The 72,089-nt window shown below is 46.5% G+C and overlaps 1 long non-coding RNA gene across 2 annotated transcripts; it reads right to left on the bottom strand.

Annotated features, from left to right (window-relative positions):
• Positions 1-40,599: 40,599 nt before the first annotated feature.
• LOC144318193 (uncharacterized) lies at positions 40,600-49,249 on the bottom strand. 2 transcript variants are annotated; one of them, XR_013384007.1, is made up of 4 exons: positions 49,020-49,249; positions 48,475-48,571; positions 45,702-45,800; positions 40,600-40,975 (listed from the first exon to the last, which is right to left on the bottom strand). It is a non-coding gene; the product is annotated as an uncharacterized LOC144318193 (long non-coding RNA). The 2 variants fall into 2 exon arrangements; XR_013384006.1 differs by lacking the exon at positions 45,702-45,800.
• Positions 49,250-72,089: the final 22,840 nt, after the last annotated feature.

A 72,089-nucleotide genomic window follows, 5' to 3' on the forward strand; every position in this document is an offset into this window, starting at 1 on the left:
ACCAAGTATCCTCTTTCTGGGAGAGGTTGGGAGTCTGTGATTCTAGGGATCACTTCAGTGCATCAGTACTGCAGATCCCACCAGAAACCACTTGACACAGCCCCAATCTCCAGAGACATTCATGGCACCTGCTCGTGCGATGTGGCGCTGACCTCTCCCTCTGTGCCTTCACTCCCTTTGCAATTCGAACAGAGGACTCCAGAGCCTTAGCTCAGAGCCTTAAATGCTGACTGTTTATCGGGATTGCCAGAGGAACTGACTATGTCTATCACAGGTGCACAGGCCAACCTGAGCCTGGGGATGTATTTTGTGGCCCACTGTGTTCCTTTCCCTCTTCTGTCACACAAAGTAGCACTTGGACCGTTGTCTCTAAGTGGTGAAGGGATGCAGACCAGCCCATGCTCCCAAACTGGGCACACTGCCCAGAAAAAGTACTCAGGACCACAGGGAGAAGATAGAGGTACTGGTTCTGGTTCCAACACTGATTTCTTGGAGCCCTTTGAACAAGCCACTTGCTGGATGATCCAACATCCCTGATTCCTCTGGGAGACCTGCTCTTCTCCCTTTCTAATCCCTTTGGTGGGATTATAAACCCATCACTGGCACCACCACCACTGTCCACCCAATGACAGTGGCCAACATGTGACCTAAGTCTAACCAATGGTGATAGTCCATCCCCTCTGAAAAGCAATTGGCTCAGTGGATAGGCATGCAACCAAGAAGAGCCGATCAGAGTCCTTCCTGCAGACTGAGAAGAAACAGCTGATTATTTGTATTTTTGTCTTGTTTTTCTTTTCTTGGCAATCATTTTCTGGAAAGAAGGCAATGCATAGAGGCATACAGGCCTGAAAGATAGATATATGGGTAGATAGATGGCTAGATAGATAAGATGGATAGATGAGTGGATAGATAGATGGATAGATAGATGGATTAATGGAGAGATAGAGATAGATGGATAGATGGATGGGTAGATAGATTGATAGGTGGAAAAAAAAAGATTGATAGGTGGATGGATAGATGGATAGATAGATAGAAGGATACATAGGAAAACAGGTAGATGGGTAGATGGAGTTCTGGCTCATGGAGCCTCTATCCCTGAGGCCAGAGTGAGCTGCCTGGCTCTAGCCACCTGCTATGAAGGGAAATTGCCTTTGGCTTCTGTCACCTGCCACAGGAAGAGCTCCCGCTCCACTCTTCCATCCCATCCCATCCCATCCACTCATCCTCTCTGCCCTAGGCCTTGGCCTCCCAACTCTAGGGTTTCCTAGGTGTTTTCTGCTGGCCCTTCCAGCAAAGATGGTCTATGATTCTAAACTGTATAGGCTGCCCTGCCACACAGCACAAAGCTTGCAGAACAGCAGCTCAAGCCTCCAAATGTTTGTAACAACAGTGTTGATAACACAGCTTTCCAAGTAAATCCAGAGCCTTCTGTTTCTAAGGGAGGGGTGGAGAGGGCTGCATGTGTGGGGGCAATGGAGGCAAATTACTTTTCTTCTCTGCAGAGCCTGTGCTGGGTCTGGTGCCTCCCTGGTGCTCTGCTGAGTTGGAGAATCTTCCAGCAGGGCCGGCTTCCAGGCGGGTGACAGTCAGATTCAAATCACTTCTGCTCCCCAGCTCAGCACTGGGGCCCAGGTGCCTGCTGGATTCAGAGCACAGGCGCCCCCCTTCCTCTAAGAAATCTCTACTTAGCACAGCCAGGGCCTGGACTGTTGTCATTAGGAGGTATAAAATCCTAATTTATATTGCTGGGAGGGTAATTTATACACTAATGTAAATTTCTTTTACTGCTGATTTTTGAGCAACTGATGTGCAATTATTTCCGGCTCCCCTTCCAATGCAATTCTAAAATGACTACTGCTAATACCTTAATATTCTTTACGATTGCCAGAGATGATATTTTTCCCCGGATCAAATGCATCCAGTGGGGTTTGACATAATTGGGTTAAAGATTTCTCTTTCTGAAGCTGTAAGACATATTAGGCTTATCTGGGCCAGCGGGAGGTGGGGGGATGGTGGCAGAGGCCTTTTGTTTGTGTTCTGCTATTCTCTCGGCCTGGAACCCAGCTGTCTCCTGTGTGCCCACTGTGTGCTCAGCTCAGAAGATGCCACTTTGCTGCCATTACATGGCAATGGTGTGCCCACGACAGAGTAACTCTCCCGGGGAGAACTGTTTTTGCTTTGGGAACGCACCAGGGTGTGAATGGCTGGCCTCACCCTTTTATGAACCATGAATGGTGGTGTGTCCGGTATTACCATCTGCTGGTGACCACAGTAGAATGTCTTGAGGGATCTGGCTGTGCCCAGAGGCCAGTTCCACCTCTATAGCAAGAATGACATTGTCTTGGGGCGCCTTAGTTGATTGAGCAACCAACTCTTGATTTTGGCTCAGGTCATGATCTCAGGGTCCTGGTATCCAAGCCCTGCTTTGGGCTCTGTGTTCAGTGAGGAGTCTCCTTGAGATTCTCTCTCTGCTTTCCTTCTGCTTGTGCATGCATGCTCTCTTTCCCTAAAAAAAAAAAAAAAAAAAAAAAGAATGACGTGGTCTTCAGAATCTCAGAATCTTTCTCTCTCCCTGGCCCTGCTATGGGCAGCTGAGAGCAGGCCAGATGGGGACAGGGACCACAGGCCTTTTCATATCTGTCCCCAAGCCATGCTCTGACCTCTATACCACTCCACCCCTTTCCAGACAGTATCACCATCCCTAAGACCATCACTGGCAACGATCTTTACTATGACTCAGCAGAAACTTTTGATTTGGATTTTATTTACCACTTTCCATTTTTCTAGCTGGAACCTGCCAGCAAATCTGTTTAGTCTTTTATTATTTATTTATTTAAAGATTTAAAAAATTTATTTACTCATGAGAGACACAGAGAGAGAGAGGCAGAGAGAGAAACCAACTCCACACAGGGAGCCCGACATGGGACTCAATCCCGGGTCTCCAGGACCAAGGCCTGGGCTGAAGGCAGCGCTAAACCACTGAGCCACCCAGGCTGCCGTTGTTCGGTCTTTTAAAAATTGAGACCATTTTGAGACCACAGCATGTCTCAAGATGCAAGCAAGGTGGCTGGAGCAGTAAGAATTTGAAGATTTAAGCAGCAAAAGCACTTGGCACCCTCCCTCGTGCTTATTAGGACCAACACAGGGCAGCAATGTATTATTGCTCTCATTGTCATCCTTTTATTGTATTTATTTGATTTTTGCTTATGATCACTTAGAACAATGTCAGCTTGGAAAAGATGATTTCATAATATGCAGACACGGCATAGTTTTAACTCATAATAAGAAATAATAATATTTATATAGAACTTCCTCTATTCCAGGGGCATTGCTAAGGATGGTACTAGCTAATTTATTTGATCTGACCACAACCCTATGAAGTAGTCACTACCATTTTGCACACGAGGAAACAAGGCGCAGACTGGTTAAGTCACTTGCCAAAGGTCCCACAACAGGTAAGTGGCAGAGGTGGGGCTGGCACCTGGACAGCTGGGCTCAACATCTGTCTTCTTACCATGGTGTTATGGGCTGATTTGTGTCCCCCCTAAATTCATAGGCTGAAGTCCTAATCTTAGTACCTCAGAATGTAATAATATTTGGAGATAAAGTGTTTAAAGAGGGAATTAAATTAAAATGAGGTCCTTAGGGTGGGTATATATTATCTCCTTTATAAGGAGAGAAGATTTGGACACAGACACATACAGAGGAACAATCACATGAGAACACGGGGAGAAGACGGCCGTCTGTAGGCCAAGGAGAGAGGCCTCGGAAGGAACCAACTCTGCCCACACCTTGATCTTGGACTTCCAGCCTCCAGAGCCTTAAGAGAATGAATTTCTGTTGTTTAAGCATTTTGCTATGGCCACCCAAGCAGACTGTGACACCCCCTGTTGTCCCTATGAATGTATTAATCCAAATCAAAGGCCTCGTCTGGCATGAGGAGAAAATGCAATGCAGTGGAAATGCCCTGATTTGGTATCTTAAGGACCTGATTTTCACACACACACACACACACACACACACACACACACACACACACACCTCTCCCCTCGTTACCACTAACTCACTGTGAGCAAACCCCTTCTCTTTCTGGGCCTCGTGGTTCCTTCATTTGTGAATCCAGGCCAACAATCCCCAAAACAACACTCCCACAGGGTTATATAGGAGGTGATACTGCTGGTAATAATGATCAGACTAGCAATACACAAGAATAAAAACGAGCTTTCTGGGTGCCAAAGTCCACTCCAGCTGTCTCATGGGTGTCGACTCCTTTCTTCCTCCCATCAGTTCTGTAACATACATACTCTTAGGAATCTCTCCATTTTGTGGGTGATGGAACTGATACCCAGGGAAGCTAAGCAATCTCCCTAAGGTCAAGTGTGTCGTCAAAAGAAATGGAGACCACCCACAAAAGAACAAGCAAAGGCTATTTATTCAGAGCTTGCTGAAGCCAGGGAGTCAGCCACGTCACTTGCATTTGGCAGAGATTCCAAATTGGAATGATTTGTAGTGGAAAAAGGATCGGGGGCTGTTGGCATGGGGCAGCTGTTGGGGGGACTGGGGGGCCAACTAGAAATGGTGCATATGATCGGCTATCATGACTATATGATTGACTTCTCTCAATTGGCCTTAAATTGGAAGTGGGGATGAAAATTCGAGAAGCTGTCAGTTATTGACTAAGCCCCAACTCTTTTGAGCTGCTAGCCACAGGAGTCAAAGTTTGGCTTCCTGGACTGGTTGCTGCAGATGGTGGGTGAGAGTTCTAATTTTATATGTGATCTGGCCATTTTCTGTTTAGTTTCTCTGAGTAAAGTGCTCTGCCCTGGGCTTCCAGCTACAGGACGGTCCTACAGAGGAGACAGGAGCCGGCTGAGTTTCATGCACAGGGTGAAATGCCCAATGCCTGGCCAGGGTCAGAGGCCTTGGGGCTAGTGGACCCAGGCAGCACCAGATCCCAGGGAGCAGGCTCGGGGCAATTCTGGGGCTGCTGTCCTGGAACAGTGGCTGAATTAGAGCCCTAATGCAGCAGACAGACTCCACATAACAGCCATTGTGAGGGCAGCTGGAAGAGAAGAGGCCATGTCCAAGTTTCATTCCAAAGTTTTTGAAAAACAAATGTGAGAGCTCTTACAAATGGACAACAACAAAGAAATAGTGGGCAAAGGGCTTGGATAGATGTTTCTCCAAAGAAGACATACAAATGGCCAACAAGCATATGGAAAGATGCTGACCATCATTCATTGGGGAAATGCAAATCAAAACCACAATGAGATGGATGGTTATTACTAAAAAGCTTCAGAAAATAACAAGTGTTGATGAGACAGTGGAGAAATTGGGGCCCTTGTGCACTCTGGGTAGGGATGTAAAATGGTGCATCCACCATAGGAAACAGTATGTCAGTCCCTCAAAAAATTAAAAATAGAACAACTGTACAATACAGAAATCCCACCGCTATGGACCTGTCCAAAATAATTGAGATGAGGATCTCAAAAGATCTGTTTGGACAGCCATGTTCATGGCAGCTTTGTTTGCAATAGCCAACAGGTGTTCATGGACAGATGGGTGGATAACGGAAACATGGTGCATACAGGCCAGCCTAAAGAAGGAAGGAAGATCCTGACACCTGCTACAACATAAATGGGCCCAGACGACATTAAGCCAAGTGATATAAGCCAGTCGTGAAAGGACAAATACCATATGATTCCACTTGTATGAAGGAGCTCAAGGAGTCAAACTCATAGAATGGACAGTGGTGCTGGCCAGGGGTGGGGGGAGAAGACAATGTGGTATTGTTGCTTATTGGATACAGGTTTTCAGTCTTGCAAGATGAAAAGAGTTCTGGAGATTGGTTGAACAGCAATGAATGAATTGTTGGGATTTCCAAAGGGCTGAGCAGACGGTGTAAGTGGAAGTGAGAAGTGGGAACGGGTCTGGGATGAACACTACTGAACCATATGCCTAAAAATGGTTAAGAAGTTGAATTTTATGTTGTTTAGATTTTACTACAATTAAAAAAAAATTCAAGTCAAATGTGGTCCTGGGAGATTGAACTGGCTGGGAGCTGTCTGCCAGGCTCTGGTTGGGTAACTATTCTTGCGCTGGCCTTCTGTGTCCAAGGGGCCACTTTCTGGTTCCCTGGGGATGGCTCTTCTAATTCCCTCAATGCCCAGGGAATGAGAGCACTAGCTACAGGCAGGAACAATCCAGGCCAGAATGTGACCCCCTCAACAGCCATTCCTCCAGTCCTTCTGTGCTAACAAATCCAAGTTTTGCTCCATTTTCAGGCCGGCAGCAGATGTGCTCAGGGAAGGAAAAAGTGCCTCACACCCAGAGAATGAACCTCGAGTTCCCTAGATCAGCCATGATAATCCACTTTCTCTTTGTGAGTGACTGGTCTAGTGGTGGGCGTGGGACTTAGGCTGGCCAGTAAGACATGAGGCAAGTTGCCGAGGCCTTTTTGAAAAGATGTTCTTCTCTGATGAAAGAGTATGCTATAGGGGGATCCCTGGGTGGCTCAGCGGTTTAGCGCCTGCCTTTGGCCCAGGGTGTGATCCTGGAGTCCCGGGATCGAGTCCCACGTCGGGCTCTCGGCATGGAGCCTGCTTCTCCCTCCTCCTGTGTCTCTGCCTCTCTCTCTCTCTTCTCTATGTCTATCATAAATAAATAAATAAATAAATCTTTAAAAAAAAAAAGAAAGAGTATGCTATAGAAGAGAGTCTCCTTTCCTGCTCTTCCTCATCTTCCTGCTTTGAACGTGGCTATATGGTACTTCAGCAGCCCTTTTGTGACTATGAGTGACAAGGTCAAGGACAGAAAGATGACATCCTGGGGATGGCAAAGCAGGGGGATGGAAGGAGGCCATGTCTTTGATACATGGTTGAGCCACCACACACAATCTAGCCCTGTTAACTCCCAGGCTTCTTTTGTTTGTAAGAACTGATGTCTTCATTGTTGTTGGCCAAGTTTGCTGCTACACCCAGAGCCCAGTGGAACAGAGCAGGACCCAGTCGGCGCTCCCTTTGCCCTCAGCCTATCTCAGCTTAGAGGCAAGTGGATTGGCCTCTTCCAGCATTGTTTCTAAGCAAACATCTCCAGTTCTGCTCCTTTGTCTTCCTTCCAATCTCAGCTCCCCTCTTACCAATATTCATATCCTTTCATTTTCTTGAAAAGCTCCCTTACTTTCTCCTTTATTGCTTGGAGACCTCATTCCAGACCCATCCCTACTTCCCATTTCTACTCATACCCTCTGCTCCAGCTCTTTGGAAATGCCTGCCTTCCCCTAAATGCTCCCTGGTGTCTGGGTCTGCCCGGAGTGCTCTCCCTTGGCATCCTTCTGCCTGACTGGTTCCCACACCTCCTCAGGGACTTGATCCTGGGGAACATTCTCTGATTTGTTCTCATGGCCCCTGGCCCTTGGGGTATCTGGACTGTGACCTCATATGGGCAGGGACCAGCGGTCAACTCATACTTACTAAGTGACTATCCTCCCTCAAGTACTTGACCATCAAGACCTCTTCCAGGCTCTTTTTGTGGACCACACGTCATCCAGATCTTATATCCACACTCAGGGTGCCTTTGAGGACATTCTGGCCGGAGATCAGAGGAGCCCCATCACTTTGGCAGGCTCTACTTAGTGTCTTGGTTCTTTTTATAACCCAGTGAGCAAAAGATGCTGGTCTAAGACATAGATATGACACCAAAGGGATTTTAAACAGAGTCCCTTCTATTTTCTATTCGAGACAGTATTATGGAATGAGATCATTTTTTCCTGGTTTTGGGATGAATCCCCCTACCCTCATCCCCCAAAGTCTGAATAGTGGAGGGGGATGAAGACAAAGTTTTGTAGATGGACAGGCTCTGGGGGCCTGACCTAGCCTTCCTGGGGGGAGGGCCATTAGACCAGAGATGACTGGCAGGAGCTGCAATCAATTCCAGCTTTCCTTGCTCCTTTGGGACTCGAGGAAAAAGACTGTCTATTGTCTAATAAGAAAATAACAAAGTAGCAAGTGTGCACAATTTTTCAAGTTAAAGAGCGAGATAAAGGAGTCATGCAAAGCACTTTATATTTTCATTTCCTTCCCTCAGTGTAATAAGGATAAATGATGTTCTAGAGCAACACATCCAAGGCTTTGGGTACCATGATGGGGAACACTGGAGATATGTTAAACTCCTGTCTTTCCAGAAGAAAACAGAAGTGTCACATGCCACAAAGTCCATAAGCCTGAGATGCAGGATTTTCCAAGTGTCTCCTGGAGCCAGTAGGGACTATTATTCCCATTTTACAGATAAGGAAATTAAGGCCCAATGAGGGTGATTTGTTTGCCCAAGTTCACAGATATACGAAGTTAAAAAGCTGGGTTTTGAACTCATACTGTCTCCAGAATCTGTGGTATCCTGACTCCAACGAAATGAGTGATCACATTTCAAGCTTTTCATTTGGGCTGCAGGGAGGCCTACTACGTTTGATAGGCTGCTAACGATGCCTGAGGGATGGTCCATTCATCAGAAGCTCAGCATGGTCTCTTTGGAACTGGGCCACGGTAGCTCCAGGGCCTGGCAGGGGAGGGTGGGGGTGTGTCTGGTGAATGTGGGCTGGGATTAGAGGGAAGGGGTTGTTTTAGGCATCCGTGTGGCCAGTTTCCTTCACGACCTCACCCTCATTGTCCTCGCCTCTAATTCCTTCTGTTCCAGGCCTTTGTCATGAGGCACCCAGGTTCATGGTCTCCTGAAGGATGCTGGGCCTGTGTTCCCTGTGGGAAATGACTCAGAAAGCCCAAGACTCCTTCTAGGATCACTTTCCTGCCTTCATCTGGAGAGCAAATACCCTCCAAGGGATATTATGTTTTGAGCATTGGCCCCAGTCCCCAACAGACAGGGACAGTGTGTGAGTCAGTGTGAAGGGACAAAACAGCCCCTTCACTGGGGCAGACAAAAGGTGTTGGGAAGAACCCAGAGACGTCCTCCTGCTGTGCTGGAAGGTTCGATGTCTATATCATGACCCTGCTTAGCTGTGTGACTTTGGGCCAATTTCTTAAGATATCTGAGCCTCATTCACAAAATAGAATTCAGTACACAGAGTTAACTAAGCTGATATCTCCCGAGGACCTAACACAGCTACTGATTCATGGTGTGTGCACTGGGGGCATTGGATCCCTTTCTTTTCCATTGGGACTTTTGTGTAATGGAGGCAGAGGGGATCTGGAGCAGGGCACATGAGTAAACTACACTTCCCAGCCTCCTGCGGAGGTGGGTGGGTCCAAGTGACTGAGCTCCGGCCAGTGAAAGGGGGCAGAATTAAGGCATGTCATTTTCATAGTGGTCCATAAGATCCTCTTGCCTAATCTTCCACTTCTGCTTGCCTTCTATCAGAGACAATTTTGTCCCATGAACATACCCAGCTGGTAAATGTAGTATCCCCAAAGAAAGGGCAATAGATTTTGATGGATGCTTAGCAATCCCTCATCATATAGTCTTAAGAGAAATGAACATGCATTTACCTTGTTCCAACAACTCCCCCCCCCCCCCGCCTCCGGTTAAGAGACAGATGCAATGGCAGGAGCTGGAGCAGCCACTTTGGATGCAGATTGGGAAGCTACATGTTGAGGATGGCAGAGCTGCCCTCCTAGTTCTGAGATGACTTCTCTGGATTGTTACTTGAGAAATAAATATGATTCTGACTTGGTCAGGAATTAGGTTTTGGATGTTATGGTTACCACAGCTCAGACTATCCCTTCATAGCTATACTCCTGTTACTGACGAACTACTTAGCTGGTAGAAGATCCAGAAAAGAAGTATGCCTTGTTTTGATCTTCCTACTCGGGCCACTCCTCAGAAATAGAAGGATATTTTCCATCATCAATATATGAAGGGAGTCTCATCCTCATGCCTGTCCCTCTTCATGATGTCTCCTAGAGAGTCCAGCAGCTCCTCTCCCAGTGGCATTCCTGGTTCCCTGTCCTGGTGTCCTGGAGATAGAACATCACCTTGATAGGTGTCCAAGATCTCTAACTCTGATTATAAGAATGAGATAACAGAGCAACAGGCTGAAGGAAACCACAGAATAAGCCCTGTGTGCTTAGAATGGCTAAAGAAATAAAAAGAAGGCATAAAAACCATAAAGAAAGAATAGCATACCAGATTTTTTTCCAATTTTTTTCATTATACGACCCACACCTGGTATTGATCCCATAATATTCAATTGCAAAACAACTCATGCAAAAACCTCATCACAAAGCTTCAGAAAATGCCAGACATGTGTGTATAGTTAGACTTTGTGATTCTCTGAAGAAAGCAAACTAGCTTAAATATTTTAATTGGACTCACATGTCTCCTGTGGTCCTGAACATGTGCTTTCAGGATGCTGCTTGATTTAATGGCCATATCAGGGATGGAGTTCATTTTCCAGAATAAATGGTTCTTTTTAGCCAAGAAATATATCCATTGGTTCTTGGAGGGTTGGTTTTTTCTCCCCTCCTGTGATTCCACTTAAGCAAAAGTACTTAAGAATCAGAGACGAGTACAGAGCTTTAGGCTCATGTAGGTGAATAGATCTTAAAAGTCATGAGGTGCCACCCTGCTGCTTTACAGATGAGTGAGTTGGCCCACAGAGGCAGAGGGACTCGCCCGTGGAAGCAGCTGGTAAGGGCAAGTAGTGGCATTAGCACATATGTTTGGGTTTTCTCAGCCCGTTGAAGAAGAATCTTTTACGTTTATGAGCTCCTGTTGGGCCTTCATTCCACTGCTGCCTTCAAGAGCTCTGAGCACAAAGGCAGACCGGAACTAAGTGGTTGAGAGGCGCCTATTACTTCCATCTGGTGGGGTGGGTCTTTCGAAAATGGCCTTCAGAATGGATTCTTTGTTTGTATTTCGATTGTGATGAAAATCTGCCCTACTTTCTGCTCTGTAGAACTGTATCCTGCCCCTGGCCCGCCCCGTCAGTCCTGTGGGAGGGGAGAGCCTGGGTTTCCTGCATGTTGGCTGAATGGGAGTAGCAGCCATTTACTTTTGAGTTAGAATTTGGGTTCTCTTGCCCCATGCCTGGGGGAATTTGCATTTTAGTCTGGGATTCCCTGGTGGGGTAAAGAGTTTGATTTTTAGTTAGCAAGTTTCAGGGATCAGGAAACCGGTGGTGGGCAGGGGCAGGCTGGGAGCCCTCCAGGACTCTCCTCATCTTCTTATACCTGTGTCAGCCTGTGAACAAGGCCCAGGGAATGGCTTTCTTGAAAACCTGGGGAGAACAGCCAGGTGAACCAAGGCTCATGAGCTGCCCTGAGCTGTCAATCCACCTGCTTTCCTGCATCTTGAATTTCGGGGTAGAGCAGTTACCTCTTTCTCTTCCAGAGCTCTTCTCGTTCCTGGCTGGTCTCCTTACAGACCTGTGTCTCTGCTTGGAAATATTAGGTGCAGTGATGGAGTGTGGATGATTCTGGGCAGTCAACCCACCCATTAGAAAAGCTGCTTGTTGTGTGACCGCGATCTGTTGCAGCATGCTGCACCCGCTTATGCCTTGGGAGGTATCTGTCAAGCAAAGATGTTGCTTTCCTGGTCAGTCCTCATTGGACACATCTGACCAAGAGCTCTTTCTCTTAGCTAACCTTGTGAGACCCCCATATACTTGGTTGAAAGAGCAATTCTTTGGAACGACTTCTCTCTCTCTCTCTCTCTCTCTTTTTTTTCACGACTTCTTCTCATCTGGACAAAATAGCTTTGAATTTCAAATGAAATTGTACTTCCTACCCCCACTGCATCCTATCAACCTTGGTACACCTCATCCATGGCTCTGTCCTTGCTCAGCTGATCCTGAATTTCTAGAGGCCAAACGAAGGGGGCTGGCAGTGGCACACTGCTCCTGTGAGAGCTCATCCAGGGACCCCAGAGAGGGTCCGAGACACCTTGACACTCAGCCAGCATGAGCCAACTGCGCTGTTCTCAGCTTCATTTTTTCTTAATTAGCTCTAATTACTCTGTCATCATAAATGTACTGACATCGAAAGCCTTCAAGTTCCTTTAAGCAGCTGGCAATAATCGGCCTCATTAATCTTGCTGATTCCCATCTTTTGAAGATTGCTGGTTTGCTTTAGAAATGATGCTCTGTTCAGCACCGCTTCCCACCTCTCATTGCGTGCCTCCGTTCTGTGGAAGATGTGGCCAGGCACCTGAGAGTCCCATCAACATTCCCTGGGGTGGAGGAAGGCACCTTTTCCTGGGAAAGGCTGGGAGGCCCTGCTGTGAGCTCATACAGTGTGAAGACAGGGCACAGGGTGTCACCCAGGTCTGCTTTGGCGTTTTTGGCTCCCTTGGGCCAAGGTCCTATAGTTACCAATCACTTAAATATTTAATCTTGGGCATCCTCCCCACTCTGTTCCCCCACCATGTTTTGCAACTGGGATTCCAAGCTCTCCAGTATCATCTGACCTAATTTTGTCAATCCTATCCTCTTTTTCAGATTGTTTTTGGTAATGGGGCCAGTGAGGGTACCCATGGAGTTAGGCACTATGGTAGCAAGTTCTAGAACAAGGATGACGTGGATAGTGTTTATTGAGGGTAGGCTGAGGCAACGTATAGGAGAGGGTGAGGAATCAGTACAGTAGACCCTTGTGTTCATGGCTTTTGAACTTCGTAGGTCTGCTTATACACAGATTTATTGGATAAATACAGTGCAATGCTGTAAATGTATTTTTTCTTCCTTATGATTTTCTTAATAATATTTCCTTCTCTCTAGCTTATTTATTGTAAAAATGTGGTATGTAATACATATCACATACAAAATGTGTGTTCATTGACTGTTTCTGTTATTGGTAAAGTTTCCAGTCAACTATAGGTTATTAGTAGTTATGTTTTTGGGGTGTTAAGAATTATATGTGGATTTACTACTATGTAGGGGTGTTTGTACCCCTAGCCTCTGTTGTTCAAGCATCATCTGTATATAAATGAGGTGGACTAATGTCAAGCTGGGGATGTGATTCTGAGTGTCTAGGCCAGGGGACAAGTTAAGGTGAGAAATGGGTTGTGAGCAAGGTATCTGGGAGCAGGATGGAGTATGTGTAATGTACATATGTGTATATATATGTGTGCATATGTGTGTGTGTGTATGGGGGTGATTGATTGCGTGTATGTGTGTGATATGTACGTGTGTGTGTGTGTGTGTGTGTGTGTGTGTGTACATAACTGAGTACAGAACCAGGGCTGGGAAAAGTGAAGGAACATTGGAGCTCCCTTCCTTGATACTAATCAAGGGGTGCTAAAAAGCCAAGTGTGTAATGAGAGCCAGGACCTTTAGAATAAGTTCCCTGAGGGCTGGACTGACATTTGACATTGGTCCTCATCATGCTCAGAGCCTCCTCCATCTGGACCTCAAACCAGACTGAGCTCCTAGCTGCTCCAGGCAGGGGTTGGGTCCCCTATCATTTCTCCTCTTCCATTTGATGGTCTGACTCCTGGTCTTAGATCTGTTTTTTGCTATCTATCTCAAGAGGTTGAGAGACCTTCATGCAAACTGAGTTCTTTTTTTTTTTTTTAATTTTTTATTTATTTATGATAGTCACACACACAGAGAGAGAGAGAGAGAGAGGCAGAGACACAGGCAGAGGGAGAAGCAGGCTCCATGCACCGGGAGCCCGACGTGGGATTCGATCCCAGGTCTCCAGGATCGTGCCCTGGGCCAAAGGCAGGCGCTAAACCGCTGCGCCACCCAGGGTTCCCCAAACTGAGTTCTTTGATATTCTATCTTGACAGCTCCTGGTGGGCTCCAGACAAAATCCAACTAATGACTGCACCATCCAGGAATGTCCCCTCCCTCCTCTTCCACACACACACGTCAGATGACTTTTCAGTGAATCAGGCCCCCTTCTCCTGTAAGGCATGTGAAGCTCCTTTCAGTGTCCCCCACCTTCATCCAGGTGAATCACCAAATGGCACTACCAGTGGCTGCCATTTACCATGTGCTGGGCCTTCTACTTTACAGATGTTTTCTCTATGACTCTTCCACATCAGTGGGGGTAGAGACTAGTAGTTCCATTTTACAGATGAGCACAGGAAGTTTCAAACAGGGTAAACATTTTACCTGAAGGCTAACAAGATTAAGTAACAGACGCAAGAATTGAATCTAGGTTTGTGTGACTAAGTCTTTGCCTTTCCAGGATGTCATACCATCTGCCAAGCGAATGCCTAGCTTGGCACCAATATATACCAGGAGGTGGGTCACAAACAAGCATACCTTCACTCTGTACCAGGAGCTGGAGGGTTTACAAGAGAAGGCATGGTCTCTGCCTTTTAGAATGGTCGATCATATCACCTGTCACTATGTGAAGTTTCTGTTTTCATCAGAAAACAAACAGTTCTGAACCTGGATTAAGTTCATTCTCAGGCTCTAGCCTGTGCCCTTTTTGGTCATGGGATGCTCCTTGCCTGGAATACTCCCTTCATTTAATTTTTTAAAATATTTATTTATTTATTTTAGAGAGAGGGAGAGAGAGAGAACCTGTAAGCTGGGGTCAAGGGAGACAGAGAGGAAGAGAAATCTTCAAGCAGACTCATTGCTGAGTGTGGAGCCAATCCCATGACCCTGCAATTGTGACCTGAGCTGAAATTAAGAATTGGACACTTAACGGACTGAGCCATCCAGGCACGCCCCACTTTTAATTTTTTAAAGAATTAACTATTTTACTCAGATGATTATAAATGCACATGCAAGTATAGAAAATCATTTGGACATCTGGTATACCCTTTTCCACATTTACCCCAATGGTAACATCTTGCAACCTAGAGTACAGTCTCCCCACTAGGAAATTGACCTTGACCTTGTTCAGTTATTCCCAGCTTTACACGTACTTATATGTATGTGTGTTTACCTTTATGCAATTTTATCATGTGTAAGTTCCAATATCCATCACCACAGTCAAGATGCAGACAGAGCCGTTCCATCACCAGAAAGATCCCTTGTGTGGTCCTTTCCCAACCACATGCACCTCCTACTCACGGCCACTTCATTTTAATCTTGATCTTTCATCCAGCCCAGCACTGGCTGTGACGCCTCCTTGAAGGCTGCTGCCTCCAGCTCAGACATCTGGTTCCTGTCTGGGTCCCCGTGTGGCCTTTAGCATTTGTTGCCTTGGAAGCAATCTTGAGTCCTGGGGGAGAGGGGAACCTTTGTAGTCAGAAGGAGCAGCTCAGATTGCAGACTCTGCACCTTTTTTAACCTGTGTGGGCTTGGGAAAGTGACTCCTACTTCACCGTGCCTCAGTTTCCTTATCAATGAGATAGAGATGATTATGCCAACCTCTTGGGGCTGTGGAGATCATTCAGTGAGGTAATGCATATGAAGGCCCAGCCCACCCTTGGCATGGGGCAGGCTCTCTTTCTGTCTGACCCAGCTGCACTGTGAGCCCTTCCAGGCAGGGGGCTCTGGAAGTGGTCGCTATTGTGGGCCCCTCCTTGGGCCTGCATCTCCTGGCTCCTGCTCTTGGACTGAGCCTTAAAAGAGCCCTTGTTGGAACTGGGAAAACAGATGCCACTTTGCACCTGTCCAACCTTCCTCTTGGGTAATAAGGTATTCAGAAGTCAGCAGATCCAGGTTCTATCTATTCTGGGCAGAAAAACTCTAGCTAGGCTGGCAGTGGGGTGGGTTGGGGTGGTGTCCCTTTCAGGGCCCGCCTCTTGGAACTGCCTCCCTTCAAAGCCTCCTGCCCCCCCTCCTGCCAGCAGCTCATCCCTGCAGCTGACAGAACTGATTACTGCCTGTGAGTGATAATATAATTCAGTTCCCCTCAAGGAGAGATGCTATCAGAGAGGCTTTTTTAAGAGGAAAAAATATATAATATACTGGTTGAAAAGGGCTATCTTTCTTCCTGGAAGAACAGTTATTAATCTCTTCCTAGTACATTTTCATATCATTTTGGACATTTATTTTCAGGCCGTGATATTATAAAACCAGGCGTTTGTGTCAGTTTTGATGCGGAGTAACACGCTGGAACATGAAAAGGCGTAATTACTGCTGTGGCCATTGGAATTGCTAACGAGCTCCTGACATTTTCAAATCGGACCCATTTCTCAGTGATCCAGAAGTGAGCCCTGCGGCTGTGTGGGCTGCATGTCAATGAGGCAGCTCCCAGCTCAGGGGGAAAGGAAGAAGGGGTGGGGTGGAGACACCTGCTATTCTGCGAGCTGAAGCCCCAGCGACAGGAGCTGAGGAGTGGGACCGGATGGCGGTGCTGACCCTTTCAGCCTCCAAGCTGCCTTCCGCCACCCCAAAGAGAGGAGGTCGGTCCTGGGCTTTTGAGCCTTTATTTTGTGATGGAGGGTTGTCAGTTCAATAAGTGTTCATTGACGACTCGTGATGTGTCCTGCCCTGGGGGGAGAGGAATCACTAACTTGGAGTTCCTTCTCCCTGAAATTGGAAGAGAACTCCTCCCTCCTCCCCACCCTTGGGTGCAACCACGCTTTCTCTCCCTCATCCTTTAAGTGCTGAGAGCAGCAGTTGGAATTTGCTAGAAAGGCAGATTCTCGGGCTCCACCGCAGACTTACTGAGTCCGGGACTGTGAGGGTGGAACCCAGTGGCCTATATCAAGCAGCCTTCTGGATGATGCTCTTACACCCACTGGTTTGAGAGCCCCTGCCTTACACCTTCCTCTGCCTGTCCTGGGGCTTCCAGGTTAAAATGCAGACCCAAAGTTTGCCTCTTGTGGAGTGAGCTACGAGTGGAAGAACCTGGAGTGGCTGTTGCCACTGAGTTGCCTGGGTCTGACACCCCTGCTCTGTAAGCCATGTGCCCACCCATGAAAACTGGGGGACTGGGAGCTTCAAGGGCCTCTGTGAATCTCTAAATGGAGCAGGAGCACAGGAAGCCATGGGCAGCAAACCCTCATAGAGTAGTGGCTGTCGGCGGGGCTGCCCCTAGAATGGGTGGCTGGACGGGGTTGGGGGGTGAGGGACAGTTGGAATAGGGGGAGAGGCCAGAGGGAGGGGTCAGAGAAAGGGCAGCAAGGTCAAATAGATGTTCTTTCTGTACCCCTTGAGCCTGGACATCCTCCATCCTGTGTCCTCTTAAAAAATGGCTAATATTTGAGAAAACAGACCTGGCAGTCATACTGGGCTCCTCTCTGTCCAGGGTGCCGCACCCCCCATCAATAATCAGTGGTTTCTCTCTCCCTTTCCCTGTCCCCACTGTGCCTGCCTTTGTCACTTGGATCAAGGCAGCGGCATCTGAACACGTGCCCAGCTCTTGCACGCTGTCCCCGGTCCATGTGGCCACACTTCAGGGAGCCCCGAGTGACAAGTGGTGGAGAAGCAGAAGCCAGAGGAGATGTGGGGCCCAGCTGGACCACAAAGGCTCAGGGGACAGAGCTTTAGGAAGCCAGAAGAGGCGGGAGCCTGTGAGAAGCAAGAAGCTGTGGATGACAGGGGCCAGAGCCTGCGGGGAGGGGGCAGGAGGTGAGCAAGGCCACCTGGAGGGCTCCGCTTGCCTGCACCCCCCGCCCCACCTGTCCTGGGGACCTTCCTGGGCATTCGTCTGTCTCCATGTAGTGTCTTCAATGTGGAGGCTTCAGGGCCACTGGATTCACCACTTGCTCCATGGTGCATGCCCTCGGGGAGCCTGCTCAACGGCCTCTATGACCTGCCTTAGAAATCACATGGGGTCGCCTGTAGCCCTGGAGTGTGCACAGAAGAAACAACAGTGGCTGGGATTCTGCATTAGGGAAACCCGGTAGGAGCAGCAGGCCGGGGTGGGAGGACAGCAGAAGTGGGTTCACGGAGAGCTCAAGCGGATGCCGAGGTGGTGGCCCACCTGGAGACGATCCAAGAGCCAGGAGGGGCGAGCAGATGACTGGAGGGAGGCACTGGGTGCGCTGGGTTACAGGACATAGTGCAGCCAGAGGTGGAGGGACGGGGGACGGCCTAGGAGGGCTGTTTCAGACCTCGGCTCAAGGCTCGATCTCACGACCCTGAGATCATGACCTGAGCCACAATCACATGTTGGATGCTTAACCGACTAAGCCCCCCAGGCGCCTCCGCCAAACTTCCTCTGAACCATGACTATCGGGGAGGCGTAGCGGGGCCTCTGTGGCTAATTTCCCAGTGCAGCCAACGATGGCCGGGCAGGCCAGGTCATAGCGTGTGGCCTAGATGGCACCTTACTTTTCAAATGCTCCTGGAAAAAACCAACAGTTCCCACACTTTTTTTGGAGGGGTCGGGCACAAAACTACTGAGTGCTGACGCCGAGGACGTGGCCTGCCCGTGGGTCATGGTCATCCCTCGGCCAACAGTGGGTGGAGTTTGGGCAGGCCCTGGGACAACCTTCAGGTACCCAACAATCAGGTTGCAGACTCCTCTCTTTGGTGACAGTGATGAGTAAGGGGCAGGTGGACAGGAAAGTGGCAGGCAGAGGGACTGGGTGAGAACGATCGGGGGCCCTTGTCACTGGCAGGAGCCGTGCTGAGAGCCATGAGACCCCTGGGTGGACCACCAATTAGAAGCGCCCAGAATCCATCCAGGGGGAAGCTTCAGGAGACCCCGGCGATGCTATCTTTTTGTTACATTCTCAGATTTTTCCAAATGTTCGATGATAGATGTGTATTAGATGTGCAACTGGAAACAAAAACACTTCATAAGGCAAACTGAGAGAAGATCTTCTGAGGCTGGGAATGGAGAATGTTCCTCCAAGTGAGATGCCTGGAGGACGCCAGCTTGGGTGCTGGTCACGGGGGGCGCAGGTGTTTGGTTGGCAGAGGTGGCTGTGGACCGCTCTCCTTCCGTCTCACCCAGGGGTTGGGGAATAAACTCTATATCTAGAGCCTGTGACAAGATGCCCGGGGCTGTGGCAGGCTGTTCTGTTTCTGTTTTGGGTGAGGGCTGAGAGTCATTGGGCTCTCGGGAGAGGACACTTTCGGAGTCAACGCTTGGCTGGTCCCTTGGTGGCAGAGGAGACCTTACAGCTGCAGGCCTGACCTCTGAGCCAGGAGGGGCCACAACAAGCCCCGCAGACTAAGTCCTACTCCAGGGATCACATCCATCCTGAGGAGCTAGTCTCGGATTGAAGCAGCTGCCAAGTGCACATGCGGGCAGCAGTGTGCCAGTACCTCTGAGGCCCTCGTGCTCCTGCCCAAGCCTCTTCCCCATCTCACGCTGCCCTCTGACCTTTTTTCTGTTCTCCCTACATCCCACCTGCAGGCTTGACCTGCTTGACATTGACCCGTTGTAGCCCGGGGCAGGTAGGTAGCCAGCTGGGTAAGCGCGGGTGACCATCTGTATGTTCCTGTCGAGGAATGGGTAAAGTGTTTCTATAAAATTTCCTGAGGGCCAGTCTGCTGAAGACTCCAGAGGTGAGGGCATCAGAGAGATGTGACAGCCAGAGTGAGCCCAGGACTGACCCTGGACCAGAATGGCCGTAGGTAGCAGTTGGCTAGTGTAGCTGGAGGGATCCTCGGGCAGGTGCCATCAGGGAGCTCCCTCCTGAGGTCTGGGTGGCATCTTTCTGAGATTTCTCCTTTAAAGGCAAGTGGCCAAAGAGAAAGAGTGTAGCTTTAGAAGTGAAATCTATGGGATCCCATGTTATTGGAATCCAGGGAAACGATTAGCACAGATGATGGCGGGTGGGAAGGTGCTGGGCAGGGAGGACCCAAAGCCAAGGGCAAATGTGGAAAAGGAGAGCTCTGCTTCCCAACAAAGGGCAGCCTCCCACTCAGCAGCGTGAAGTACAAGATGTGAGAAATGCGGAGGCAGAAATAGACGTGTCCCGTGTGGGGCAGCCGCAGCAGGTCACAAGGGGACACTTACACATCAGACAGTGAGCCCACTCAGCTGCCGGAGGCATGACTGCCTTAGGAAAGTGCTGGTCCTGGTGGCCCAGGGAGCCTGAGGAAATGATGTTGCAAAGAGGATGTGGGACCAGGATCCAGATGGAGACTTCGTCTGGAGGCTTGGCCGTGCCTCATGGGGATGTACACACAGATGCTTATCGCATCTGTGTGTCCGATGGGTTACCTGGTGGTTCCATGTCAGCCTGGGTGACTTATTTAGGGACGCGAATCCCAGTCTGCACTAGTGCCCTTCCCTCCCTTTCTTTCCCTAGCCCCCTTTCTCAGAATGGAGCCCAGAGAAATGATCTGTATGTGTCTGTATCTGTATGGAGGTGTAGACCATGGACTCCATTAGGGTGCTTTGGGGCCCGACACATAGTAGGTGCTTAATAGATATTTGCTGAAAGTACCATTCATACTTGATGTTCCTTTAGTTCTTCTCAATTCTGTACCCCTCCCCTCCCCATCCTTAAAGCTCCAGATTCAAGATGGGATAGTGAATCTTGGACACAAGCTGCCCCCCTACTCCAGTATAATTCTCATTGTACCACCCCGCCTCACCTAGACTCCAGTGCAGACACACAGCCACCCACACCAAACACGGGACACACGGCTGCTCCTGTTCCACATTCTGCTTTTGGAGCTGTGCCAAACAGTCACAGGGAGTGGAGTTGCAGGGAGCATGTAATGATTTGCAGGGATTTGGACATCAGACCAAAACTGTGTTCTCTTGGAGAAATCTATACCCTATGGGCTTTGAAAAGTTGGCCATTTTGCTGCAAAGACATCAAAGCCAGTTCTTCCTTTCCTTAGCTGGTGTGTGCTAGAGAAAACGGCTGATCAGCCAACATCCAGCCAGTCCATCTGGGAGGGTCTGCTCTGTACCAGATGTGGTTTTGGTTGTACAGGCCACACGCCTTGGAAATACAGCCCATAATACTCACAGCTGCCTCGAATCTGCTCTGATGGGCTTCATGCTGGGTGCTTCCCTAAAAGCGTCTTGCATTTGTCAAGCCCTTTTGTGTGTGCACAGCTCTGCACTAAGTGCTTAATCTCATGCCATCCTCCCAACAACACTGGGTATTGTATCCCCCCGTGATAGGTGAGGATCACATGATTCCCTGGAAATTAGCCTGCTGGTGGGTAACAGAGTCAGGCAGGGCGGGATTCCATGCATCTGTCCCTGATGCCAGCCTTCCACCCTGACCGGCGGTGGGAGTGAGCACCTTTTGATTAGCTGTGCTCTGGGATGGTGGCTGGAAATGGCGGGTAGGGGAAGAACTTCAGAGGGGGCTGGCCTCAGCGGACAGGGTCAGGTTGGCATTGTTTTTCTGGGGAGTAAGTGAGGAAGGGCAGATCTGTTTTGAAAGCAAGCTCTGGCAAATTCCAAAGACAAGGTGGACTCACAAGGCAAACTCTTCTTGGTGTGGGCCTTTGCCACGGCAATCCCCAGGCACAGTGGGTGGTGGTGTGGGTCCTGAACCTGGTAGCTCAGGTTGGCCACCACTGGAGATAGGTCAACCCACGCTCCAGTAACACATTTGGGCCTGGGAGACAAGGTGAAAAGAGCCCCGATGGAGGCCACTGGGGAGTTGCTAATACTCCCCATGGATCAAAGATAAGAAGCTGAATGTCCTGGTTTGTTCCACCCCCTTTTCCTTTCTCGGTCCTACTATTTTTCCTTGCCTTCCTTCTGTTTATCTCTGTTTACCTCTCTCTCTCTCTTCCCCTTTCCATCTGTTACTGTCTCTGTCCATCCATCCATCCATCCATCCATCCAACCATCCATCCTTTTTATCCACGCATCCCTGGCTGTTGTATAGAAGGTATTTAGGGTATGCACAAACCTCACCGAGCTCTGAGCTTTTCCTAGGCTGGCTTTGGTGAGGGTCATTGTCAAAGCCTTAGAGCCAACTTGCTGAGCCAGGGCCTTAGTCTCCCCATCTGTGGGATGGTGGAGTTGGACCACAGCTCCGTGATGGTCCATGCAAGCTTGACTGTCCTACGAGTCTATAAGTTTTTGACTTGGAGCCAGCAAACCTCCCAGAGGCCCTGAGGAGATGCTAGGGTTCCTTTCCAACTTGTGAACCTGTTTGACAGCCACAGATGGGCCTCCAGGGCAGAAGGGAAGCTGGGAGCCAAGAGGCTGCCTTGCATGAGTGAGTGATTTTCACAAGGATGATTTGTGAGGGCAGATCTGAGGGCAACAGGGCTTGGGTTTCCTGGGGCCGCTGGCGAACTCTGACATCTGCTATTTTTCACTCCACTGAGACTGATCTGCTCCAGACAGGCCCCTGCAGACTGTTTTCAGCTGTGCTGGGAAGTGTGGCGGCCGGCTGTGTTTCATCTTGGAGCTCTCTCAGGGACGCCAGAACACATGGTAACTGCTTGAGCTAAGAGGCCAGCAGATTCTATAACAGGGCCTAAATTCTGAACGATCCCTCCTAAGCAGCCAGATTTTTATTCTGAGGTGTTACCCTCACTTCAAAGAAATGTCTGCCCTAGATCTGGAGCAGGGCTGCCTTGCTTAGCCCATCCTCTGGGGACTGAGCACATTACTTTCTGAGTCTTTATTTCACAGAGTAGCACTGTTAAGGAGAAAGATCTCTGGCCAGAAGTCCGGACACTTCAATTCCTGCCATCAGTGATCTTGGACAAGTCATTTGACTCTCCAGGGCCTCAGTTTCCTCATTTATAACTTATGAAGCTTGTATCTTTTCCAAATCTGATGGTCACTGTGTATACAATTTATAGTTTTCTCTGAGTGTTGTTGAGAGCAGTGGGCACCAGCCTGCTGCTGGTATGAGCCAAAGGTATAAGCATAAAGAAACACATTAGTGGCAAATATCATCAAGCCCTAGGTCAGGGACTTATCCCTGTTTTGCAGGACCCAAGAAAACTCTTTTCTACATTGGCCCAGATATAGTAAGAAGTAACAAGGGGTCCTGGCCCTGATTGGAGGGCCCAGGGAGGCCCAGGGAGGCCCAGGGATGTAGCCAACAGAGCTAGACTGATGTGGGCCCCTGTAGCACCTTCAAGATGGGTGAGAAGGTGAAAGTGGTTGGGGGTTGTCCCCTGCTACCTTTATCAGATAGCTTCCCCTGGCCAATAGTACTAGCACAGAGCTGAACACCCATATATTGTTATTGAATATTTAGATTCACATAGGGGAACGATCACAACTGAAAAGTTCTTTCCACATTTCAAGGACAAAAGACAAATGAGAGGAGGGGAGAAGGAAAAAGTGGAAGGGAATATGGTGGATTTGGGCCATGTTGATTTAGCTTTGGAGCTATAGTTCCTGGAATCCCTTTCTCAGCTTAGTCTTGGGATAGCCTGGGCCAGGAGGGATGTTGTACATGATATGTGGGAGGTGGATGTGGAGCAGTGGCCACAATGTTAGCTCACCTAGAAGGTTGGAGCAGGCCCTGGGACCTGTTGCAGCTCCTGCTTGCTCATTTCAGGCCCACCTAATTGGCTCTGGCTTCTCTGATTCCTGGGCCAAGTGTGTGAGGGAGAGTAGCTTCTTCTGTAGATCAGCCCTACCATCAAAGGTGGAGACTCAGAGGAAATAGAAGGCCAGTGTGAGTTCCAGCCTGTCCTTACCAGTTGCAGCATGGTCTTTGCTCTTCCTTACATCACACCCATCTTCTCTTCCTGACCACCTGCCCTGTGGACTTCAGGCTCCTGCACCAGACATGGGAACAACACCCTCTCATGGCCAGCATGACCAGCTTCACAAGTGCACAAGGTGAAATCCCCATGTGCACATTTCCTGAGGGTTCTCATTCTCTGATCTCTGCTTCTCCTGATATAGGAAGTAAAGGGGGAAAAGTGAGACTATCATGGGAATGAGAATAATGATAGAAAAAGAGAGTATGGAGCCAGAGGGATGGGTAGCTACAGAAAGGTGTGGGCAGGGGAAAGGACTGGGTGTGCCAAAAGAGGAACAGGAGCCCAAGCAGCTATGCAGGCAGAAACAGGGACTTTGTGCAAGAAGAAGCTGACAATGGCTAGTTTTGCTAGGGATGAAAAATAGAGATTGCTTTGGACCTGAGACTGCTTTGCTTTGGCTAAAACTCATCACTTGGGCTAAGACTTCTTTCTTCTGGGAACTATATTTCCTCCCCCATATCCCAAGCCTGTAGCTCTCAACCTGACTGCACACCGGGGAGCTTTTAGAAATGCAGATGCCCAGGCACATGCCTGGACAATTAAATTGAGGTCTCTGGAGCATGGCCCAGGTGCTAGGTTTGGGAAAACACTTCCTGGTGATTGTATTGTTCAGGCAGGTTAAGAATGGCTATATTGTGCAGCCTGATTGAGAAAGGCATGTCTGTAGTAGACACACCTACTAAGGTGGCCCCAAGTGAGCCATACCCTTGTATAATCTCCTCCCTAGAGTGCAAGTGAAGCCTGTGACTTGCTTCTAACCTATAGCATGTGGCAAAAATAATGGGATGTCATTCTATTAATTAGGTTATGGTATAGGGCCAAGGGAGTAGGTAAGGACTTGTGGATAAACATCTCAGCCCCCCTGTCCTTCTGAAAGATTAATTCTGAGGGCATTTTGGATGTTTTTCAGAGGTTGAATGTCTGGATAGAATCTGTCTAAATAGTGTGGACTGTTTTCGACTGGGTCGGAAAGTGTGATACTAGCTGTGTTGCATCTCTGACTTCTCTAAGATACAGCAGAGCACATGTTAACCATTGTACTCTACATAAAGGTGACCTTGCTAACTCATCCTTTATCAGTTTGCCCTTCTTCTCTCCTCCCTCTTCCCACTGCCTTTTTCTTGCTTCTTGGGATTGCCTCCCAAGTAAACTCCCTGCACCCAACTCCTTATCTCAGACTCTGCTTTTGTGGGGATCCAGGCTAACATGGTGTCTTCTGGAGTCCCCATGCATAATGCAAATATGGGAAGTTGGGTCTTGGAGCCATTTTCATGCAACAAGACCTCAATATGAAACATTCCTGAATCATTCCAACCAGGTGAGGGGCCAGGATGGGGGAGCAGTGTCCATAATGATGTAATCAGTGCCTCATGGGGACAATAAAGCGGAGTGGTTATTGCAGAATAAGGCCATCCAAGAGTGTACAAAGGGGTCAGCAAGAGCCATGTGGGAGACAAACAACTTATGGGACCCTGTCCTGCTCTGAATTTGATGGCCACCCAGCCCTTCTTCCTTAGATTCTCAGTCTCCTCATTCCGAAAGTGCTTGCTCACTTTGGCCCGTCTTAGCCTCTGCAGTCACTGACCTGTCACTGACATGAGATCTGTGCTATGTGGCCACCAACGCTCAGGTGGAGCTTTGGGTCTTGGGGTCAGCGCTGGAGCTCGGTCCTGCCTGTGGAGGAATATACTGTGGAATGCTGGGCTTTGTGTCAGAAAACAGTTCTTGGTGTCAACCTGACCATGAAATGGCTGTGTGCCTTCGGACAATATACTTTACCTCTTGGATTTCAGTTTCCTCATCCAAACAATGGGGATGATACATACCTCACAGAGTGATTTTAAAGGTTTAATGACCAAATGGACATCACGTGTTTGGAAAACACTCATTCCAATCCTGGAGGGCATAGCACGGTATTATATACCAACTTCCCTGCACTTCATTTCTCAGACCATTTTTATCAGTGCTCCAAGGGGAGCAAGGTCAGATGAGAAGCCAATTTTAAAAATGAAGCCACACAAAAGATAAGGGAGATTACCAGCTGTTAACTTCCAGCCAAAGCTGGTCTGCAGCATACGTTTTAACACTATAAAAGTAGGATAAACCCAGGATGGAAAATTAGGGAAATAAAGCAAAGAAAAAAAAGTCGACATTCACAATCCCAGACCCTAACACACTCTTAAAATTTTATATCTTCTTTCCCCTGTGCACATGGTTTAAATGGTTGCAGTTCTAATTTAGATGCTATATTTATGTGTTTTGATTTTTTTTTCATTTAATATAGTCATAATCATCTTTTGTGTTTCCTCGTCTTCTTCTTTAGGTCTGTAAGACAGGGTGCTAGGCACTGAGAATCCCAAAGACAATAGGAGAGAGAGGCTCCCAGTTCTCATGGAACTTTCTGGCAAGTGGAGAATTGCACACATTTATTGTGTAGAGTCCTCGTGAGAATTTGCATTCGCTAGGTTTTCCTATTACCCTCAATACAGTCATAAAACTGCATTCCAAACTAGACTATATTCTACACTTGCTTGCTTTCCATTATATTTGCTAGTTCCTGCGTCATCTTTTCTGTTCTTCTTGAACTCTCTGGTCTTCGCAAATCTCTCAAGCTGAGGCATGAACTAGTCATTTTTCACATTCCTGTTTTTTTCTTTATGTCATCTGGGCCCTTAAAATGTATTCCGCGTTACTCTTCCACCGTGTTTTTTGGCTTCCTTTGTTCGCTGTTAATCCCCCTCTACTTTATAACTCTGCTGCGTGATAACCATATTTTATAATGATTATTATATAATGCTCTGAAGAAGAGTACAGTATAGTTGTACCATGACATACTTAATCCCCTATTAGTTGGGCACTTAGGTTATGCCTCTTTGTCTCCCTGACATATAATGTGGAGATGAGCATCTTCCATGCATGCAGGCTCTTATTTTTTTCCATTCCTTGCAACCTCCCCTTGACCACAGAAAACATCCTTCCCTGTGACCTTTTTGTGGCTAAATCTAATGGACCCTGATCCCTCTTCGTCTTATTTGACCTATCAGCCACAAGGGTACCTTCTCCTTCTCAAAACATTTCCTATTTTTGTGACACTTTCCTGGTTCCACCTGAGCTGCTCTTCCTCACTCTTCTTTTCCTCTCTTCTTCCTCCCAATCCTCCCAATCAACTCCTTAGCATCGCTGCCCCCACATTTCCATCCCATCCCTCTGTCTCCATGCAAGCTTGTCTTAGGTACGCCTGTCCTTTTTTTGTGCCTTGACCTGCTATCTACGCATTGATTCCTCGTTCTCTGTTTGGCCTTGACTCACAGACTTCTAAAAATGATATTTTTTGAATCATACTTACTTTAGGACCTGATCCTTAATGAGTTTGACTGAGGCTGACACAGTTCTAAGCACTGTACACACGTCACTTAAGCTGATCTGCAGACTCCTTTTGCAGCAGGTGCTATTATGTCATTGCTCCTTAGCTGTCCCCACCTGAATGAATGTCTCACGTTTATCAAATCTATCAGTTCTGTGACTTAATGTCTCCTGAGTTTTCTTTCCCTCCATCCCCTCATCTATCTCCAGTTTTGCCTCTAGCATCTCTTTCATTGGCAATCATAGTGTCTATATCATCTCTTACAGTCTCAAGGTCTTGCCTTCTGCAATCTTCTCGATGCACTGAGTGATCTTACTAAAATGAAATGCTAGTGTATCTGTCCAGCTTGGACCTGAAATTTCAGATGAAGGCACTTCCCCTTGACTTTGGCCTTTTATCCTGAATGCAGCCATGTGGCCCCCCTACTAATGCATTGCCTGTTTCCATTTAGTTGTGCCATTGTCTACTAGCCATCCCAGCTAGGGTTACCTCTAAAAAGGGTGGATGCTCCTGTCCAGAGAATCTGTGACCTCTTCCTCTTTTAATCTTTTCCCTTCTTCTGCTGGCTGAGCCCATGGTATAGATTCTGAGCATTCCTGGAGAAGAGCCCTCCTCTCTTGGTCTGGACTTGATGGTTCTGCAGTGATCCACACTTGCTTGAGATTCAAATCATCCTATTGCCCCTACTGAGCAATGAGTTTGACTTCAAGGAGATGCTCCACATGCACCTTGCAGGAAGGACTAGAGGGGGTGGTTTGCACACAGCCACCTGAAGCTCATCCCTTGATGGAGAGTCCTTGGATGAAGAGTCCAAGTCTGGGTCAAGATATACTGTTTGTGCTCCTTGGATGCCAGTCTATTAGCCTGCCCCAGGGTCTTTCCACAGGATTGGGGGCCTAGCAGTAGAGGTGGCCAAGGACTTGGCTAGCTGGCCATTACATTTCAGGAAAGGCCCAGAGAATAAGCTGGCCAGGCTCCAGGCTGGACAAGAGAGTTCTAGGGAGCAGAAGGACTTCACAAATGCATTCTCAGATGTTGTTAAAGCCACATGTTCCTTTGGAAGCAGAAAAGACTGGCCACTGTTCCCTGGTGTTTGCTCAGGGGCTGAATGACCTTGGAGTTTTGTTCCATTTGGTGGACAGCTTGTGATGACATTGTTGTGGCAACTAAGCTGGCTCAGGCCGGTTGTAAATCACAGAGTAGGGCCATCCCTGGAGGGGTGGGGAGGGAGAAAAGAGTTTCAAATTTCCATCAAGAAAGAGTCAGTAAATGTTTTCCAGAAACTTCAGGTTTCAAAAAGTGTGACCACGTGTTCTCCTCCACAGTTGACTGGGGAAGGCCGGAAAGCAAGAGAACCCAACAAAACCATCCTTTGATATTTCAGGAGGAACTTTGTCATAAATACCGACAAAACTTTAACACGCTCAAATCTTTTAATCCTTGGACCATTCTAGTAATTTGTCTTAGAGAAATAATTGGAAAAGAACACCCAAGATTTGTCTGCAAACATGCTTGACATAAGGTTTTTATAACAGCAAAAATAAAAACAAAATACAAAACACAACACACACACACACATGATGAAACAGCTTAAATGTACAATTTTAGGGATTAACTTAATTTAGGTCTATCGCTGTTGGACTCTATTCAACCATTTAAAAAGCATATTTTCCAGGAAATATGAGAGAACCAGGAAAATGCTCGTAGTATGATATTAATCAGAGAAAGCAAATATGTATGAACAGAAAAAATATTGAAAGGGAATATCCCCAAATATTAATAATCTCTCCAAGGAATGGGATTATGGGTGATTTTTGTATAATTCTCTTTACTTTTATATATGTTCAAATATTTTCAACACCATATGCTGATGCTGTAATCCTTAAAAAAGACGTTTAGAAAGATATTAAAATCCTTAACAGGGTCTGTCTTTTCTTGGCATGGGGTTTAGGAGAACAGACGTTCCCCATTAGTCAGATATGTGTTCTGATCCTGTTGGGAATGAAGAAACAAGACCATGGGAACAAGGAGGCCCAAACAAATACTCCCGCAAGAAGCTTCGAATGACTGAAATGGAATCGGGGTTTGGAATGTCCCAGTGGCCAGGTTGGAGCTGTCCAAAAAAAAGACCAAAGGAGATTTCTGTCTGCCCACCTTCAGGTCTGTGCCTGCTGTCATTGTTGGTTGGCTGGAGGGCACCTCCCCAGCCAGAAATCTGGAACTATCCTTGACTGACTTTCTGCTCCACTCAATTGATCTTCAGTTAGAACTTGTACATTTTCTGAATAAATGTCTTCTGCATCTCCACTGCCTTATTTCAGGACGCCCTCATCTCCTGACCAGGTTATTAAAAAGATTTCTAGCTTGCTCTCCTTTCAGCTTGATTCCATCACATCAGCTAGGTTATTTTTTTGGAAATGCAAATCTGCTTCTGCTATGCCCTTGCCTAAATCCCTTCCTTAGCTCTTCATTGTGTTCAAGGTAAAATCCAGACTCTAAGTTTACAAAGCTCTTCTTGATCTGACCCCCACTTAATTTCACAGCCTCCTCTCTCTAGGCTTTGCTTCCTGCCCTTTGCTCCTTCCACCTCCAGTCTCCTAACCGATCCCTTAAAGAGCCAGGGCCTTTCTTTCCTCTGCCATCCCTCTATGCCATTCCCTCCCTGTCATCACCCTCTTCCTCTTCTCCACCTGGGAAATCCACCTTTTCATCCCGGTGGAGTTAATTCACTGTCGTCCTCAAGTATGGCTCCATAACTCTATTCTCCCTTCTCTGAGTTTCCTTAGAACTTCATGATGCTTCTCTTCTTGTTTAACACATCACCTTGTGTGGGAGGGTTCAGACCTCCTCCATTAGAGCATAAACTCCTTGAGATGATGACTGGTTCATTTTTGTCTTCTGTAGCCTCCAGCATGGTGCCTGGCATGTGGTGGGTACTTAGAATTGTTTGTTGAATGGCTGAATAAAGTCAAGGAGAGCAAGGTTGTGCCTCATCATAAGAATCTTCTAACCAACGCTAGGATCATATTGAATTTCCAGTGCCATCTTAAATCAGCTGTTTTGTGACTCCCTTCCATGCTTTGTTTTGGAGGAGCTTAAGGGTGCTTCTCAGATAAGGGATAAGATATTTCAGTGATTTCAGGATATTTCGGTTATTTATTGCAGATTAACAGATCACCTTCAAATTTAGAAGTTTCAAGCAGTGATAACTATTTATTTTGCTCATGGATTTGAAATATGAGTAGGACTTGATAGAGGCAGCTACTCTGCTTCATATGGCATCAGCTGGGTGGATGGACTGGGTGGACCAGCTGGAGTATTCACTTCCAAGATGGCACACTCACATGGCTGGCAAGCTGGTGCTGGTTGCCAGCTGGAGCTCTGCTGCTGCTGTTGGCTGGGGCCTCAGTTTCTCCCCACATAGGCATCTCAGTGAGACTTCTTGTGCTTTCTCACAAGGTGATGGCTGGGTTCTGAGAGTGTTTCAAGAGACTTGGATAAAAGCCACTTCTGCTATATTTATGGATTGAGCAAGTCGCTAAGGGCAGATCCAAAGGGAGAGGAATTAGACTCTTCCTCTCAATGGGAAGAGTAGCCAGAAATTTGTCTTGGCATAAAAAAGATGGAGATGGCATGATAATGGCCTATTTTCCAATTTTATTCTCACTAACAGAAGTAATTCCACAGTAGGATAGCATGGTTGTTCTTGGAATTGTCAAAATATTAAAGCCCTAGAGTCAAATTGCTGGATCTGGCAGTTGAATGAGCATCCTGGGAAGGTAGTCTGCTCCCCACCATGGACCAGCAACCACTTTGTAGAGATGTTGTAGAGAACAAGCTTCCAAGGATGAATGGGATTGGATTGAGGTGAAAGAAAATATATTTATAACACTTGTCAGTTCGCTGGAATCAGCTAGTGTCATACCATTAGCCTGGTGTTCCCAGCTCCGATCATCAGGGTCTGGGATTAAGCAAACTGGATGATGATGGTGGTGGTGATGATGATGGTAGTGGTGGTGGTGATGGTGGTGATAGGGATGGTCCTGCTGCTGATGGATATGGTGGTGATGATGGTGGTGGTGATGGTGGTGATGATGATGGTGATGGTGATAATAGCCAATGCATGTATAATGTTTACTATATGCAGGCACTGTCCTATTTCTCAATATTAAATATTTTAATCTTCATAAAGACCTAATAAATTAGAGATTGCTATGCCTATTTTATAGACAAAGAAAGTGGAGTAGAGAAGGATTACGTAACTGACTCCAAATGTCTCAGCCAGATGGTGGTGCTTGGTAACCATCTGGTGGGCCTAGGAAGGCTTCCTGACCAGTGGAGGGTGTTGACCCTCTGGTCCCTGGTTTCCCTTCTTTCCCTTATGATACTACATCTGTCTCCTTCTGTGAGGGGCCTTCTCCAGCATGCATTTGGCCTTCTGAATGCAGAAGTGCTAGGGGCTGGCCTGAAGGTGATATGAGACCAGCAGGGATATTATGAAAGAAACTACAGGTGTCTGATAAGCTGTTGGTTTTTTAAAAATTTTCCTGGGCAGGGGATCCCTGGGTGGCGCAGCGGTTTAGCGCCTGCCTTTGGCCCAGGGCGCGATCCTGGAGACCCGGGATCGAATCCCACATCAGGCTCCCGGTGCATGGAGCCTGCTTCTCCCTCTGCCTGTGTCTCTGCCTCTCTCTCTCTCATTCTGTGACTATCATAAATAAATAAAAATTAAAAAAAAATTTTCCTGGGCAGAAGGACTATAGTGGATTTGAATACTGGTTCTGGGATGTGATTCTGAGCTCCTTGGCATGCCCCTTCCACATACATATGATGGTGCCCTTTGGTGGGCCTAGAACATGGTTTTCAAGCAACCAAACCTACCATATACTTCTCAGTGCCCCCTGAGGTCTTTTTTCAAAGACCTCAAAGTCCCTCAGGTCTTTTTTCACATATAGTTCTTGCCCAACAGGTAATTGTCATGACTTCCTTAACTGCTCCTTCTGCTCTTTCAAGGCTGAGTTCAGGAGTTTCCTTCCCTGTGGATACCCCCAGCCAAGGTGAGGCCTCCCTCTTCATTCATTCATTTCCACGGTCAGCCCACATCTCTGAGTTAACACTTAGGACATCTAACTATTCCCAGAATTCTCTGACTCTCTTCTACAAAACTAGATGCCTTGTAGGCAAGGGCTGCTGCTTGCCGACCCCAAATCCCCACTTCGTGGCACAGTGCAGGAACTTCTACAATGTCTTTAAATAAAAGATCCTTCCAAAGCACAATATCATTGGGATTTTTCTGCTATCATTGTACCCCTGCTTGGGGGCATCCACTTCTCTTTAGAGACTGTGACTCCATATTTTTAAAAGTCTGTACTTGATGATGTGTCTTCCTTAAGCAATAACTTCCTGCTACTTGTTTTGTGTTTTTTTTTTTTTATTTTAGATTTTATTTATTTATTCATGAGAGACCCACAAAGAGAGTCAGAGACACAGGCAGAGGGAGAAGCAAGCTACCAGACTCCATCCCAGGACCCTGGGATCACAACCTGAGCCAAAGGTAGATGCTCAACTGCTGAGCCACCCAGGTGCCCCACTTATTGCCACTTACTAAAGAGTTCTGATAGCTAAAACCCATTGACTCTCAAATGTGAGCATTCATCAGAATCACTTGGAGGACTGGCGGAAACATAGATCCCACTGATTCTAGTGAGTCGGTGTGGAGTGGGGTTCGAGAATGTTCGCTTCCCACAAGTTCTAGGTGACACTGTTGTGGTTGGTCCAGGGCCACTCTGAGAACCACTGCTTGAGACTTCATGTAACCCAGATGCCAGGTAATGCTCATGCTGCCTCTGAGAGCAGCCACCATTTCTTTTGTTTTTAGAATCCACAACATGTCTATGCTGCTGTTTGATTCCAGCAAAGCACAACTCAATTTCTGGTTTCAATAATGACTATAGGAAACAGAGATGTATCTTGTTGTGGAAAATGTTACCTCCATCACACAAAGCCTAATGCCACAGCATTTGAATTGCGCTCTGATCTTTCCATTTATTAAAAACAGCATTAAATTACTTGATGTATTGGTGGCAGCCTGGAGACGAGGAAGACGCTCTAGATATTCCGGAAACCAATGAGCATGCAAACAGTAAGCTTTCCAATGTGCTTAGAATAAATGGAGGAATTTCTTTGGGGGAATATATTTTATTCAAAATGTAGATGGTACGTGAAATGTGAATAAATATGAGATCGCTGTTAAAATATTCCTTTTTAGGAGCTGCCACACGGATAAATGGGAGACTTAAATGTGGGGGACCCCAGGCTCTAGGCCGCTAAAGAGGAAAGATGATGGGAAGAGGGAAATGATTTTCAAATATCCTTGACCAATGGGGTCTCTTTCTGCTTAGATGTTCATTGAAGGCCATAAGTCTGGCAGTAGATTTTCTTTTACATCTCTTCCAGGCAGATACCGGCACTAGAGGAAAGATGGTGAGATGTACGCAGATGAATTTGCTTTAAAGGGATGTACAGTTCATACAGGATTTAGACAGTCCCAGGTATGGGACCCACCAGCCCCTTGGCACTGAATGAAAATCCCTGGCCCCAGTGGAAACTCAGTCCATATTGAACTGGTTTCCCAGTTGTCTAGTAGAGAGTCTTAGAGTGGTGTCTTTCACAGGTCTAGAAAGTGCAAACACTGCAAACACACAGAAGCAGCCGTGATCATGAATTCCATCAAAGAAGAGGATGGCCAGCTCCCCCAGCAGTAAGACAAAATGGGCACTTGCTTTTCAGGCCCTCAAACAGATAGATCCAGGGTCTCTAGATGAATAATTCTCCCTATAAATGTGTAACACAGAAATACTGATGGTCTTATGGTTAGTCAGTCAATCAAGAGAGTCGGGGCCTTTTTTGCCCCGAAACCTCTGTTTTTGGGCAAATGTCTTTGGAAAAAAAAAGAAACCTGTTGTGCTAGGTCAAAGGAAAGGATTATGATGAAGATACAGCAGACAAGGCCATGGACATCTGCCTATAGAACATAGCCAGGGACTAGACTGACATGTTCAGTTGCACAAGCTGAACACTGCACAATTCCAGAGGTACCAACTACATGGACTATAATGTGAATGGTGACCTCTAGAGTTGTGCAACATGGTGGCCCTGCATTGGAGCAGATCTAGAGGGCCAGGGACTGAGGCCTCTCTCTCCATCTATTGGGTCTGAGGCGATTCCTTTAATTTTTGCTCATCTCTTTGTGTCTGTCCCCTTCCTCTCTGTCATCCATCTTCTGTTTACTCTTCCTGTGAGTGGCCCTACATGGCTGCCTATCATGCTCTTTTTCTGCTTGACCTCCTTTCTGTTTCAGCACCTGCCACCGACTGTCATAAGTCTCTACCTCTTAGTCCAAATTTTTAGGAGGGAAAATTTGAGTCCCTGGCTTGAGCCTTGTAGCTGCTCAGTCTAAAAACCACGGAGTCCTCCTTAGTGGCCCTCTTTGTCTTTTCACCTCATATCTAATCTCTCAGCAATGTCAGTACTTGGCTGCACCATCATAACAAATCCTGAATCTGGCTACTGGTATGACCCTGGTCTGATCTGTATTCCTCTTTTGCTTGGGTTATAACTACTCCACCTGTCTCTGCCATCGTCCTCCTTCCTTCTACCCTCAATAAACAGCCAGAGTGTGCAAGTGGTTCAACAAGGTCAGACCACATCCTCAGACCCTGCCCTGCAGGGTCTTTTCTGTTGGAAGAAAAGCAAAAATCTGCACAATGGCCTTCGGGTTCCTCTAGAATCTGGGCCCTATTATCTCTCTGCTTCTTCTCCCTCTGGTCTCCTTGCTCACCCGCCCACCCCCCCCATATTGGCTCCTCAAATTTCCTCAAACATGGCAGGCATACTCTTATCTCAAGGCCTTAGCATTTGCTGTTCCCTCTGCCTGCAATTCTTTAACTCCAAAAGCTGATGGTTTGTGTCCAGCGTCTTTAGGCTAGTTCTTAAGCATCACCCCTGGGCCTTCCCTGAACTCCGATTTGCAATGACGTCACCCCATGCTTCCTTATCACCTTTCTTTGCTATAATTGTTTTCTTTAGCAGCTTCCATGCTACTGTGTATTTTTCTTATGCATTTTAGGTAGTCAGTCTCCTCCCACCAGAAAACAAACCCCACAAAGGCAGGAACTTTTGTCTGTTTTGTATTCTTTAGCAACGACATCAGTGCGGGCTCTATAAAATATGCATTAAATGAACAAATGAGTGAATCTAGAAAGATGAATATGTGACTGTAGAAATTCATAACTCTCACCTTCTAACACAATAATAAAAGTCACTTAGTAAGAAAGTTCCAGGTTCAAAGAAATATGCATTACGTTTACAAGTAAACATCAATGGATTTTTTTCTTCTTTCTCCACCCTCGCCTGGCAGGAAGCTTGCATACAAACTGTTATGAGTTTGAATTCAGACACCTGGCCATGCTCCCTTTTGCCCTTCCAAGTATTGCTAGCTGGCGAGTGAACCTGTGTCCCGGGAGGGAGGCTCCAGCCCACGCCCCTCATTCCCCAACGGTGGCCAAAGGGTTTAAATTCCTTGCTGGAGCATTTTGTTTTCTCTCTTTATTTTGAGGAACCAAATTCCCAAGTAACTGGGTCTCAATTTCCAGATTCCTTTTCTGGAATTCTGAAGGAGGGTAGTGAGGCCCCACGGTAAATGGGACCCTTTTTCTGAATGAGCTCAGGAGTCCCTGTGAAGCAGCCTCCAGTCACGGAGGGAAGCTTGCAGCGAGTGAAATCGGCTTTTGGCCAGAGGATGGCACTGTGGTTGTTTCTAAGAGGCAGCTGAGCAATTTGAAAAAGCAATTTCCAAATGGCACTAACAGCTGCACTTCAAACCCTGCAGGGAACATCAGAAAATGTTAACCCCCACGTGGTGGGGAGGCAGGGGCTGGAGACTGATGGGGGCATCCTCACTGCGGAGGCCAGGCCTGGAGGAAGGCGGGGACCAGGATTGGGGCCAAAAAGGAATGACAGCCTGCCCCACCGAGAGGCTTGGGGGCTGGCGTCCTTCCAGGAGGAGTCTGAGGGCTTTGCTTACCCAGGGCTTTTGAGGGCGGGGAGGGCCAGATCAGCAGCCCCCGTGGGTGGGAGTTGGTTTTCCAGAGCCGGATTCCGCAATAGAAAAACAGCAGGGAGTGGGGATGGTGGTGGTGGTGTTGCCTGTTTTCTTCCTTCTGTGCCTGGTTGGGTCAGTTATTTAAAGTGTGCATTTCAGTCCCCTTGGAGGGCCCAGACCACTATGTTCATCTTGCAGCTTTCCATAATGCCTGGCATGGAATTACACTCCATACATTGTCCTCAGACAGATGACTGATGGTTTGAATGAGTGGATCTTGGATTTGGAGGAAGGAATAGAGTAAGACTCTTCAAGAGAGAGAGAGAAAAAAAAGGAAAGTCAAAAGAGAGAGAGAGTATTTTCAAGTGTCTTCTCATGTCTCTGGTATTTTTGCCATTGTTACTGCTACCATCAGAACATTAGCCCTTGATGGTTTGCAAGGGGCTTTTATTCATGTTATTGTTGTCCATTCAACTGTCTGCCCATTGGTTCACCCTTCACTCCCTCCTGTTTCCCAGAGCTCCTTATTTATGCCTCTTCTTGTCTCTGTCACATCCCCCCACCTTGAATTAGAATCATTTGGGGACATGCCCCATCTCCCAACTGAGCAGGGATATTTGAGAGCATCCCATGGTGTTCAGAACAAAGAAGGTGCTTGGTTAATGTCTGTGTAATACCTGGGCATAAATGTAGCAGTTTTCACAGGCAACTACAGCCATCATGGAATTCAATCCTTACATCCTCTCTCTCTCTCTCTCTCTCTCTCTCTCTCTCGCTCTTTTTTTGTTTTGTTTTGTGTTTTTGAGAGAGAGAGAGGAGGCAGAGAGAGATTGTACATGTACTTTCAGGGGAGGGGCAAAAGGACAGGGAGAGAGAGAATCTTAAGCAGTCTCCATACTCAATACAGAGCTCCACGTGGGGCTCAATTCCATGATCCTGAGACCATGACCTGAGTTGAACTACCAAATGGCTGAGCCACCCAGATGCCCCCTTGTATTTCCCCTTTAAGGAAGAAATTAACCGGGGCAGAAGGTATTTCCCAAAGATGGCTACATCAATAGGTACCCCACCCCCACGTTCTTGTGATGTGACATTGACAGTCTTCCCTCAAGAGGTGGGGCCTAGGTTTCTTCCCCTTGAAGGTGGACAGACTTTGTAATTGTCAGGTCACTGAATGCAGAGAAGGTGATACTGGGTGGCTCCTGAAGCTATGCCATCCAAGCCAGGAAACCTTCCCCTGGTGTGAGCTCCCCAGAGCTTCTTGATTCATGTCTTGGGAATCCTGAGCTGACACATAAGAAATCCAGTTACCCTGGAGCCTCCAAGTGGAAGAGGTCACACAAAGAGAGAGCCACAGGAGGAGCTCCTCTGTTCTAAGCCCAACCAGCCAGCTGAGGCTTCGGATACCACAGGGCAGAGATAAGGCATCCTAACATGTTCTGTCCTGATATCTGACTGAGAGGCTGAGAACACAACAAATGGGGGTTTCATCCCACTATGTTCTGGAGTGATTCGTTACACAGCCCTAGTAATGGAGTACTTTATTACCCTCTTCCTTTTCCAGGTGAGTGAGCTGAGGCCTAGCCAGTAGTTGAGCTGGCATTTGGCCCCTGCTTCTTGACTCTTGGCCCACTCTGCCTTCTAAAGTGCTTTTCTTGATGTTGGTTTTTATGCCCCAGCTGGAGCTGAAGACACATATTTGGCTTAGGGTCTGTTGAGTCTGGGGGAAGCCTTTGGTCTTCTTCATCCATCAGCAGAACAGGAATGCAGGCTCTGAGATCTGTCTGGGGTGTAGTGAATGACAGGGGAATTGCAGCGGGGGGTTTCTGGTCCTGGGCAACTGACAATGACTGGTTTGAGACTTAGTGGCCTCAGGAGCATCAGACTGTTTTCTGGGACCCTCTGAAAGCTGCACACCCAACACTGCAAACCTGCCAGCAGTTGGCTTGCAAAGATTTCCAACTCCAATATTTCATTGGTTATTATCACCATGGGTGCAGCCAAGAGGCCACGGGAGCAGGAAAAAGCCACAAACCACAGCACTGCCATGAAGACATCACTGCTTTTCAGTGATCTTGGTCCCTTTCAGGAACCTCTCTTAGACCAGCTAATAATTTTGAGGAGTGGCAACCTTGAGATGATCTTGTCAGTGGATGTTCCTGTCAGAGCTGGATTTGGGGATACCCAGCCCTTCCTGGTGAGAGGGCCACGCCTCTCAGCGAGTCTGCATAACAAAAGGGTGGGCTCCCTTTCTCTGAGATGAGCAGCAATGTCTCAATCTGGGCTTGGGGACGTTGATAGGGAGACTTTCCATGGCAACACGGAAGTGTGATGCTGAATGTGAATTTCAGGAATCAGATGCCACAGGCACACTTAGCAAACATTACAGCCCCCGAGGGCTTTATGGCTATAAGTCCTGAAGGGTTTTTGCTCCTCCTATATGAATTCCCATAGAAATCCCCTCTTCAAGTCCAGTTGGGACCCCTGGTTGAGGGGTAGCTGTCAGGAGGATATGAGAATGCATTGAGCAGTAATATAACTTCTGACAACTGTGATGGTGTATTGTGCTTAGCCATGACTTTGTATCATTATAGCAACATGGTAGTCATTTATGGGGGCCGTGATGCCCGTGACTCACAGTGATTGTATTGTTGAACCATTTAGAAGCCATTGTTTTTTTGGGATGCAGACATGCCGATGTCAGGTTCATGGAAGCTGTGATCTGTCATGTCCGGATGCTGGTGGACTCTGTGGAGTTCTACTCTGTGTTGGCAGTGAAAGGGCAGTCATCCCAATTTTTCTGTTCTGAATAATTCAACCTGAGGCTTCTCAGACTTTAAGATATATTGCAATCACTTGGGGGCCCTGTGAAGTTGTAGGTTCTTATCCAGCAGATCTGGTATAGGGCAGAGGGTTTGTATCTCTAACAGCCTCCCAGTAGAGCTGGTGCTGCTGGTTCTGTGAACCCTGCTCTGAGAAGCAAGACTTGTAGTACTCAACAGAACAGTCTGCAGTGATGGAAATCGTCTATTTCTGCACCATCCAATATGGTAGCCCCAGCCACATGTAGCCATAGAGCACTTGATATGTCACTGATGTGACTGAGGAATTGACTTTGAAATCTTATTTATTTAATTTTCACTAATTTAAATGTGACTAGCCACATGGTGTTAGTGGCTATCACATCAGACACTATAGCTCTAGTCTGTCCTGTGGTGTGTATCAGGATTTCTCGAGTTATTAAAAGACAGATTCCTGGGCTCCACCCCCAGGAGGTCTGGATCAGGGCCTGAGGATTTGCATCTCTAACAGGTTCCCAGATGATGCTGGTGCTGTGGGTTTGGGGAGGGCACTCTGGAAACCATGCCACCCAGCAGTCTCTCATCTCTGAATACCTCTGCATGCTGACTACAGCAGGACAAAAAGGTATATGCACATCAATGGTAGGTTTGATTCAAACTTGCCCCTAATGGTATGCAGGCTGGATCCCATTCTGGGATATCCTGTGGGAGGTTTAGGTGGAAGCATTGTTTTGAAATAAATAGAGGGATCTCGAATTAAAGCTGGCCTCCATAAACTCAAAGGTGCCTTGCTGGGAGGGACCCTAGAGATGACCTGATTTGTACCCCAGTTTATAGATGGGGAAACTGAGGCCCAGCCAAGCACAGTTGACTGTGAACCCAGCATTAGAACCCAGTTGGGTGCCTCTCCTCCACACAGCTTCTGTGCCTGAGCTGGAATATAAAAATATCTGAGACGTGAACTTTGCAGATGTCGCTTGCAGAACTCTCTTTAGGGATGAGGCATGGCCCTTCAGGCTCAGTTCTTCAGCCAAAAACAGAAGGCAGCTATGGATGTGATCCCTGGGTCTAGGATCATCACCCAGAGGCTATAGCACCATGATTTTCCTCCTCCTTTCCTATCCCTCTGGGAGATTTGGTTGCTGGGCAATTTAGCAGCTCTGGTTAAAAAATAAAAAAAGAGAAGAGAATGGGAGAAGATTGAAATCACTGGTGGCAATGCAATTTTGAGGACCTTACGTACATATTTCAATAATCTATGGTGCTCTGTTCCCCGTGCCGAACATGCGAGGACAGATATACCACCGTGACATAAAATTGCTGCCATTTATCAAACTCCCGCTGTGAGCCAGACACAGGATCAAGTTCTTTATATTCCTGATCTCATTAAAACTTCACAAAAAGCCTACGAGGTAGATGTTATTGTTATCATTTTTTAGATGGGGAGACGAAGGTCTGGGGTGATTAAATACCCAACCTGGGTCACACAGCTGGAAGGATGGGGACTCAGATACAGTGTGCCAGATGCTGAATTCTGGATCTTTTTCACTGTGCCAATGGGGCATAAACTGGGAAGTGCTGTGAGCTCTGCAGCCCCAGCTTTAGCGGAGCTGGCGTTTCTGTGCATTGTTATCCTCCGTGTGCCCACCCTGCCTGCCCCAATCCTACGTAGCATCCGAGAATGAAGACAAGACACTTTGAAGAGTGAACCTCAGCCTGGCCCTGAGCCAATGAGCCAGGTGTATCAGTCAGAATGATTTTAGTTAGAAGCTACAGCAACCGAAATGCAGAGAAAAAAGACACGTTGCTGGCTCGTGTCCCAGGGAAGTTCAAGGGAGATGAATACAGTCTTCAGGTATGGTCCAGTCCAGGGTTTTATTCATGCATCATTGGGAGTCGCTCTCTTTTTCATTTCCCAATTCTTTTCTCCCAGATGGGTTTCATTCTCGGGCACATTCTCCCATGTGCGGGTCTCCAACAGCTATAGATTTACATTGTCCTTAAAGCTGGGGAATCCTCCTGAAAAGAAAGCAATGTGCCCCCACCCGCAACCGCAGCCAAAGTCTCCAGGATGACTCCCACTGGTTCAGCTTAGGTCGTGTGGCCCCACCCTCACGCATGGCTGCATGCCAGGGGCATGACGGTACCTAATTATGCAGACTTGGGTCTCATAACCACTCCCGAAGATGGGGCTGGGATCTGCCCAGTGGAGTGTTTCTTCATAAGTAGGATATATTCTGTTAAGAAAAAAGCATTAAAAACATTAAACAAAGAAAACATGAAAAAGCTCTCTTTACCATTACTACCATCTGCTAACCTGGTCTACACAGTGAATTGAAGGCACCTTCCTTGCCAGGAGAATGGCCTGGAATTAGGTTGCTTGAGGTGTGGTGACAATTCTAGGTGGTTTTTCCAACACTGGCTCCCTGTTTAACCTCCTAATTGCATTATGCATCCTCTGGATGCCAACCCTTGCCTCACCACATGGGGCCTGAGCTTGCCACACCCCACAGAGCTGATCACCTGGACGACTAGCTTCTGGTGGGGCAGAGATGTGTGTCCTAACCTCCTGGCTTCCTGGCTTCTCCTCGAGCTGTCCTTGGTAGCTCTTCCTTTCACCCTACAGCCCTCCCAAGACCCGGCTATCCCCTGTGAAAACACTTCCAGCCAAGAAGATGAGGGACCCAACCTTCATAATTCAAGGTACCTGGGTAAAGGTGGTTGGTTAAACATATCTCTGTATTGCTCAGAAGTAGCAAGTGGCTATTCTGATCTGGAAGATCCAGATTTTGGCAGTCCATTTCTTTGTTCATTCATTTATTTATTTTCCCAAGTGCTGATTATCTCCAGACCCTATCAGCCTGCCAGATGGAATGTGCCCATTGGGGACAAGCCAAATTTCATGAAGATCTTTTGGGTCCTAGCTCCTGGGCTGCATCACCACTGGGACTTGTGTCTGTGATAAAGTTCCTGAACCCAATACCCCTCCTATTCTCACATTCCTCTTTCTCTCCTCCGATCAGCATGGCATTACTCCCTTATGCCCTGCTGCCAAACTGCCTTGATTTAGGGCCGGGATGAATAGCACTCATGGGGGATATAAAACAAAGGAGTGGAGTTGTGTCTAGGGAGGGATTGGCTGGCAAGCACAGCCAACACCTGATTTGTCAGCTTCCTTAGGAAGAAAGGAAAAAGATATAGGAGAGATGTCAGGTAAGTCAGGACAGGCTGCTTGTAGGGAAAGCGTTGTTTGTGAATCTTTTATTATAATTTTTAAAAGATTTTATTTATTTATTTGAGAGAGAAAGTGAGAGAGAGAGAGAGAGAGTATAAACAGAAGAGGGAGGGGCAGAGAGAGCGGGAGAGGGAGAAGGAGACTCCCCTGAGCAGGGAGCCCGACATGGGACTCGATCCCAGGACCCCAGGATCATGGCCGAAGCCAAAGGCAGGTGCTTAACTGACTGAGACACCGAGGTGCCTCTACTTGTGAATCTTAAAAAATACGTATGTTGCATGCATTTAAGCATCTTTACTTAAAAGGAATAGCCAACAAATGGACATATGACTAGCATTTTGCCTCTTCACCCAGACATGGTGTAAAAGCACTTCTTCTGCACCAGGCGTGAAGCTATGCATGTGCCATCCTATTGGTCTTAGTTCTTGTAAATCACCTTGTTCAAAAGGTGATTGTGAGTTGTCATGAAGTGGCACCCCAGTGGGGGAAACCCCTGAAGGCCCCAGGACAAGGAGAGGGGCTGAGACTCAGTAGTAGGGTATGATGTGTGACAGACGTCAGGTGAGACAGGACCCTTGCAAGGTGGCATAGTAGGTCAGTTCTGCATGGGAGCAAGTGACAGGGCACTCAGGTCTGGGCTCAGAGGGTTTTCAGTTGACAGGATGGGCTATAGAGAGACGAGAAGGTTCTTGGAAAGGGAGTGCTGGGTTAAGAAGTGGCATCTAGGGATCCCTGGGTGGCGCAGCGGTTTAGCGCCTGCCTTTGGCCCAGGGCGCGATCCTGGAGACCCAGGATCGAATCCCACATCGGGCTCTCGGTGCATGGAGCCTGCTTCTCCCTCTGCCTATGTCTCTGCCTCTCTCTCTCTCTCTCTCTCTCTCTCTCTCTCTCTCTCTGTGACTATCATAAATAAATAAAAATTAAAAAAAAAAGAAGTGGCATCTATAAAAGGTAATTTGTGCAGTTGAGTGCAAGACAGTATTTCAAAGATGGGAGGGGCTACGGAGGGTATGCGAGGGGGAGGTTCTATGTGCTGCCTTGATTCTCAAATGAATCTGGACCTTACAGCTGATGGGAAAGTGGCTTTGACCTCAGCCTGTTTCTTTCCCATTCCTTTCTTCCTTCCAGGACTTCCCTGGGGGCCCTGGCAGGCAGCAAACGTTTCCTTCTCCCACCAACCACCAAAGGGGCTGTGGTAGCTGGGTCACACAGTTGAGGGGCTTTTATTTCTCTTGGAGAACAGGGAAAAATCCTTACGGGCCTGGCTACCACTTCTGCACAAGTATTTATGAGCTGTGAGAGTTAAGATCATAAGGCTCCCATATTGTGCTTTTTTTTTTTTTTTTAAAAGCCAGTAACTTAAGAAAATGTTTTCTCCATAAGAGAAACTTCAAAGATCCTGGTGAACAACGCACTAAAAATTATGGAGAGGAGGCATCGCACACATCTTGAATATCGGTGCAAAAGAATGTGCTGCAGCCAGGCGGGCCTCTTCACAGCTTAAAGATTTCTTTGTTTTTCTTCACTGCTTACCATCAAACGCAGGACCGAAGCTGTTAGGCATTTAGCTGCGGCCATCTGCAGGGCAGGCTCGCCAACCAGATCCTTTTTTCATCCAGAAGAGAAGGCTTACAGAGGCAGAAAGTATTGAAAACATTTCTGCCCTTAAAAAGAAATGCAAAACCTCCTTGCGGTTGTCGAGAGGCCAGGTGGCCTCATGATCCTCTGTGTGGAGCACAGGGGAGTTATTTAGGACATTTACACAGAAAGATGGAGAATGGATGTCCCGAGAGCCTGGGCCTATGTTTCCTAGTGGGTTAGCCACATAATTCAAACTTGCATAGCTTCAGGTTGATCACCTATTAATTGGGATCATGATATCTGCCAAGGGTGTTTCATAGTGCTGTTGAAAAGGTCAAATGAAGTCATGGTTAAATTGTGAGTGTGTGTGTGTGGGTGTGTGTGTACCCACATTCTTGCTTTAGAGAGAGATTTCTGCTTTTCTGTGTTTTCACTCCTTCTTCCTACAAGAGGGGAGATAGCTTGTCTCATGGGTCAGAGCTTGGAAGTCACGGGCCAAGGTTTGCCAGAGAGTACACGAAGTTCCAACAAATACTCCGATCCAGCCCCACCTGGCCGACAGAGCCAGACGGGCTCATGGACCTCATCATGCAGCCAGCTGTGGGTGGCCTTGGCTGTGGGGTCCGCAGCCCACAGCACATTCATGGGCAAGCTTCATCGTGAGGCTCAAGTTTGCCTATGAGGTAGGGAGGTTCCACCGTGTCATGTGTTTTGGAACACTTTCTGAGCACTTTCTTGGTGGGAGTCTGTGGCTTTTTTGAAACCCAAATGGCTGGCGATCTCTGGGTGAGAAGGAAAGGGTGAGACTCAGGCCTGGAAAACCCTCTGGGGAAAGAATGCATCATTCTGGGATTATGACGAGACCAATATTGAAAACTGGTTCCTGGCAAAATTGTGAACATTGCAAAATGTGTTATTGGCTCTTGGCCTCCTCTTTCTGTACTCACATTTTCTCTTTTCTGCCACTGCTTCCTGGAAACATCCCAATGCACTGAAGCCCTGCTTTCTGGAAACACCCTGATACCAGTCATTTATACTTTAAAGAGAATTGAGGTTCATGTATCTTCTTTCTCCAGTGGATTCACACTCAAAGCTCAATGCTCATGATGGAAGGAAAGCCTCAATTATCCATTAGAAAGATTCACCAAGAAAGTTTGGGGGAAGGATTTTTCTGATTCTCTGATATTTTGATCCATAAATTTCCTTTTCTGTTTCCTAAATGAAAAACTGGCCCAGTCCAGCCTTTCAAAGAACCAAGGGGCTTGATCCCAATATTCCTCCTGGGACACACTTAAAGCCCTTTTATTTTTTTAAAGATTTTTATTTGTTTATTCATTCATCACACACACAAACACACACACACACACACACACACAGGCAGAGACACAGGCAGAGGGAGAAGCAGGCTCCATGCAGGGAGCCCGACGTGGGACTCGATCCAGGGTCTCCAGGATCACGCCCTGAACCGAAGGCAGCGCTAAACCACTGAGCCACACGAGCTGCCCTTAAAGCCCTTTTAAAGACCTGTCCCTACTCTTAGTTTTAAGGAAGGAGCAACAGTTGACAATTCCAGTCTCTTTTTCTAAGTGGATCTTTCGAGACTCATTTATGTGACGCATTGCCCTCTGAACATGAAAATCATGGCAGCACATGATGTCAGCCCCTAAATGGTTAAAGAGTAAAAAAAAGGAAAGGGTATAATTAGTTTATCCATAATTGTTCCTCCAAGGAAGATGGAGCACAGACCTTGTTGAAATAACCCGTTCAACTGGAATAAGCCACATTTACTGAGGACTTACTCTGTGCCAAGCCCCAGGCCAAGTGCTTTGCATTTAACTTTGTGTTTAACTCTGACATCTACTCTTTGAAGTGGGTACTCTTATAAGATTCATTTTTCTGAGGAAGAAACTAAGGGTTAGAGAGATAAGAACTTGCCCAAGTCCACCTAGCTGGTAAGAAGTCAGAGATGGGGCACAGATTCAGGTCTGTTAGAGCTGATGCTAAAGAGTCTTCCCTTGATTAGTTATCAGTGGATTTCTCCTCTGGCTTTCCTGTGATGTGTCACTTATTTTACTCAAGTTTGCCTATGAGCAAGGGAAAATCAACTATAGTGGCTTAACTAAGCCAAGACATAATTAGGACCTCACTCAACAATCCAGAGCTGATTTGTGTCCTTCTGTCATCCTCAGCACACCTCTTCCATCCTCATGGTGACAACATGGCTGCTGCACTTCACTGTTTTGCACCTGTATTCCGGACAGAGTGACGGAGGAGGGGATTTATTTTTGGTGGGCTTCATCATTTTAACCTGGAGGAGACAGTTTCCCTAGAAAATTTCTCTTTGTATCTCCTTGTCTAAAATGATGTCACAGTGTCATTCCTAGCTGAAATGGAGACTCCAGATAGAATATTCTAGTTTTCTTGCCTCTAATATAGAGGAAGGCCAGAAACACAGGGCTGGGAATAGTTAGGGGAAGCCAATCAACAGTTTCTGCACAGCTGACATCTTGACTGCATTGCTCCAAAGTTTATTGGTGGGCATGACTGGAGCAGAGCCAAGGGTTTCCCTAGAGGGAGAATTACTTTAAATTTAACATGCTGTGCTGAATTAGCTCCTGCTTTCCTTGGTCCCTCTTGGGTGGCAGCATGCATACCCCTACTTGTACATTCAGCGCTGCAGTTGCTTGAACTAACTCCAGTGCATTAGAGGGTAGGGTCTGACATCGCTCTTGTGGGAACCTAGAGTTCACATAGTTTCTCAAGGCTGTCTTTCCTCTCTTCTGCTCCCTGTCAGTCCAGATAGAACCAGTGCCTCAAATTCCAGTTCCCTGGCCATGAGACCCAGCTTGTTTGACTGTGGTGGTCAGGTATCATCCCTGGGGTTTAATAGCTGTTGTAGTCACTTCACAAAGGTAGGATGAACCCCTCCACTCCCTAAATGTGGCTCAGATAAGTGAGACTGGTAATTCTATAGGTGCACTGAAACTAGAAAAGGACTTATTGTTTACATAATGAGGTTTTCTGGGGAGAGCAGTGTGGGGGCCCAAGATGCTCTGGCAATGATGGTGGTGTCCTAGTCACCTTGGGTGGCTACAGCTCGGTACAGGACACCATAGACCAGGTGGTTTCAACCACAGAAATTTCTTCTCACAGTTCTAGAGGCTAAGAAGTCCAAGATCAGGGCACTAGCATAGTCAATTCTCACGAGGTCTCTGTCTCAGCTTGCAGTTGACCACCCTCTTGCTATGTCCTCCCATGGTGGAGAGATAGGATGAGCTCTCTGGAGTCCCTTTCTATAAGGGCGTTAATCCCATTATGAATATTCCAACTTCATGGCCTAATCACCTCCCAAGGCCCTGTGTTAGTTAGAGATATTATAACATAATACCAGGCACTGGGTGACTTATAAATAGGCTTTTATTTCTCACAGTCCTGGGGTCTGGGAAGTTCAAGATCAAGGTGCTACCAGGTGTCGTGCCTGGTGAGATCCTGCTTCCTGGTTCAAGGACAATCATCTACTTGTTGTGTCCTTACATGGTGGAAGGGGTGAGGGAGCTCCCTGGGGTCTCTTTCTTAAGGTCATGAATCCAATTCCCCAGGGACTCCACCTTCATGACCTGATCATCTCCCTAAGACTCTACCTCCAAATACCATCACACTGGAGGTTAAGGGTTATAACATGAATTTTGAGAGGGACTCAGTTCAGTCCATACTAGGTGCTCAGGGGGTGGGACCAATGTAAGAGTTCCTATGCACATATGGTTTGATCTTCCTACCAGTGCTGAAGTAGGGAGCACATTGCCCTGATGTGGGGCAGAAGGGGAAGAAGGAGTGGTAGGACTTAGAAGCTGTCAGCAGTCTAACATCAAAAATGGAGCCAGACTCTTTATTATACCAGCCCCCGCCACCCTTGGGATCCCTTCATGGACCTGGGCTATAGGCTGTGTGTGGCCTGATGCTAGGGACAGGGAAGATGCTGCCTTCAGACTTTAAAAAAATATTTTATTTATTTATTTATTTATTTATTTATTTATTTATTTATTCATTCATTCATTCATTCATTCACTTATTTTAGAGAGAGAGAGAGAGAGAGAGCACATGAGAGAGCAGAGAGAAGAGGGGCAGAGAGGGAAGGAGAGGGACAAGCAGATTCTGTGCTGAACCAGAGTCTGATGCAGGGCTTGATCTCAACAACTCTGAGATCATGACCTGAGTCAGGCTTGATCTCAACAACTGAGATCATGACCTGAGCCAAAACCAAGAATCAGCCACCTAACCAACTGAGTCACTCAGGTGCCCCTGCCTTCTGACTTTGAGCATCACTTCTGCTTGGCCTCCCTCAGCAGGGTCCTGCCCCCTGGATGGGTTCCCTTGGATCTTTATGCACTCCCAAACCACATTTTATTTTATTTTATTTTTTTTAAATTAAATTTTATTTTATTTTATTTTTAAAAAGGCTTTATTTATTCATGAGAGAGAGAGAGAGAGAGGGAGAGAGAGAGAGAGAGGCACAGACACAGGCAGAGGAAGAAGCAGGCTCCATGCAGGGAGCCTGACGTGGGACTTGATCCCAGGTCTTCAGGATCACACCCTGAGCTAAAGGTGGTACTAAACCGCGGAGCCACCCGGGCTGCCCCAAACCACATTTTAGTTTACCACTTTGTCTACTGGGCCCTGGTTAACCCTCCCAGGGCTTCTTGGGTCTATAGATGGTCGATTTAGTTCTTCCCCTTTTCTGTCAGTGGTGTTGCTGAGACCCCAGCTCCATGCAGAACTGTGTGGTCACACCTTTAGGGAGGAGCACCTGTGTGACTTACCATAGTCATGCCATGACATCTGCCAAATTTGAGATTTTAGCCCTGGCCTCTCCACCAGACTACAAGTATTTGTGTTTAATGAAGAATTGAAACATTGCATTACCCTCTTCCTCCTCCTCCAAGATTTCTTGGGCATCTCTTGATGGCCTAATCCACAGCAGAGCACATGGTCACTCAAGGATATAGGTGTAGCCTTCTCCCTGAAGGGATGTGCAGTCAGATTGGCAGAATTGAGATATTGAGAGAAAGTGGGGGAAAAAAAGCAGAAATAGGTACCACATAAACAGCATAGGCAAGGTAATGATTTTGAGAGCTCATTGAGGGTTGGCAAATCAGGAAGGCTTCCTGGGAGAGACGGTTCCTTGAGCCAAGCCCAGGGAGCATGAGTTATTGATAAGCACAGTGTAGGGATGGCCATCTGATTCCTGTCTTTGAACACATGTGCTCCTGTTCATGATCATTGAAGGGAACTTGATAGTGTCAACAGGTAATGTTCAGAATTCTCTAGAATGATTCTTATGGGGGAACTTATCAGAATCGCTAAAGAAGGGTGAGGTTTGGGGTACCCAGAAGTCTCTGCAAACCAGGAATGAGTCCCAGTAGAATAAGAACACCAAGATCTCCAATCCCCAATTTGTGAGTTCTTACCTAATGTTCTCCAAATGTCTTCCTTAGAAGAAGGAGGAGAAAACTTTTTAGATCCTTGTTCCAAAATCCTCTGTGGATGAGTAAGTATTTTTATTTTATTTTATTTTTTTAATGAAGTATAATTGGCACACAATGTTACATTACTTTCAGGTGTACAACGTGGGTTATTCGATAGCTTTCTGCATTATGCTATGCTCACCACAAATGTAGCTACCATCTGCCACCCTACAATGCTATTATGATATCATTGCTGTATTTCTATACTGTAGGGAATTATCTCCGTGACTTATTCATTCTAGAATGGAAGCTTGTACCTCTCACTCTCCTTCACCCATTCTGACCATCTCCCTCTGTTCTGGATGAGTGTTTTATAACCTAAAATCAATGTTAGATATTCCTTTTATTTTTCAACATGAAAAATAAGTTTTAGGAAGGTAATTTCACTTCTTTGGGGGCTCAATTTTTTCCTTGGCCTGAAGAATAACTAGCTATACCAATCATAGGGCCAGTCACTCTGTAGCTCTGTAAATTTGCATGGCATTTCTCCACGTATAAACTTATTTGCTTTACTCATCACAGCTCTTATTTTGTTACTTTCTATGCTTTATGGAAAAATACAGAAAAATGAGAGAGCAATTCAACATTTTATCATATATGTGAGTTATACATATAAGTAGAAGAGTCAGAACCCGAATTCAGATCTTTTGGATAACTTTTTGGACCTTGTGACTTCTCAAACTATAAAACAATCAAACAATGCAAGCCAAGCCCATGGAAAATAAAAAAGAACCCCAAGCCCTCTGTGCTGTCTGCTGGGACACATGCCTAGGAATTCCATGGGGGCATCCCAGTGCTCTTCAAAAAGGGAATCTAGTGATCATGTTCTTTATACCAGCACAGTGCAGACAGAGGTCCACTGTGGAAGAGGCGGCATGCAACAGGTTCTGGGAAAAGCCATTTTCTAGTGACTTTATAGTGAATGCACATCTAGGATGCAACATCTCCATCCGCTGGATGCCATGGTCCTCTGCCAGCCAGAGGGGTCTTGGCACTGTCTTTGGATGCTGATAAGTTTTTGGATAAACACCACACACAGACACACACACACACACACACACGCACACACACACACACACACACAGCCCTTTCTCTTGTTGCTGCCCTATCAGCCCTCAAGTACTTCTTGCTTACATTACATGGTGAGCTGGAGCTCTTGATAAAGGAGCTCTGCAGAGTGATGACAAGAATTGATTCCCAATTTCCTGCAGAATGACTCTATCATTGCTAGTGACTCAGGCAATTTAGCTCATATTCTAGGCCTGCCTGGGGGTTATAGATCACGCTGACAGCTTCCCAGTCACGCAGGGAGGCGGATTTTGATAAGATGAGGAAGGAGACATTTGCAGAGAGTTTTGCATTGGGGGTGGTGGTGGCCAGAAGGGCAGGGCTACCTGGGGGCTTGGGACCTGATGGGCATCCTGCTGGGACATGACAGGGAAGCTGGCTTGTGGTCGGGCTCCCAGCAGGCTGCCGGGGATAGCTCTTTCCCCCTCTCCGTAAACTGTTCATCCCTGTTCAGCATGAGAACACCTAAGGCCCAGTTGAAAGACAGAAGGGATCAATTTCCAATGGTTTCCCCCTTCCCAAATACTTAGCATCTGTCTGTTAAAAGTTAATATATAGGAACCTGGGTGGCTCAGTTGGCTAAGCATCCAACTGGTGATTTTGGCTCAGGTGTGATCTCATGGATGGTGAGATTGAGCCCTGCATTGGGCTCCATGATTAGTGGGGAGTCTGCTTGAGCTTCCCTTTCTCCCCCTCCCTCTGCTTGTGCTCTCTCTCATGAACAAACAAACAAACAAACAAACAAATCTTTAAGAGAAGAGTTAACACATAGACTGGGGTTTTCCTTTCTCCATGGACTCTGTTACAGCAGGGGCAATTCTTTGCATTTACTCATGAATCCATTTTCATCTGCCAACCTGTCCTGATTGCACTCTGGGTGCTCAATGAAATGCTCTCTCCAGAATGCATGCTGAAGGGACAGGCTGTGTTCTGTCTCGGAGTCATCCAAGCGAAGCAGAACACGGCTACATGAGGACCAGGAACCTCCTGTGCACTGTGACTGCTAAAGCCCGAGTTGCTAAATCCTCACAAAGACTCTGTGAGACAGGCCCCTTACTATTTCTAGTTTGCAGATGGGAAAACTAAGGCACAGATGGTAGGTCACATAAGCAGAGGTTGAACTTGGGCCCCCTTTGGAAACAGTCTGTGCTCTTACATATTGCACTGTATCCCTCATGAATAGTGAATAAAATGGATGATTTTCCATCTAGTGGACAGAATGGAACCCTTAGAAATTGACTATCAATTGCCCAGGTTTTATTTTAATTTATTTTTTAGAAGATTCTATTTATTCATGAGAGATACACAGAGAGAGGCAGAGACATAGGCAGAGGGATAGGCAGGCTCCCTGCAGGGAGACTGATGTGGGACTCGATCCCAGGACCCCAGGATCATGACCTGAGCCAAAGGTAGATGTTCAATCACTGAGCCACCCAGGTGCCCCAATTGCCTGGCTTTTATAAGTACTTTATCAAAGTCCTTGATAGCACAGGTGATCACTGCAGTTACAGAAACTGAGCACACACACATGTGTGTGCAAATGTGAACATGCATGGGCACACATGCACATACACACCCATACACCAACACCCATGTTCATGTACTTGTATACCCATGTTCACATGTACACACACACACCAGAAGGACATAACTCAGGAAGCCACAGCAGCCAGGCTAAGACACAGTTCTACAGAACAGACACACTGATCTCTCCCTGATCATTCAGCCAAAGAAATTGTTTAGAAATCATTGTTGAGCTACTCTCCAAGCCAAGGTCGGCCTGATTGACACAGCAAGGAAGCACCTGACCCAGGGCGTTCTGAGAACCGCCTGTGAGCCAGGCCCTGTGCTGGGCTCCTTCACTGACATTGTAATGCACTGATGTCCACAACACTCAACTCTGTGAGGACCATCATCCCCGTTTTATCATCAGAGAGTCGCTTCCGACGAGTGCTCTGTCGATAATTATTTTATTCTGACTAATTGACTCTCTCGCATTAATCACCAGGTTTCCTGGGTGTCAACAGCAGACTCCATCGCTTGATTCCTGTTCTGAGAACCTGGCCTGTGGTCAGATGAAGTCCCGGCTGAGGCCCTGGACTTGGCCCTCATTTCTCCTTCTGCTCACGAGCCCCACAAGGGCTCTCCCCACTCCATCCAACGGCTTCTCCATGGGGTCTGTTGGCTCTGATTGGCTCCTTTCCCCACACCCTCTGAGATGCTGCATAGAAGGCTGCCAGTCACGTTGGCTCTCATTAACGCTTCCAAGGATGAACGAGACAATATAATAGCTCCCTGCACACCTGCCAGGTAGATGTTGCATTAGGCAGAATGTTTGAGGTTGTTTTTGGTTCTGATCAAAGTGATTGAAACAGATGTACCTTGTGAGTCTTATTAAGTGGCAGGGAGAACTGCTCATCAGACATCTGACTTGTCCCAAGAAGTCTTTGTATGCAGACAACCCTGCTTTGGTGTCCTTAAATAAACGAGTGTTTAGTTTTCTGATCAATACTTAGGATTGGGCTAGCTGGAGAAAAATCCATTTAATCCCAGACATAATGGCAACGGCCCATTGTGATGCTCTCCTGATACAGAGTTTAGAAGTCATTGCTCCCTGCGACAAAGAGAAACATGATCTGCTTCTCATTCTTTCACATGCTTACTCATTCAGTCAATAAATATTGACCTCTCACATCTAATATGAGGTGTTAGGGATGTTCTAGTGATGAGGCTGACACGGTCCTTGCTTCGAGGAAGCCCACAGACTGGGGCGGGAGAGGAAGAAATATGCAAACAATCACAGCAGAAATAAGATAGGTAGATTGCTCGTTGGAGTCATGTTGATGGAGATGGGTGGGCAGCTTCTAAAATGATTCCAATGATCGATGCTTTCTGACATCCATGCCCTTGCGGGATCCCCTCTCCTTGGGTGTGGACTGGACCGCATGATGTGCCATGCCAAAATGATGGGATGTCACTTCCAAGATTAGGTTACTGTTATGGGTTGCTTTGTGTTTCTCTGCCTCTCCCCCACTGCAAAAAATATGCTTAAGTCTTAACCCCTGGTTCCACAGAACGTTGTGACCTTATTTGGAAATAGGGTCTTTGCGCATGAGGTCAAGTTAAGGTAACTTGGTGGTTAGGTGGCTAGGGTGGGCCCTAATCCAATGACTGGTGTCCTTATCCAAAGGGGGACTATGGACATAGAGAGACACACACGCAGAGCGAGCCCAAGGTGAACAAGGAGGCAGAGATGGGGCGATGGGTGAATGAGCAAAAGAACACCAAAGATTGCCAGCAAACTTCCAGAAGCCATTGGGGAGCCTTGGAGAGACACACAGAGAGGCAGAGACACAGAGGAAGAAACGGGCTCCCTGCGAGGAGCCCAATGCAGGATTCGATCCCAGGATCCCAGGATCACAATCTGAGGTGGAGGTAAATGCTCAACCATTGAGCCACCCAGGTGTCCCTGTGCTGGGATTCTTGACCCTCAGAACCCAGGATGATAAATGTTTTCTGCTCTTAAGATTTTGGGATAATTTGTTATGCAGCCATAACTAGCTGATACCACCTGTAAAATAAACTAGGCGCTGTCCTGGGTCCCAGGGCAGCACAGGTGACACCGCTCTTGGCCTTGCGAAGAAGCAGTTTGGTTAAAAAAGCTTGGGCTCTGACCTCCAGCTATCTGGGGTTCAAGTCCCAGCTATGCTGTTGACTTGCTGTGCTGAGTCTTCAAGTTACCTAATTTTGTTTTTTTTCCTCTAGAATATAAAGAATTGTAGTGGGAGTGCCTTGAGGATTAAGTTAACTTTTGTAAAGCCTTTAAGAAATTTATTTCACATTCACCAAATACTTACTGAGTAGTCTATGGCAGGGCACTTGGGGGATGCTAGGGTAGCAGAGGTGGCCTGTGTGGAGAGGTCCCTGTTCTCCTGAAGTTTACCTTGTAGCTTATATTATACTGTGCCCCGGGAAATGGGCAGGTAAACAAGAGCATGTGCATTACTTCATAAGCACTACTTTGTGTGCAGAAAGAGGAAGTGAGTTCATTTTATGTACTTCTTTTAGAATAAGAGGCTGGAGGGACCCCTGGGTGGCTCAGTGGTTAAGTGTCTGCCTTCGGCTTAGGTCATGATCCTGGAGTCCCAGGATCGAGTCCCCCATCGGGCTCCCTGCATGGAGCCTGCTTCTTCCTCTGCCTGTGTCTCTGCCTCTCTCTGTCTCTCATGAATAAATAAAATATTTTAAAAAAATTTTAAAAAATGGTAGTGGTTTGAGGGGGTAATGAAGTAGAATATCTGGAACCAGGGTCAAGGATTTGGGGAGATGAGGGGTGTCTTTCTTATTGGTGGTTGAATACATCCTACCCACCTGCTGGAATCTGGGAGGGCAACCAATCAGAATCAACCATTCAATCATAATAAAACACCTGCCTTAGTAGCCAGCATGCAGGTACATCTACAATTATAGATCAATAAAAAACTATGGACAGCAGCATGCCATTTTACATAGTTACCAAAAATTATAAAATGTGTCATAGTTGTTGAGAGGCAGTAGATCTGCTGTGTGCCTCTATGTTTTCTCCAAATACTTGGGGTCGTGGTCTGGGACGGCAAAAATTTGAGTCTAGAATGGTCTAATTTTGTTTTTGTTATTTAAAAATTTTATTTATTTCTTTGAGAGAGAGAGATAGGGAGAGTACACATATGAGTGTGTGTGGGGAGATACAGATGGAGAGGGAGAAGCAGATTCCCCGCGAACAGGAAGCTCGATACAGGGCTCCAACCCAGGACCCTGAGCAGCCAAAGGCAGCTTCTCCACTGACTGAGCCATCCAGGTGCCCCATGGAATGGTCTATTTTTGAATAGCTTTTCTCCCTTCCTCCCTCCCTCCCTTTCTCATCCTTTCCTTCTGTTAAATCTGAAGAAGGCAGCAGGCTGCAAAGATCTTATTAATTCAATTTACCATTTGTTCATTCACTGATCTAACGACACTATTGAGTGCTCTGAAAGGCACTAGGGATAGAGCAGTGAAGCAGGCAGGCCCTTGTGGTTGGTCTCTCCTGGGGAGCAGCCCTGGGGGCTCCAGGTCTGCAGGCTGCTGAGCTCAGGCAGCTTCCTCCACAGGAAAGGTGTGCAGCACCATCATGCCTGCCCTTCTCCACCAGCTCTCGGCCCTGCCCCCCTCTCCCCACGAGAACCGGCACCCATGCACATGGTAAGGTGCCTTCCCCCCAGTGTGCATCCACACCCTATCACCGTGCAGTCTCCCCTGGTGAGGCTCCCCGCCCTGCCCTTGCTGCTGCACCTGTGCCAGAGAGCTGGGTGGTGAAGCCCCTGCCTTGGGGGTCCAGCCCACTTACTCAGTGTACCGTACCAGGTGAGGGACCTTACACTTTCCGAGCCTCGTCTACAAAATGAGGGTAACGACACCCATCTTGCAGGGTCATTGTGAGTGTTTAAACAAAATAATGTGTGTGAAGGGCTAGAATAATGACTGCAGCTTGCTTACCCAATGTCCAATCTCTTCTTCCTTAGTCACAGAACTCTCTATATACATATATATAATCGAAGTATAATTGACATACCATATCCTATTAGTTTCAGGTATATATTGTAGTGATCTGATCTCTCTCTTTTTTTTTTTTTAGATTTTATTTATTTATTCACCAGAGACACACAGAGAGAGGCAGAGACATAGGCAGAGGGAGAAGCAGGCTCCCTGCGGTGATTCCCCTGATAAAGTAGTTACCATCAGAACCCTATATTTTTAAAGGCAGTTCTTGCTTGGCTAAATACTCTACTTCTTGATCTCCTTTGCAATGTGGTGGCCAATGAGATCAAAGCAGAAATCACTGGGTGAGGATTTGGAAAAGCTTCCTAAAGGGTCTGATTGCCTCTCTCCCCACCCTATATCCTCTTGCTTCCTGTCTGAAACATGGACGTGATGGCTGGAGCTCCTGCAGCTATTTCTGAGTATAGGGGTGAACTTGAGGATAAAAACCACTATGGATGTTGAGTTAGAAACACTGGAGAAGGCTGGGCATTGCATTAATGATTTTTTGGAGTTTCCACAATGGCCATGGACTGCTTTCCTGATGACTTTATAGAAAGAAAAGAAAATCTTAGTCTTATTAAACCACTGCTATTTTGGGTGTCTTTGACTGGCATTATCAGCCAGAAGCAATTTTAAACACTTTACCCAGTGCCTGCTCTCTGTGAACATTTACTGTGGTGACCATCATGATTGTTGGGATGGTGGTTAGGCAAAGTTGACATGGTCCACTCTGACTCAGCCAAAGCCTCGAAGTTGATTTCCTGATTTTCCCGGCTTAGAGCCCGTGCATCAACGTCAGGTCCACAGACTCAAATGCTAACCCATGCTAACCCTCAAGATTTCCTGACCCATCATGGTGTATCCCCCTCACCCTCTTCCTGACCCCGACATGTTCCTTTCTTCCAACAGTATCATCAGCCTCATTTTGCAGATGAGAAAACCGAAACACAGTGGCAGTGAAGTGACTTCTCAGCCCATGTCTGGCTGATAGCGAGGGGCAGACATGCTGCACTCGGGACCAGCGTGCTCTGGAGGCCGCATTGACATGCAGAGTGCCGTGGAGGGAAGGTCACTGAGCTTGGGGTTGGACAGATCCGTGTGTTCATCTTGGTGCTGCAGCCAACAAGCTGTGGATGATGACTTTATTTTTTTGAGCCTCAGTTCCTTATCTATAAAATAGGAGCAATGAACCCAGCATGGATGACCAGCTAGAATGAGGGGAGTGCCAGTACAGGAGCTGACCTGGAGCAGGTACTCAAGCCAAGGGGGTCCCTGCCGCTTTGCTCTCTCCTCCGGATTTAGAGAAAATGCAAAATGTTTCCCACTGGATGTATTAGCTGTGGGAGGTGCCACCTTCTCTTGGCTGCAGTTTATCACACCAGAAGCAAAGCTAGATGGCTCTGAGCTCCCTTTTCTCTATCTAGTGTGGCCAGAAATCCTCAGAGGCAGCTGCCTGAATACGTTTTCTCCTAAGTCTGATTTTGTGTGTCTTTTCCTTGGAAACTCTGACTTAGCGTCCTGCCTTCCCGCGGGGGAGGTGTCATTTGCAAAAACGGTTGGTTTGACAGGAGATGTGCTTAGAAGGGCGCCTCTATCTTCCCTGTGTCCAGCCTGGGTCCCTATCATGCAGGCTCCCAGGAGCTTCTACTCATCCTCTAACTCAAACGGATGGCACCAAGGTGAGAGAAATCTTTGAAGTAGAAGGCACTTGGAGTAATGGCATAATTACTCCACAGAAGCATTTGCAAAGTAATTATGGACTATTGTTAGGAATACCTAGTTGTGTGTGTGTGTGTGTGTGTGTGTGTTTTAAAGTAATGAGGCTTTGCTTGGAGTTAGTGATTATGAGGGAAAAAAGGCAATGATATGTGCGCACATTTAAAGAGGAGAGAAATACCCCCCAGGCCCTCCTCTCAAAGCCATCCTCCTAATGCAAAACCCAGAGTTCCCTGGGGAACCCACCACAGATCTGAAATGCACATCCTTGCATTCTGTGTCCTGCTTGGAACATTTCTGGTACAAAATTGCAGTTTTGAGAAATACTGGCTGTAGAATAATTTGCTGAAAAATGCATTTCTCCCAAGAAATGGAAGGACCTCGAGGCCACGCTGTTAATGTAATGAAGCCTAGGGGGTCTTTACGTGGGAATGTTCTTGAGTGGCCCTCATCAGCACTTCATGCCAGAGTGGGGCTTCCTTCCTGCCCCAGGCCCACCACCTAGGTATGTCTGCGGGGGCCCATCCCTTGGCATGGGCTCCGCAGCCTGCTTTCACCCAGCCTGCTGCCTCTGCTCGAGAGGGGCTGCGGCAAGCTAATTGAGATGCATATGACAATATTAACTTTTTAAATATCGTATTAGCTCTCCATTAGGATAAATGAGGTACGCAGAAAAATTGTAACAGAGCATTAGTCACTGCCTCCACTTAGCGCATTGATTATGTCCAGATGAGATCCTCAAAGCCTGCCCTAGAGATGGTGGGAGGGGAAGACTGAGTCCAAGAGCACTCTTTCTAAATGGAAATTCAGTCTAAGGTAAGCAAGTGACAAAGGAGAGGGCAGTGTGGAAGAGCTGTCTTGGGTGGAAGGGACTGGATCAATCTAGGTCCTTCTTGACGTCAGTTCCCTGGATCCCAGAGGACACTGAAGAAATTCTCCAGGCAGTCTGGCACAGAGCTGATAAAAATTATGAATAACTGTAGCTATCATTAGCTGAGCTTCTGGAATCAACCAGCCCTTTGCATGCATTCTCACTTAATCCTTATCTTAGTGATAGAGGAACAGAGGACTAGACAGGGGAGGGATTCACCCAAGGTTTCCAGTCTCTCAAAACAGAAATTCCCTCTGGGGAGGAGCTACAAGCCTAGGCTTGCATAATGGAAGTGTGATGTCTTAGAGTCTTGCCTTGAAGTCTTGCTGAGTTTTCTGGGGTCTGGGAGATGTGGGGCAGCCTGCAAATCCCCAGCCAGGGTGTCTTAGTCTGTTGGGGCTGCTATAACAAAATACCCCAGACTGGGCCGCTTATCGAGAAAAGAAATTTATTTCTCACAGTTCTGGAGCTGGAAGTCTGAGATCAGGGTGCTGGTATGGTCAGGCAAGGGCCTTTTTCTGCATCGCAGACTTCTCCTTGTGTCCTCACATAGTGGAGGGGCCTGGGGAGCTCTGCAGGAGCTTTTCCCCATCCCCCACCCCACAGACTTATTTACTTACTTTATTATTTATTTATTATGGAGGTAGTTGACATACAACTTTATGTTAGTTTCAGGTGTACAACACAGTGATTGGATAAGTCTGTGCATTATTCAGTGCTCACTATGGTAAGTGTAGTCACCCTCTATCACCATACATCTGTGAGCTTAAAAATAAAACGGCCAGTTATTTTTATCAGTGAAAATGGGTTTATTTGGGAATAGTAGAGAATTACAGTCTGGGACAAGCCAGCAATGGGCAAACCGTAGGTAAGTCTGAGAAACAAGAGAGGAACATTATTTCATGGAGAAGGAGGGGGAAGTTGGGAGGGGTTGTTTGGAACAAAAGTCCATTGTACAGAAGCAAGAGCTCAGGGTGATGATGTTTCTCAGAGGCTGAGGTGCAGGGGTGGCCGATTTCTGATGGGGGACATACATCTTTCCCTGTTCCCTGTTGGGGTCTGTAATTGACAATTCTTCCTATAATTGACATGGGGTGGTAGGCTCCCCCACCAGCCTCCCCTTCTAGCATCCCTAGTCCACCAGCCAGCTTTACTCTTAGTAATTTTCACACAGTGATATGATAGTATTGTTGACTATATTCTCAATGCTGTATTCTCATCTCCATGACTTTTTTTATTATTTATCTATTTTGCCCATCTTCCCACCCACCTCCCTCTGGCAGCTACCAGTTTTGCTCTGTATTTAAGAGTCTGTTGTTTTGTTTGTTCTGCTTTTTAGATTTTACATGTAAGTGAACTCATGTGATATTTGTCTTTCTCTGTCTGACTTATTTCACTCAGCGTAATACCCTCTAGGTGCATCCACATGGCAAGATCTTTGTTCTTTATGGCTGAGTAAAATTCCATTCCTTATACCACATATTCATCCATTTATCTATGGATGGGCACATGGTTGGCTTCCATATCTTGGCTACTGTTAAATAATACATGGGGTCTCTTTTATAAGGGTACTAATCCCATTCATGAGGGCTTCACCCTCATGACCGAATCACCTCCCAACAGCCCCAACTCCTAACAGCCTCACATTGGGAATTGGGATTTCAACATAAGCAGTTGGGGTGGGGGCATTCATGCTACGGCATGAGGCTTTGTGGACACCATCCTCTGGGTCTGTCTGAGGCTTTGTGGCCAAGTGGCCGGCCAGCCACAGATACAGACTCTCGTCAGAGTAAGACAGTCACTTCCTGTGAACACAGAAGGCTGGACAAGACTGGTAGCCAGTTCAGATTCTGCCACTGGTTGTGAGCTTACTCTAGGTCACAGGTAATTCTGCTGGAAGAGGCAGCTGTGCCAGTGTCTGATTCCTGCATCGCTGAGGTGAGAATGTCATAGGTAAGAATTTGTCTCTGGCCTTACAAAGTGTCTGGGGTTTGAATCTAACTTGGCAGTGGTGAGACCCTGACAAGTTCATGTCTAAGCCTCAACTTCTCACCTATAAAATGGGCATAGTAACCTTTTCTTATTGGGTTTTGGGGGAATTAATGGAGTAACCCCCATAATACACTTGGCACAGTGCCTATATGTATTATGCTTGGAAACAGTAACTGCTATTCCAAGTATAATAATAATAATTATTACTGTTTGAGAGGTGGGTCTCTGGAATAAGACCCATCTCAGTTCAACTCTTGGCTCTTCTGTTTATTGGTTCTTGGGTTAGTCATTACCTCCCCACAGCTCAGTTTCCTTACCTATAAGATGGGTATAATAGGTGTACCTACTTTGAAGAGTTAAGAAAACAAAGTGTGTGAATCCATTTAATGTGCTCAGCAGAGTGCCTGGCACTCAGTCTAGTTGTCTTTTTTTTTTTTTACCTCTGTGTTCAGCGGTGAGTTTATCCATATGTAAAGGTGGTGCCTGCTTTTCTGGGTGTCAGAACAGGAAGGTGTCCAGACCTGTTAATGGCCTGCTGGATAGTGAATAGTTTGAAGCCAGCAGGTAGAAGGGCTTGAGTGTATCCTTGATTGGCTGGACTCCAAAGCTGGGGCTTGTCACCACTTGGTGCTGTCTCCCAGGGGCAGGTGCGAGGGCGTCTCCCTGAAGGGAGTGCCAGCCCGTTTTGGAGGATGGCAGTCGGGGGGAGGGGGGTGTCGGGGTGCGGGGCTCCAAGGTCAGCCTCTCTGGGACAGAGTTGTTGTGTGGCTCACTTTTGCCTCTCCTGTTCAGCTCAGACCCTGGGAGGCAGGAAGACCTTGGCGAACAGCTCTGGGTTGAGCACGATGCGAGACAAAGGTGACCCAGGATGGTGTGTAATTAAGTCCCGAGTTGTACGGTGTTCATAATCAGAGCAGAAAGAGGCCAGATGATGGGGCTGAGCGGTCAGGTGGAGCTTTTTGGAGGAGGCGATCTGAACTGAGCCTTGGAGAATGGATCTGCTCTGAGAAGGTCGTTGGGAGGCAGGGACGATTTGGAGGTGGGGGAGCCCTGTGAGCAGTGGCAGGGTCCGCAGTGAGGGAGCAGAGAGAGGGGCCGGTTTCGTTGGAGCATAATTTATGTATGTGTTAGAGGTTAGAGGGAGACAGGCAGCCTTGAGAAATGGGCAGGCATCTGGAAGTGCAGGGGGCTACAGAGAGATGCAGAAACCCCTGGAGGGGGGCCGGCCTCCTGGGAGCATCTTACAAGGCTGAGCTGTTGCAAGATGGTTCTAGAACTGGCCCCGGGGAGCGAGGATCGGCCAGGGCCCCCTTTGCTGGAGCATCAGGGCGCGGAGACCTGTGTCTGGCGCTGAGCGCAGGCCCCCTCGGCCTCTTCTCGGATTCGGGGGTCCTGGGGGATTACACAGCCTGCCTGTGCTCTGAGTGGCAGTCCCTTAACCGTGACCCACGGATTAAATCACCTATTGTGTCGAGTAATATTGAGTCGTTCTCCACGGCTTTTGTGTAAGCAAATGGAGTATTTATCCAGGTCCCAGGGAACCTGGGGACACCTTGGAAGCAGGAGATGGCTTTGAAGCGGAGTCCAATGAAATCCTTAAGCCTCTGTCTCCAGATCCATTCATAAGTCAGAGGCTGCCGATTTTGAGGGCAGAATATTTTCAGAGCAAAGAAACGTTCAGCGAGGAGTGTTGAACAGTAAGCTGCCTGGCGCACAGAGCGTTTGTTCGGTCTCCTTAGTTGGGCGTCGCGCACAGGCAAAGTGGCTGCGGGCGGCTGGGTCACAGTCCCACTGTGTGACCTGGGGGAGCTGGGATCCCCAGATGATGAACCCCGTGTTAGACCTTCCTGTGACCGCTCATTTAACGTTAAACCACCCCGGGGAAAGAACTTACTGATGAGGGAGTCAAGGCTTCTTGAGGGACGGCCCTGGCCCTGCTGTGGGGAGCCTCCTCGGCCAAGTTACACCCTCCAGTGACCCCCGCCCAGTGACAGAGCAGTATGGGAATACAGGGGCCAAGCCATCTCTGTGTAATCCAGGGCAGTTCTGAGAGGTCATGCCAGCTTCAGGTCATCTGAAGCTGTGGATGGGTGTGATCGTAGCTGGAATTCAACCTAGGCACTCCTTCTTCCTCCTTGCCCTTCACAAGGGTGGAAGGGAACACCCCCCCACCCCCCGCTTAAAAATATCCTCTACACTAAATTCCATCTCGAAGCCTGCTTCCTGGGAGACCCAATCCATGATATGCAGTGAGAAAAGGCTGAAGTCTAGAGTCAGTCCCCCTCTGGCCTTCGGTTTCTTTATTTTCAAAATGAAAATCGTGCACTGGATCAGAGGTCCATGGAACCCTGAAGGTGTCCAAGATGTCCATGAGGACAAAACCATTTTCACAATATTACTACCAATATTTATTTGCCATTTGCATGGAAGGTACCGAACCAATGGTGCCTGAGTAGTGGCATCAAACCATGCTAATCTCATTGCATTCTTTACACCAAGCACTAGTAGTTAAAAAAAAAAAAAAAAAAAAAAAAAAAGCCAGTGTCGTTTAAGAATGTCCTTGATGGGGGCACCTGGGAAGTTCAGTTGGTTAAGCATCTGACTCTTGATTTTGGCTCAGATCATGATCTCAGTGTTGTGAGATTGAGCCCTGCATTGGACTCCACACTCAGCACAGAGTCTGCTTGAGAAGAATCTCCTTCTCCCTCTGTCCCTCCCCTTGCAAAAACAAAACAAAACAAAACAAAGACTGTCTTTGATGAAGCAGTAAAAATTATTGATTTTATTAAGTCTTGACCATTGACCACATTCCTTTCTACTATTCTGGATGACCAAGTGGGCAGCAGGCATGCTGAAGTATGGTGGCTCTCTTGAGAGAAAGCACTTGCACACTTATTCAGGTTGCAAGCTGAACTAGCTGCTTTTTTCATGGAATACCATTTTTACTTGAAAGTACAATAGACAGAGAAGCCACGGGCCACATTTTCTTGAAAATGAACAAAGTGAGCCTGTCACTTCAAGGAAAACAACTGACAGTATTTGTTACCAATGATAAAATTCAAGCTTTTAAGTGACTATTAGAATTTTGGGGAACTTCTATCTGCCTCCACAAGCTTTGACAGCTTTCCAATATTGCAGGTTAGCTTTTTCTGATGATATTGGTGATAATACTAACTAATATGATTTTTGATTTTATATAATAAAGTGTGTCAACAATTGGAAGACCCACATAACTCAGCGAGCTAACATAGTTCCAAGCATGATGTTACCGACTCATGTTCTGATAAAAGACCCATTCAGGTGCAAGGTGGATCAGTGAGTGTGAAAGTAACAGAGAATGGAAAGTTCATTTATATGGTACAGATTCCACGTTGTGTCCAACCTTTTGGAAACTACTGCTTGTTGCATTTTGGTGGAGTATCCAAGAAGAATCTCTATCTTTTTTTTTTTCTTCAAAGATCCTTCCCTGTAATCACATTTGCAAATTCTCTTTGCCATGTAAAGTAACATATTACAGGCTCCAGGGTGAGAGTGTGGACATCTTTGAGAGGTCATTATTCTGCCTACCATCTGACCCCAAATATTCACTTCTTTTCCACATGCAGAACACATTCACCTCATCCCAAGGTGCTCCAAAGTCTTACCCCATTACAGCATCAGTAATCCAAAGCCTTAAAAATTTCATTTAATCTTATCTGCTCCAAAGTTCCAAATCTTATCATCTCAACCCTCTAAGTCAAGTATGGGTGAGACCCTGGGTGTGTGATCCATCCTGGGGCGTAATTCCTCACTATGTGAACTACAAAACAAGTTCTCTACTTTTAAAATATAATGGGGAGACAGGCATAGGATAACAGTTATAGACATTCTGGTTTCAAAAGGGAGAAAATCGAAGTAAAAATACGAATCACAGGTCCTCAACAGTTTTGAAATTAGATAGGCAAACTCTGTTAAGTTTCAAGCCTTGGAAATAATTCTTTGTGGTTTGTGCCTCTGCCTCTGGGCTAATGACTCCACCATTATTCTGCCCATCACAGGGACCTTAATCATTTTAAGAATGCAGAGATGTTGTGAAGTCAAAGTTTGAGAACTCTACCCTAGGTCAGGTGCACTGGATGTTGGCTGCCTGGAGCACGGTTGAGAAGGATCCTGAAGCTGTCTAGAATCAGCGGGAAAAGCGTGTTGATCAGTTAATAATGTCTGCTTCTGAAGGGGACAAGATGACATGTGTATCATCTATAAAGGCCCCTCCAGCTTTGCTGGTCTCTAGCACTGTGGACACTTCTCAGAACATTCTGGAAGGACTAGGTAAATAGTTCAAGAAGGAGCAGCATAAGCCAAGCTAGGACTACAACCCTCGTAAGCTGAGCTGGCTCTGGGGAAAATTGAGAGTTCTATTTTTTTTTTAAGATTTTATTTATTTATTCATGAGAGACAGCGTCAGAGACATAGGAAGAAGGAGAAGCAGGCTCCCTGTGGGGAGCCCGATGTGGGACTTGATCCCAGGACCCCAGGATCACGACCTGAGTAAAAGGCAGACACTCAGCCACTGAGCCACCCCAGGTGCCCTGGGAGTTCTATTTTTTTTTTTTTTGACTACTATTCCAATTGTTCTGTTCAACAGTGTCTTTCCCATCCACAACTTTAGGGTCATGTTTTATCATATTTACTTAAAATTTTTTAAAATAAAAGGGTACAATAAACTTGTTTTTTAATGAAGAGTATATAATGAGTCAGGCTAAACATACCAGCCTTCCTGGGAGACTCAACCTTCATTGCAAGACAAAATCCTCAGCTAGTAAATTTCAAACTTTTTAAACCCACGCACTCCTTTCTATTGAAACCTAAAGTCTGAGCTTTCCCACCCTGATATAGCTCCCTGGGAGCCACGGTATTGTCTGTATATTCCTACCAGTCAAGAAGATCTTCCTTTTCTGAAGTCTGTTGTGAAAACATTTTTGTGTTTTCCAAATACAAATTATAATATTTGTATGCTTCTTCAACACCCTCCCTAGTTCCCCTTGCCCCAGTCCCTGCAATCCCAGAGTTGCCTTGAAACAGTATAGTTTTCTCTTCCCACCCAACCCTCCATTGAAGATTCCAAGAACATCTCCCATTTTAGAACATTCTTGGACAATTTAGCAATGTAACAACTTCTCTGAGAGGTGAAGTCTATATCCCCTCCAAGGGAATCTGGCTCACCAGGGACTGTGGAAGAAAGGGGGCACTATGTAGGTCATAAAGGGTCATAAAGCAGTCCAGTTCCTGCCTGGTCCTCTTGGGACTCTCATCCTTGGAGCTCAGCCACCAGACAGCTGCGAAGCCCAGGCCCCGAGGAGAGACCATGGGTAGGTGCTCCAGCCAAAGGTTCCAGATGAGGGTCTAGCTAACAGGCAGCCCTCCGACCCCTGACCTGTGAGTGAAGGTGTCTTCAGGGCTGCTAGCAGTTGAGGTTTACCACTCATGCCCCAGGGATCATGGAGCAGAAGTGAATTGCCTTCACGGAGTCCTGCCCGGATTGTGCGTTCACCAGAAAAATAGACGGCTGTTGTTTTAAGCCTCTGCACTTTGGGGAGGGTTGTTATATAGCAGCAGTAAAGGAAACAAAAGTCAGAAGAGGGGTAAGAGGATATGTCATTGGCAGATTATGGGGAGAGACGCCTTGGGGAATAAAGGACCGCCCTCTCCCTATTTCACTCCTGACCACTAGGGTCCTCTGCAGTTGGGAGAGATAGCCATGACCTTGGACTTTGGTCCTTTTCCCCATTCCTTTCCCAGTGTTATTAATCAAATCCATGTGACTGCTTCTCCTCCTCCTCCTCCTCCTCCTCCTCCTCCTCCTCCTCCTCCTCCTCCCCCTCCCCCTCTCCCTCCTCCTTCTTCTTCTTCTTCTTCTTCTTCTTCTTCTTCTTCTTCTTCTTCTTCTTCTTCTTCTTCTTCTTCTTTTTTAAGGACTTTGGGTGAGTCAATTATCTGGTCTCAGCTTCCTCTTGTGTCAGAGGACCAGCTGGACTAACCACTAAGCGCCTTTCCATCTCTGACATTCCCATTTGCTCTCTTCATTTGATTTTCCCCATGTTTCTCCTTTTTTTCCAGATTAACAATGAAAATTGTAAACTCAACAAAATCTCCACATCTCTGCTAGCATCTAATCCACTTGGGGCAAATAAACTGCAGGAATAGATTTTTTTTTTTCCTGTGAATTTGACAAGTGTGTTTGCACACCGCCTGGTGTTTTGTCTGCATTTTCTCACTTGTGGATGCCAGGAGCCCCATCGACGACACAGCATTCCAGGGACAACAACCATTTGTCCTCTTAATTCTTTCATCTTTTTTTTCAGCCTCCACCTGAAATATTTATGAATCTTTATTTTTTTTTAGGGAGTTCAAGCTAAACAATATAGTTTATTGTGGGGGGGGGTGCGGGGAATCTCTGGTTGTAATAGATTTGTGCAGATGGATTGACACGTAGTTTAGGAGTTGTGTGCTAGGTTTACACCCTGGGAGAATGGCAGCTGACAATCCAACAAAGGACAACTCAGTAGAGTACTATTAACCAAAATTTGGAGAAGAGAATCTGCTGTGTCTCTCTACTCCCACCAAGTTGCCTGCTTGCTTTACCCTGAGGCATGAATGAGTAGAATCACTACTTTGGAATATTCCTTCCAATTTCCAGATTTCAGGCAGAAGAGCCCTGTGGATGCTGAAAACCTACAGTGACGTGATGTTGTTGAAAACCTGTAAGTGAAATCACCTGCCTTCAATTGTTGGGCACTTGGGAAAGGAGTTTGAGGGTTGGAGGTTAGCAAAAAGTTCAGCAGCCATAAAGATGGGTTGACTAGAAATTTATAGCCTGTTTAAGATACATTTTACATGCGTACATTACATAGGAGCTGCCCTGTTCTATTTTTGATAACTAAATATTTATGAAGTGTTTATTAATGAATACTGGGAACTGATACATTTTTTCATCTGGTAGTGGTTATTTGGGAGTTTGAATAATCTTTTCCTTTAAAAGATACCATCATAAATATTTTATAGGCACATCTGTATCTTTGACATATAAGAATCTGTGAGTAGATAATTACAGAAATGGATACCATTTAGAATTGTATGTTCTGGACTGTAACATAATCTGGACAGAAAAGTATATAGGAAATTTGTTGATGCTATATTCTTAAGCCCTGGGGGCCCTTAGCTGGATGCTAGTTAAACTGAATTTGTACTTTTTTTTATTGGAGAATTGAAACCACTTTCACTTATTAGCGTAACTAATACGTTTGGTTTCACTTTTATCGCATTATTTCATGCATTCGGCCATTCACATTCCATTATTTTGCCTTATGGGCCATGTTTTCTTGTTTTTTTATTTACTCTTGTGTTGAAAGTATACAGCCAATATTCAATCTCAGTAAGTGGTTAATTGTACAATTTTCAGAAACACCTTTCCTTGTACATCCTATCCTTATTAAATCAAGGATAATACAAGACCTTTTGACTCCTTGCTCCAAAATGAGGAATTTGCCATGTGTTTAGCTATTCCTGCTCAATTTTTAGGCCATATCAGTATCATCTTAGGTACATTGTAGGATAGATGTGTTTACTAATATGGACATTTTTTATAATATATAGCCTGGTTTTTTTTTTTTGTTGTTGTTTTTGTTTTTTTTTAGGAATCCCTTAACTACATCTTTCTCTGCACATGTTTCTCTCAATTATTAACTCTGGTTAATGGTGACAGTTCTTCACTTTATAAATTTTCAGATCCCAAGCCCCCCGCCTTTTTTTTTAAGTAGGCTCTGGGCTCAATGTGGGGCTTGAACTCATGACCCTGAGATCAAGAGTCACATGGTCTACTTACTAAGCCAGTCAGGCAGGTGCCCCAACTCCTTACTTTTGATTCATCTGCCAGCTTAGGGACTATACCTTTGGTTAAAGTTTTTGGAAGAAGTGTGTCAGTAACAGAACTGTCTGTGGTGTTTTACCTGTCTCAGACTGTCTTTCCTTCACCTTGACAAAGAATTTCTGGATCACAGACTTCTTCCCGCTTAACGCTCTATAGACATTGCTTTGTTTTTTTTCTTGATTTCCATTGGTAGAATCTGATGGCTGCTGCATTTTGTTTGGTCTTTGTAAGTGATCTGTCATCATATTTCACTTTTTACTTAGTTTAGTGCACTTTCCCTCCAATCTCGAAATTGAAAAATGCCACTAACGTGTTCTTGTCTCTTTTCATAACTTTACTTAAAACAAGAATCTTTTTGGTTTGCATGCCCAGATGTTTGTTTGTTTTGTTTGCTTTATTGTTGTTGTTGTTGTTGTTTTTTTTCTGAGCACAAGAAGACTGCCTCCTATGAAATCACTGATTTTTCTTCTGTAGTACTCTGCTTCCTTCCTTAGGAATACTGCTGATCTAGGGATCAGATATTGGATTTCTAGCCCATATCTGTATCATCTTCTTGCTTATTATATTCATCTTTTTGCCTCAGTCCTACTGAATTTACCTGGTTAACCTTGTCCACCACAAATTGATTTTTGCCATGTTGAATTTTGCTTTTATGGTACCTCAAATGTGGATTTTAATTCTGTTACTGTTTTTAGCAGCCTTGCACACTTATCTCTGGCAGCCTCTTCTTCATCTGAGCCTACATTTCTGATTTTTCATCATTCAAAAGAGGGCACTTGTCATGATGAGCATGAAGTGATGTATGGAACTGTTGTCACTATATTGTACACCCAAAACTAACAGAACACAGCATACTAACTATACTGGAATTAAAATAAAAAACTTAACAAAAAAAGAAAAAAACTTGATTTATGAGGTTTCTTAATTGTTTAAAATTAAGAACAAAAAATCGGTACATCTGAACATTTCTTCTGTTTCCTGTAATCAACTGATTTCCCAGGTAAACTTTTCCTCTGCATACTTCGGGCAAAGTTTTCATGTGCATATTATGCAACCTTCCTATGGACTCCCCCCACCCCCCACTCCCCTGCCCGGTTGTGTGTATTTGTATCTTTTTTTTTTTTTAAAGGTTTTATTTATTTTAGAGAGAGAGCATACATGAGCAGGGAGAGGGCCAGAGAGAGGAGCAGAGAATCTCAAGCAGACTTCATGCTAGGCCCAGTGCATGGAGCCAGACAGGGGACTTGATCCCATGACCCTGAGATCAGGACCCCAGCCGAAACCAAGAGTTTGCTTGGATGCTTAACTGAGCCACCCAGGCGCCCCTGTTTGTATCTTTGAGCAAAGAGAGATTTCTTCCCCCAGGTCAGTCTCTTTTATCCCCTTTACAGGAATCCGCCTTACCAGAATCCCTTTTTTTTGATTTTAGGCTGGAGGCTAATTGATGTGCAGAGCCTAGAGCCACATTCCTGGTGATTGGCAAGCATTTATTAGGGCTGCTCTTCACAATAGAATTCTTTCTTGCTCCCATCACCTGATCTGTTAAGTGAGAGGAAGTGATAGTATTTCCAGGTGATTGAAATGTCTGTAATTCTTCTGCTACAAGTAACCTGTGAAGATCTATAGTCCACAGGGTCTGTGGCTCCCGGTTCACATCCATGAAATAAACTTTTATAGATATGTCTCATTTTGTGTCATGTTGTGTTTTGAGGAGTTCCTGTGTAAGACATTTCCCAAAGAGTATTTCATGGAAGGGGATGGAAATTTTAAGGGAAGACACTTAGAAGAGATCAATTAACTAGATAACTAATTTACATGACAAAGGGTAGAGTGGCCAAATATGTCTGGAGATGTTGGGCTAAATGGGTTTCTTCATGGCAGTAAGTTGTGCTTAAACATTTTGATGGAAGTCAAGAAAGGAAACTTGTGAAAGCAGGATGCAGGATATCTCTCAGCACGCAGGTCAACAATATAGGGGGCTTCCAAAAATGCCGAGAGCTGGACTCAAAGGCTCCGCAGACTCTATCTCCCATCTCTGCTCTTTCCAGAGCATCTCTTTCATTATACAAATCCCCACCTCTCACATCGGAGCCTCGTCTCCTCCTGCTCTGTAGTCATCACTGTGGGAAACGTAGTGATTGCAGACTTCAGAGCTTTATAGCTTGTGGCTTCAAGCACCAGAAAAGCCCCGAGATTTCCATTTCCTTTCCAAATTCCCGGGGAATAATCTTGGTCTCATTTGAATCAATTTCCCATCCCGGGACCTATCAAATGTGGCTAGCAGGTGGAGCCTGGGAAAGGAATTGTGATCGGCCAAACTTGGGTCAGGTGCTTACTCTTAAACCAATCAGCTGCAGCCAAGAGCACCCTGGTCACACTGAACAAAATGTTCAGTGAGGAGGCTCAAGAAGGGGAAAGATGGGGGAAGGGCACTTTTCTAGAAGAGCTAGGGGGACTGGGAAGACAAAGCAATGTGTACAGAGTAGAGATGACATGGGTTTCTAAAAGGAGGCATGTTATATTTAGCTTTTCCCCAGATATATTTGACCACGGATATTTATTTTGAAGGAGCAATTTGGCAATGAGTGTTGTGAGGAGGTGATGTTTTAGAGGACACCGAAAGAGAAGTGAGGAAATAAATGAAAAATGAAATGGGTCAGGGGAAGCAGAGGAGCTCTGGTTGGCTAAGGAAGCAGATTTTCCAATAGAGAGGGGCTGACTGCCTTGGTTTCTGGCTGGTGGCTTTGGCTCAGGGGTCTCCGAAGTAGGGGGCTCAGGGGTCTCCGAAGTAGGGGGTCACAGTGGTGGTGTTCGGGTAGAGCCTTCTGCCATCTCCCATCCCACCTGCCTGACCTTCTCATTGCCACAGAGGCCTAACCTGGAAGGTCCTTTCAGTGTCTCAAAAAAAAAAAAAAAAATCCCAATTTCCTTAACAGGTGTTTTCCATTTGGAGATGATTTCAGGACTTTCAGTCCAGGATCCACACATCTGGATGCAGCTCTTGGCTTGGAATTATGTCCTTCTCATTGCCCCAGTAAATAGTAGAAACAGAATATAATCATCAAATTTACCACGCAGGTATATGACTGCCATTTGTTAATGATGGGATTTATTGCAATAAAATTTATCTGCTCCAGTATCCTTTTTAATAAGGCAAAGTAGATCGTGCACTTCTAGGTTAATGTGCTGTGTATGCCTTGAGTCAGAATGTCAGCTGAACTGAGGCTGGCTGGTGTCTGTGCTCTCAGCTCACAAAAAAAGCTTTCTTCCACTTTCAGCAAAGTCCTTAAAGGTAAAGGTGATTATCTGAAAGAGCTAAGGGCAGCTTGCTGGTGGTGGGGGTAACCAGGAAACCCACAGATGAGGGGTTTTTCAAGCTTCTTTTCAGTCATACATCTTTGCAGTTAAAAACCTCTCCAGGAGACTCAAACAGCTGAGCTATTCTGGTTAAAGATGTCATATGCAGCTTGTACCTCTTCCACCAACATGGCCCTGGGTGGGGCTCACTGGATTTGGCCAAGCATAGTTTGAAAGCCCCTGCTGGTTATAAAAGGTGTCAGTCCTGGCTCATATTGTGTTCAGATGATGCTCAACCAATGGAAACTTTCCTCTTCCTTGTTCTGAAGCTACACTCTGTCCTCAGCATCATCACACCATTTTATGGGTTTTCTCTCTGGAACTCTTATCACTCCTTACACTTGTCTTACAAAATTCAAATATACAACTTACTAGTCTGTAATGTACTCAGAGGAAGGATTCATGAGTTCCTCAGATATCTAGTCATCACCCACATTTCCATGATTATGTTTTGTGCGTGTGTGTGTGTGTATGCATGCGTATTTGTGTGCATGTGTGTTTCAATTGTATGAGTCGGGATTCTATCAAAACCCACCGTTATGTCTGG

Source organism: Canis aureus, chromosome 8 (genome assembly GCF_053574225.1).
Source record: "Canis aureus isolate CA01 chromosome 8, VMU_Caureus_v.1.0, whole genome shotgun sequence".
Lineage (NCBI taxonomy): Eukaryota > Metazoa > Chordata > Mammalia > Carnivora > Canidae > Canis > Canis aureus.